Source organism: Macaca nemestrina, chromosome 13, assembly GCF_043159975.1.
Source record: "Macaca nemestrina isolate mMacNem1 chromosome 13, mMacNem.hap1, whole genome shotgun sequence".
NCBI classification, from domain to species: Eukaryota; Metazoa; Chordata; class Mammalia; order Primates; family Cercopithecidae; genus Macaca; species Macaca nemestrina.
The window spans coordinates 5,522,130-5,594,218 of NC_092137.1; positions in this window are offsets into that span (position 1 = coordinate 5,522,130).

Sequence of the window (72,089 nt, forward strand, 5' to 3'; positions counted from 1 at the left end):
AGCATTTACTTTTACTGTAACAAGAAACTGCAAACTAATATTACAGTGCAGTAGCCAGCACAACGCCACACTGATAAGGTTGTGCACAGCATGAAGAAATATAAGATACGAGGTCGTTTCCTCTTCCATGCTACAGGATGTCACCTAGCTTTACAGCTTTCTCATCAAGAAAAAAAGGAAAATCACATTTTTAGGTAGTAACTTAAACTGTTTTGGATGTAAAAAACAATGTGTCGATCTGCATGATCCAGGTCACTGACCAGACAATTTTGTTGTTAGTTGTTCATCCTTATAAACAAAAAAAGGTTTGAGTTTGTGAATAAATATGTATTAGAAATACTTTTGAAACATATGACTATAGAATGAATTGTTAAACTAAACTCGGCAATAGAAGCTAGACACTTAGAGAAGCCAAATGGTGGTCTTTACACTAGCATTAAGAATGCACTGTGTATATTCATCTAGCAAATATCCATTATCACTACAATTTTATGTACACATATGTGTGTATATACACACGCACACATGCATATACATATACACATGCATGTAAATATATGTGTATATATGTGGAAATACATATGCATGTATGTATGCACACACATATATATCCATTATACTCAATGTGCTTTCTTAAAGTATATAAATATGGATTGTAATGGAAAGAAGAGAAAGCCCAGGCAAATGGACAAGATTATGAACTTGTAGACATTAGAGCTGGAAGGTGCCTGAGAAGTTACCTTCTCTAGCATCCTTGTTTCATGGGTGATGGCATTTTGACATAGAAATGATAAATGACGGGCAGATTCATTCATCTGTTCCATGCACCTACAGATAGATACTAATTGTAGGAGCACCATTAATGATAGGGTTATGGTGATGCATTAATGTGGCAGAGTTCTTCTCTTCAAATAGCTTTCATCATAGTACAAAACACAAGTATGCAAACAACCAATTATGCAAGAGACAAAAGGAATAAGTGAAATCAGTAAAGTGCCATGGGACAACAGGGAAAAGAGCAATTAACTTCAAATGGGAGAGAGGCAGAAGGTGGCAGTCAAGGTCAGCTGTAACTTAAAACCTGAGTGGAATGCCAATAAAAGAAGACGGTATGAAAGAAAACAAGTATAGACAGAGGTGACGACATTAGCAAACAGAGAGAGAAGTGATGGAGTTGGCACATCTCCAAGTGGGGGTATTGTACCCAGATAGGTAAAGTGACCAAGTCTGATAGGCGAGGACACACCGGGTCATGAAGCTCTTGCCAATGAGTTTGATGAAGAAGATTTTTAGGAGCACAGCAACACAGTCTACCATACATTTGGAAGCTACTTAATAGCCAAGTGATCATTAAAACAGAGATCTCATTCCAAAGTCCTCCTTTACCCTATCATGCTAAATAAAAGCTGGGTAGATTGAAATAGATGCTATGGATACATTTTTTTTCTTTTCTATGAATTTTTGCTTAATAAAATGGTTTTATTCCTAAGACAAACAAAAAGCAGTTTGTATCGAGCTCACTATTGTTACAAAAAGAAACAAATTGATAAGGATACTTGGTATGTTATGGCACTTTCAGGTTTGCAAAGCTGGTTCGCATCTTCCATTTTATTTGACCTTCACATTTTCTCTGGGAGTAAAACAAGTATTATTATCTCAATTTTGCAGGTGAACAAATTCAGCCTCAAAGACTTTCCTGTTGCATTAAATAGTAGACCTGGGACCTGTACCCAGGTTTTCTAATATCCAAGGATCAATGGCCTTGTCTTCTAAGACCCAGGGACTAATGCCCAAGTTTTCTAATACCCAGAGACTAATGCCCAGGTATTCTAGAGCAAGTTTGGTGATTTTATACTGCTTCTTAAAATTTATCTTTTGTTTTTGTTTTTGTTTTGCATAAAGATGCTTCTAAAAGACTACATTAAAGTTGGAAAATAAAACTACTCATTCAGAGCCCAGAGTCTTTGCACTAGACCATGGATCTGATAAGATCCTACCTCCCTGAGTAAACAGACTCATTCACTGCCTCCGGTCCCTGCACCCTGGCAGCCCGGCTTTCAGTCTGTCTAGAATTGCTCTTTCAACAGCAAAAGCCTTCTTGAGTAGTCAGATTTGGTGGCCTGTTCCCTGTTCTCATCCCCTTTGGTCTCTGAAGGGGACAAGAACCATTCATTTCCTCCTTCTTGAGGCTGGCTCCCCTTCTTGGCTTCCAAATCACGGAGTTCCCTGCTCCTGTTCCCAACTTCTGATTTCTTTCCATGACCTGTGGTTGCCCTTGGAGGTAACACCAACTTCTGATGGGGGCCTGCCAGTAAGTTTGACCTCCCTCAAGGAAGACTCTCTCTCTTCATGTGAAAAATCTCCCTAACTTGTCATTTCATTCATTCATTCGTGCATTCATTTATTCAGTGCCTACTAATTTCCATATAAATAGCTTCTCTGCGAATTTCTGTGTTGACCAGGAATGAACACAGAAATACAACATTGTTTTTTTAGGAACAGACAAAGCTTCCCTTGACAACTTCTAAAAACAAACAAACCAGAAAACAAATGAATGAAAACCTCCATGGTTATATTTGAAAGCTTGTAAAATATATTAAAACCAAGCATTTAAAAATATTTATAAAATTCTTATTTATTCTATATCATCTAAGAAATCCTGTACAAAACTGACAGTGATCCTCCTATGCCTCACAGAGTCTTACTCTCTTCTTCCATAGCCGTTCCCGACATTTAACAGGGTGTGCATTACTTGTTTCTATAGTTGTGCTGTTTGTCCCCCTTGACTGGAATATAAACTTCAGGAGGAGAGGGATTTTCATCTGTTTCACGCATTGTTATATTAACAGGGTACCCAGAATATGCCTAGCACATTAAGTATTCTCAAAAATATTTGCTGGATGGAAGAGGACGTCATCTTTGGGAGTATCCATCCAGTGGAATTTTCCACTCTCATGAAGATTGATCAGTTTCATGAAATAATCCTCACTGACCTCACCTATTATTTAAGGAGCCTGATGCAATAGAGGTTTATGAGAATAGATCTTGGCTTTAGCACCAGCTTGTGGTTAGGGATCTCTATAATGTTGAGAGCAGAAATGGTACAATGGGATCTGGGAATCTCTGACATCTTCATAATCATTCTTTGAAATGATAACAGCAAACCCAACCCAAATTGTGTTTGCTTTTCCCCTAAGTCAAATCCACATCAAGACATATTGTGATGACTTCTCACAATAAATACCTCACACGTCTCTACGGCTGATAAAATGTCAGGCAGTATTTCCTTCTCTTCTGCAGTTTCTGGTGTTGGGTTGGGTCTTTAAATAATCATTCAAGGGCAACACTACATTGACTGTTGTTCTCTCTTGTGAAATATTACAATGTGTGTGTGTGTGTGTGTGTGTGTGTTTAAAAAGAACCTATTTGCACACAGTTTCCTCAAGGAGTAGCTGAGTTGTGGGAAATAAAACTCCACATAACTCTACAAGGGAGCTCACATGGCTTTGGAAGCAGAATCATAAAAATAAAGTACTGGAAGCTATTTCCTCAGATGGGCATGTATACATTAAGCAGAGTAGCGTTGTCTGTATAGATATAATATCTTTGTAAGAGAATTCCAAATGATCACCATTTGATGTAGGGGTACATAAACATGGAAGTCTGATTCAATCATAGAGTTATACAAAAATACCATTCCTGACGAACCGTTGCTTTTTGAAAAAGCGGTCTACAAATCAGAGATGATGGTACCTTTTTCACAAGAACTCTCAGTGTTCAACAGCTGGTCTTCTGCTGTTGCTGTCCTGGTGCCAACGAACTGTCAGAAGCGTAGTGAATGGTGGCCAAGGTCCCTGGATCAGGGAGAAGGAGAGCAGCACGGGCTGCTGGCAGCTGGCCAGCCTCAATACTCACTGGCTCACCAAAGGAGGAGCCCTGCTTGATTTATGAAGGTGTTGCTGTAACCTGAGGACCTGAAGACACCAGCAAGCTTCTCCTCCACATCAACTCCACAGTTACTGCGGAAAAGAACCCCCTAGGAGAATGGTCAACCTTTTCTGACATTACAGAGATGTAATGTCTGGGTCCTCCATGAGTATTAATGCATTCTTAACTTTATTGGAAAGCAAGAATGAATGAGCTGACTACAACACTGTAGGCAGGTTTAGGAAAAGCACTGGCTAAGTGAGGAAGTATATCTCCATGTAGATACAGAAAAAGAGAATAATGATATAAAACTTAGAAGAAGTCAAAGAGATGACTGTAGTACCACTAAAAATAAAATATTGTACTCAGTGATTTTCACATAGTTCAATATATATGTTTTACTTAAACTCCACTTCAGAGATACTATGAATTAAATCACAAATGCTCATAATTGGAAAAAAGAGCATTTTAAAGAAACCATTCTCCCATGGTTTTCTTAATAGACATACCAGTGTGGAAGAATTCAGACTCCTGAATTTTGGCTGGAAAGACCCATGCTTCCATTGTCGTTGTCCCACTACCCATTGAAAACAAGAAAATGAAAGTTCTCCCGAGGCGTGAACCAGGACCCTAACCACAATCTTCCTTTTGTCAGTTTATTTATATATTTTTATCTTTTTGCACAAAGAGGAAAAGTTTAAAGAGACAAATGGAGAAGAAATGAGAGAACTGTAAGATGAGAATACAGGTTCATTCCCTTCAGTTAGAGGCCAGGGCTGAGCTTCTCTCTGGACACTATTGTGAGAGTGGCCAAGGATCACGAGTGTCTGAACCCAGCCCTCCCCTCACCAGTTCTCTCTGAGCGACACATAAGAAACGAGAATACCCCTCCCCAGTGTTGGATGACAGTGCTTGGCTCAGAGCTAGAGTTGCAAATGAGAACTTGGTCGTCTCCAACCATGAGTCTAAGGAAGCCATGGACATAGAAGACCTTAGTCCGTCTTAGCAACCTATTTGCAGTAAAAATGAGACAGAATAGTTCTCACCCAACTCCATCCTCAGGCAAAATATTCAATTTTCTAGCATGTGTGCATTGAACTGGAACAGAAAGGAGGTCATGAGGTCGGAGCTGAGTGAATAAGGCAGGAGAGCCTTTTGGAGATGATGTCAAAAAGGTCAGGGTAGGAGGTGGTGAGATCATGCAGAATTTTGTAGCTTTTGTCATGACTGTGAGTCAGAAGCCACTGGAGGAAGAGGAGTGATGTAATCTGAGTCAGATTTTGAAAAGACCCCTCCAGCTTCCATGTTGAGACTTGACATAAAGCAAATAAGGACAGAAGTGTGGAGGCATTTAGGAGGCTGTTCCAATGACCCAGGTGAGAAAAAGTGATGGCATGGAGCACTAGTTCTATTTCCATTCTTTTACAGCTTGTCTACAGCGATTTTTGTGGCTTCCTATGTTTTGCCTTTCATAGTTTTCGCCCCTCTCTCCTTTCTTTTTCTAATAACCACTCTTTTTATCTATCCCTTTGGCTACCCTAGCCAGTCTTGATCCAAGATAGAACTTTTCCTCTTGTACTTCTTATCTATATATTCTCTGTTAATTATACAGCATATTTGCTTACAAAACCCAGCCTCCATTCATTTCCAGTAAGTATCAATATTTGGCAGACCATATATGCACATCATTACTTGCTAGAGATGAGACTGCCTCTAAAAGTTGAAATATATAAATACACAGAAATTCTAATTTGATATAGGAATTTATACATAAATGTAGAGAGATCAGCCTTAAAGATTCATCTTTTTAATATCAAAAGCACAGTTAAAGTTCTTCTAAGTATGAAAATTGTATTTCTTGTGCTTACACACATTTCCTCCTCCAAGCCACTCAACTTATTCTGGGTCTTTCTTTATTCATTTATTCATTCACTTATTTAATATGCATATTTAACATGGATTATGTCCCAGACACTATGCTAAATTTAAAAGATCAAAGATGAATAGATTCATTCCATGTCCTCAAGGAGTTTTCAGACAAATGAGGGAGAAGAACACATTTTAAAATTGCAAACCTTTGGAGAAGTGCAGAAATGGAGAAATGCAGATGGTGTGTTTGAACAGGTGTATTCAGGAGATTCCTCAGAAAAAACAGAAATGGCCAAGAGACGAAGAGGAGGGATTATGTATTATGTGTTGTGTGTAGCCCAAACTAGGCTGTTTGTTGAATGCCTTTGAACTTCTGAAAATTGACTTTAAAGTTACCAAATTGTGTCTATCACAGTCTTGACGAAATACAGCCAAAATTCTTCACTGAGACCTTTAGATGAATTTCTTTCTAAACATAGAATTTCTGAACCTCCTGAAGCTGAACATATCCTGGCTAACATTACCAAATAAGCAACATAGGTGGAAACAATGTTTTCCATTTAATCATAAACTATTTACTACCTTTACCTCTTCTCAATGTTACTTCTAAACCTTCTCTGTTCCTGCCAAAAGGAAAAAGAATACAAATCTGTTTGCATTCCAAACAAGCTCATGACTAACTCTCAAATTGTAAACCTGGTTTCTCTCAAGACCTGCCACTTCCATCAGGTAAAGAAACAAAAATCCTTCGTATTGTAACGGATTGTAAAGTAAAACATGAGAAGGGCATACAGTTATCCAGGTTGCAAATGTAACTTGATACTCTGTTCTAATAACCAATAATTCACTGGAGTCCCAAGCTAATGAAATTACAGCTCTGTCACTCGAAGTCAGCCACTCACTTAACATTCGAGCCAACAACAACATTCTTGGCAAAGAAAGAGTAAAGACCTTAGCTCCAGTTTCAGAGTGAACAGGACTGCCAATCCGGGAGTATCTCACGTAGTCCACCCTCTCTTTAAGAAGAAGATCCTACACAGAAGCATTGGCCTTATTTTCAAAAGACCCCACCTTTTGAGTCTTTTGAAAACAGAAAACCAAACACCGCATGTTCTCACTCATAAGTGGGAGTTGAACAATGAGAACTCACGAACACAAGGAGGGGAACATCACACACCAGGGCCTGTTCGGGGGTTGGAAGGCAGGAGAGGGATAGTAGGTGATGGGTTGATGGGTGCAGCAAACCACTATGGCACGTGTATACCTATGTAACAAAACTGCACATTCTGCACATGGACCCCAGAACTTAAAGTATAATTTAAAAAGAAAATATGCTTTTATTCTAGCTGCTGACCTCTTGTTTACAAGGTAGCCCAACTGTCCCCAAACTCCTGAGTTTATGGATCCTGAATAATGACAGTTTACCTGTTTATACCTGACATCCTTGAAAAGAGAACATTCACCCACCCAATGGTGATATCTCAGTCCTTCTTCTGTCCCCTGGTTTCTGGCCCTAGTGCTGAAGGTGGCCGCAGAGTCTCACATGCAGTGTGACTTGATGCCAACTTCTCTGCCATCCCCTAGTTCCAGTCGTTGATACTAACCTGTCTTATCTTTTGAGTGGCATGTTGCACATTTCACCCTAATTAGGCTGCCTGACTTAACATCCTGTCTATGACATCCTGAGGGTCATCTCAGCCTTCAGCCTTGGCCACCAATCACCAATGCATTCACCCTCCCGATATTCCCTTTCACTGTATTTAGGATCACTGGTATTGCAGAGCCGACATTTGGATTACGTATAAGATGTCACCAAAGCTGCTTCGGTGGGTGAGGATCTCCATAATCACCTGCTGTAGAAGCACCTGTGCTAGAGTCAAAGGTGGAGGTGGAGGAAAGAGTCTCACCGTCATGTTGTTTGCAACCCCATGAAACGGGTTTTCCAGCCATTTTAAGGCAGATTCCTGGTTGCAGAGCCTGAGACAGAGATTCTTGTATAAATGACTTATTCAAGAAGCGCTCCCAGGAGAAGAGAGCAGTATTATGTACATAGACCCCAAACTAGGCTGCTTATAAAATGCATTTAAATTTCTGAAAATTGACTTTGAAATTAACAAATTATCTTTATCATAGTCTTGATAAAAATCAAGCCAAAATTGTTCATGAGGTCTTTAGATGAATTTCTTTCTGTACATAGAATTTCTGAGCCTCCTGTAGCAGCAAAGGAGCCTAACAAAGATGTAGTCTCTGATGAGTTTAGATTCATTTTGACCACAGGGAGCTCTGGAGCATGAAGGAAACCAGGGTTTTTCTATCTTTAGGCAAGAGAGCTTGGATGTGTGCTCAGGTTTCAATCAGTGACGGTCTCTGGGCTGGTCATTCTGTAACTTCCCAGGCCTCTGTAGGCTAGGCTGTCAGCAGTCTCACCTGCTGAGATGAGGGCACATTTGGTAGAAGAGATCTGGGTACAGCACCAGCAGTTCCTATTACACCTGCTTTCTGCTGCCCAGAATCCCCAGAATATCTGTGGGTTTGGATGGGGGTAAATTTATGCACATTTGTCACTCCAATATGCATAAATACATTTACTTTCTACTTTAATTTGGCAACTAAGTTAGAGTCTTTTTCATTTTTTCCTGGAAGCTTCATTTTATATTTGTGAAATGAATATATTTATGCCTCCCACAGTATATTAGACCTGTCCACTTTTGATTAACAGCCATTTTCAGACTGTTTTCAATCTCTGTCCTGTGGAAGAGCCACAGTCCAGAATCCTTCCATATGCATCAAGGGCTCTGTGAGCTCTCCTAACTTGGCATGAGAAGAGCATGAAATCCAGGAGAAGCCACAGGTGTTTAGAGATCTCATCCTCCTCACAGATGTAGAAAAGCCTCACTTCCAATATGACTTCTATTCCTGCACTAAGTGGCTAATTACATGATGAGAAGTGGGTACAGTGGCTGGACATTCAGGATCTATGGTCTGACATCATGGGGCCATCCTTCTAAACTGACTTAGATCCCTACTGTACTTGGTTCACTAATAGAAACCAGTCAGAAGTAGCCAATTGCTTCCAGCTTAATAGTCAGTGCCAGTGGAGTTAGTCACTAAAATCTACCTCCTTGTCTTCCTGAGCACACAGTTAGATCCCATTTCCAAGCTCCTTTCTCAGTCGGGTGAGGCCGGGTGGCTGAGTCCTAGGCAACAGAATGGAAGTGCTCAGTGTGGCCTTCCAGTCCCAGCTAACAGAAGACATCTGCATGCATGGCTTCATGCTCTATTTCCCCTTCCAGCTGACTAAGACCACAACACCCTGGATTCCAGAAAGGCAGGAGCACCCACCTTGAACTCTTTCGTGAGGGACAAATAAACTTCAATGGTGGTTTATTCAGCATCCGCCCATCGGTCAGCAAACCAATAGAAGTCACTGAGCACACTCAAATGAGGCCATTTTCAGGAGAGTTTGTTTGCAAAGGGACTTACTACATAGGTGTGGGCAGGATGGAGGGGACCCAGGCAGGATGGAGCAGGAGCCTAGCACTACCAGGGGTTGGAAGGACAGGGGCAGGAGAGCCTACTGGAAACCAAAAAGAGTTGTACGGAGCAGCCTCCTCCAGAGGGGAAGGCGTCCTCTGTCAGGATCACAGCCAGCCCACAATGACCTCACAGGGAGAAGTCAGGGAATCACGCCTTGTCCACATTCTTCTCTCTGAGCTCCTGCGGGGACTCCTGTGGGAGCAAAGGAAGCCACAGAGCATGAGGCTGACAGAACCCATGCAGACAGCCTCCTGAGTCCAAGTGCAGAGCTGGACAGGGGATCTAGCACACAAATGGACTTGATCAACAGGACACACTTCGGGATCTATTTGTTATATCAATTTGATCTGTCCTAACTAATACAGTCCCTAAGTAATGGGGTGAGGGGGCCATGTAGCACATTCTGGATGCTGAACGGTACCAGCTCACATGAATATTCAATGAGAGGAAGTGAATCATCTCATGGACATTTTTTATTGTTAGAAATTCTGTCTAATACTGTGTCAAATCTAATTTCTTACATCTTCCATCCACTGGGCATCTATCTTCTCTGCAAGCTTACACAGAATAAATTTAAACCCTCTGGCACATTAGAGTCCTGCAAATACTTGAAAGCACTTATCATATTCCTGCCTAGCAGTCTTTTTTCCCTGTCTCTGTACAAGAATTCCAGACCCCTTGGTAACATGTCCCCCCATGGTCTCTGAACCCTTCAGTATTTTGCTTGCCTTTCCTCTGTGTGCTCACTACCTGGAGGGTGCCTCTCATCTGCTGAAGAGCCAGGAGGCAAACAAAGAACTCCAGGGTGACCCACCTATTCTACACATACGGGAGCTTTACAACTATGTTTTAGTTAAAAAAAGTAAAACCTACTGGAGTTTTTAAAGTTATCATATCGTAGAGTGGATCGTATGACTTTCATAACTACCATATTCTCCAGGTCTGAGGTCAGCAATCTTTTTCTGTTTCCAGACAGTGATTATGTCAGGCTTTATGGCCAGATGGTCTCCGAGGCAACTACTCAATGCTGAGTTCGACAAGGGAAGCAGCCAGGACAACATGCAAAGAAATGGGCACGGCCGACTCCCAGTAATAATTTATTTGCAAAAACAGGCCCCTGAACAGATTCGACCCAGGGCCCAGAGTTTTTTGACACCTGTTCTAGGTGCCTGGTTCTCAATCTTTGCTTCGCACTGGAACCCCTGGGGAAGATTTACAAATCTTGATCCCAGGTCCCACCTCACAACAATTCAGTCATAGTGTCTGGGTAAGGGGGATGACCCCCTGCAGGTTCCTGGGGCAGCTTTTGAAAAACCTTTGCCATTTGGCACTTCCAGGTTGCTCACGTTTTTCCTCTTTAGGCCTGGGATATATGAGACAAAAAGAAAACCCAGGGGCTGGGCATGGTGGCTAAGGCCTATCATCCCAGCACTTTGGGAGACGGAGGCAGGAAGATTACTTGAGACTAGGGGTTCAAGACCAGCCTGGGCAACATAGTAAGAGCCGATCTCTACTAAAAATTAAAACAATTATCCAGGTATGGTGGCCTGCAACTATAGTTCCAGCTACTCAGTAGGCTGAGGTGAGAAGATCACTGGAGCCCAGGAGCTAGAGGATGCAGTGAGGGGTGATTACGCCACTGATCTCCAGCCTGGGCAATAAAACGAGACTCTTTCTCAAAAAGAAAAAGAAAAAAGAAAGAAAACACAGATAAGTCACCATTGTATTGTTTCCTAGCTGGTCCGCCTTCTTCTCCCCACCTTTCAGAGTCTCTTTGTGTTTGTTTTCTATATAATGTCCAGGGTTTTCATTTTCCTTAGTTGGGGAAATAGGAGAAATACTCCATATTCCTGCCAGTGACGTCCCACTAAGTCTATTTCAACTTTAAGTGCCATTAGGTTGATTTATTTCCATCTTCCACCTGAGCCCTGCAATTTTTAGGTAAGTGTAAGGCAGCATGCCCCTTAGTTAGGCAAATTACCCTTGCAAGCAGTTCAAGAAACACATTGGATGTGGTTCTTTCCACAGGAGACTAGGGAAAGAATTGAGTAAATTTGCTCAGCTCTTGCCTGGATATTTAGCTTTTCTGTGGAGCATCAGTATTAAAATTCTAAATTCATCCTACCTATGAAGGCTTTCAAGCTTGTCACATGTATGCAGTGGTGTAGAGATTGTTTTGCAATGTATGTTGTTCAGTATCATGTTGTCTAATCTAGGTGGTCTCCAAACGTGGTCTCTAGACCAGCAGCGTCACCGGAAGCTTGTTAGAAGTGCAATGTGTAGGCATCACCCAGACCTGCCGAACCAGAAACCCTGGGATGGGGCCCAGTCAGGTGAGTCTGTCAGCAGCCCCTGTCAGGGGATTATAATACAAGACCGAGCTTGAGAATCACTGCTCTATTCTAACACTCTAACATGTTAATATACTTTTGATTCATTTTTCTCTCTGGTCCTCAAATTTTTCTGTCCATTACAATCATGTGAGAAGTCTCACACCAAGCACGGATGCCCAAGTCTCACTTTCTGGGATGCTGTGAGTTAATTGGTCTAGGGTGTGGCCTGGGTATCAGAGAGATTAAAAGTTCTAGAAGGTAGTAAACAGTCACATTCCATTCAGAGGGTGTTTAATAAATTGGAGGGTATGCCCTAACCTCTTTATATTCCTCACTTGAGAAAGAGTATATATTAGCATTCTCCGGATAAAGGAAACCAAAACCAAAATGAATATATATATATATATTCCCATCATATATATGTATGTGTAATATATGTATGTGTGTATATATGTGTGTATAAATATATACATATATAAACACATATGTACACACATATATACATACCTGTATGTGTGTATATATCCATATATCCATATATACACATATATCCATATATCCACATATATATCCATATATCCATATATATACACACATATATATATAGTGGGAACTGGCTCACACAATTATGACACTAAGAAGTCCAATGATCTGCTGTCTATACGCTGAAGAACCAGACAAGCCAGTGGTGTATTTTGATTTGAATCCCAAGGCCTGAGAATAGGAGGACAATGTGTGAGGGCAGGAGAAGGAGGATGTCTCAGCTCAAGAAGAAAGCAAATTTGCCCTTCCACCACCTTTTTCTTCTCTTCCTGCCCTCAGTGGATTGGATGACGCAGACCCTCACCGGTGAGGGCTGCTCTGCTTCACTGGCCTACCGATGTAAAAGCTAATCTCTTCCAGAAATATCCTCAGAGACACAGTCAGAAATAAAGTTTTTGCCAACTTTCTGGGCATCCCGTAGCCCAATCAAGTTGATGCGTAAACTTAACCATAGCAGAGCACGCCCTGCATTATAATCAGTTAATAAGTGAGTGCCTCTGATGTGATTTTGATTGACCACATCTAGGAGGTCCAGGACTCGGCATTTTTACAATAATTCTAAGTCATCTGTTGCAGAGACCTCCGTTTGAACAACACTGACTTGAAATATTTGCCTTAATTCCAAAAGTATTTAAAACAGAAATACCTCCGTAGAGAGAAAATCATTCACTTTATGCTTTTCACAGAAGTTTCTAAAGAATCTAGAGAGGCTGGGACATGGGCTCCTTTGCCACACCCTCTTGGGACATGGGCTCCTTTGCCACACCCTCTTGGGACATGGGCTCCTTTGGCACACCCTCTTGGGACATGGGCTCCTTTGCCACACCCTCTTGGGACCTCCCTTGCAACTTGCCGCTGAAACTGCTGGCCTTGTTTTCAGGACCTGTTTACCATGGCACTCCTGGATGCAAGAGGTTTTCTGAAAATAAACCTTTAAGTCAACCTGGATACTTTCTAACTGTTCTCTTGGTAACCTCTGGTGATCCCCTGGGAGTTAGTAATTACACCCGGGCCTATGGTGGGGTGGTGGGAGTGGGGAGGGATAACATTAGGAGATATACCTAATGTAAATGACGAGTTAATGGGTGCAGCACACCAACATGGCACATGTATACATATGTAACAAACCTGCACGTTGTGCACATGTACCCTAGAACTTAAAGTATAATATAAATAAACAAAAAAATAAATAATAAGAAAAGAATTAATTTGAACTTGCTTCACGTCAAAACCCACCGTCCTCTACCAACACTGCATTTCATTTGCCTTACCCCCACTTTCCCCACAGCCTGTCTCATGGGCTATGCCTATAGCAAGATAACACTTTAAAAACATGTCTGTATACCTAAATAAATCCCAGATGAATTAAGGAGGAGAACATTAAAAAACAAGAAACCAAAACATATAAGCCTTGGAAATAAGTCTTTAATCTGGAGGTCAGATGATCTGGCAAAGCTCCAGTACCAATATCTGTATAATCTGCATGTTTTTCTTTGAGCTTGTCAGCTCCTCGAGAAGACTCTGCCTGCTCCTGCCAGGAGCCAGTGGAGCAGAGAGACCGGGCTGCAGGCATCCAGGGAAGGTCCCATGTCGTCGGGGCTGGCACCAGGCTGGGAGGCAGCACCTTGGAGCCCACCTGAGAGTGGAGCTCAGGCTTCTGCCTGTGGAGAGGACCAGTGGTCCAGATGCCCAGAGAAGGGGGACACCTACAGATCTCGCTGCATCCTAAACACACTGTTGCCCAGCCTGCTTTATTTCTGACTACGTTCACTTCCAATTCAAGAGTCCTTGGTGCTGCCAGCTCCCAGGGCTGCTGCAGGGATCCCACGGGGTAAGGAGATGCTCACAGGGAGTCTTCACTGCTGACTCGGGACTCCATCTTCCAGGCCAAGCGTCTTCCTGCATCTGTGTGCTTGCAGCTACTGAGGACTGTCACTGCTTGTGTCACTCCTTGTGTCTACATTGTTGATGGGCCTTGGACATCAACAAGTCCGTTTCCAGGCAGTGTTCATGGGGCTTGAAGAGGGAGCCAAAGGAGGTGCATGCATTCCAGCCATCACTTGTACCTGGGGAAGATGATGATCTATTTTCTTTAAATGCATTAAAATAGCATATAATACAGCTGCTCTGTGAAACTCATCAAGAGAAAGCATTTAAAAGGGAAAAGAAAAGAAAGAAAAGAAAGACAAGACAAGAAAAGAAAAAAGAAAACACAAACTTCTAAGTAACCTTCAAGGAGTGTGGGCACCACAGAGAACCCACACTCGATAACCATCCAGCTCCATGCACGGACTTGGCCAGCACTGCCAGTGGGCTCACAGGGACACAGGGAAAGTCAGGGCACATCTGCTGGCCAGGTGCCTGCGTCCCACAGAAAGACTCACCTGAACCAGAGAATAAGTGGGTCCCCTCTTTCCCCTGTCCCCAGCACCCCACACACAAAAAAGGAAAAATAAAATCCTCTTGGGAAGAAAACTTCAGATTCCCTCAGTCACAACCTAGTAATTTAACATCTATCTTGGGAGAAAGGCATCCCTCTCGGCTTAAATACAAGTATCCATGCATACACCCAAGTCTAGTTTTGCCCATTTTTTCTTCCTCAGTGGGTCCAGTTTCCTCTCTCACTGCCTGGGTTGGTTAAAGTCTATTATCAGATCTCTCTACATCTTTTCTCTGATAAGTAAAAAGGATGTAATCCTTAGCACTTAGTTCTTATTTTCAAGTTTTGCTTCATCACAATTTTTCGTTTCTGATCTTCCCCCAAGTTCTCTGGAGCACTTTTGAAGTTGATAATGCCTTGACTATGCTAAGATCCTTGGAATCATCTGACCAACACTGGCTACTGATTATTCACCTCACATGAACACTTGTAGTTATTTTTGCTTCTTACATAGTGTTCCTCTACTATATTGCTAGTGTTTCTCTTCTAGTTCACTATGACCTTTAGACCTTCTGTACCACTTCCACTCACCATTCACCTTATGGCTGGCTTATGCCCTTTGTTTTTCTACTCTAATTGCATTATAGCAATATCAGATGGTCTTAGCTTTCTTTTCAAAGTGGAATTGATCATGGCAACACTTGGATTGGTGGGAATCAAAAGTAAGGAAATATACTATGATGCAAAGTATTTTCATTGAAAATTTTATTTGTATACTTATTTTCTAGTTATTTTAGAATATATTTTATTTTTATTTAAAATATTTTGTTTAATTAGTTTATAATAAGACTGAAATTGCATTTGTTTAGCGTCACCAAATCAGCATTTGGTGTGGATATGTATTAGTGAGGGGATGATTCCTTTCATTCTCTCTCTCTCTCTCTCATTGTCTTTCTTATTAAACTCCGTTTGGCATTTTATAGTGAACTACTTGCCGAATACTGGACCTTTAACACATTACGATGTGCCACCTTAATGATAACCTGGTATTGCTTTATTGTAAGAAAAATTACTGTTGTTCTGTAAAGAAATTAGTGTGCACTCTGCTTAACAAACATGCTGCTGCCTTCAAATTCTGCAGCTGTGGCATCCTGTTTGTTCTCTCTTCTTGTGAACCATAGCTTAGGGCATTTCTGTTCTGGGTCTTAGATGATAGAGAAATAAAAAAGAACACACCCAGCACCATGACTTCAGGGAGTACCAAGGGGAGTGCGAACCAGGCCAGGTTGGAGAACAGCTGAGCATGGTGACATCAGAATTTTATGTCACTGCTGCTTAGACATCAACCTTGAAACATGTGGCTTAACAGCACGAGCCACCCAGCAGCATGGTCATTGCCGAAGTGTCTTAAAAGATTGAGGGTGGTTTCTACTTCATTGAAGAAGTGTTGAAAGGCAGAGGCTGTTTGTGTGTAACCCTAATAAAAAATGTTAGAACTAATTTAGGCACTGATAAGTAATAATTTAAATTCAGATAATGAAGCTCTTATATATACTTATTAATATAGTTACTTCAACTTTGTTTTATCTTGAATCTTGACTTATAATAGTAATATTAATTACAATATGTAATAATATTAATGAAAAGGTTGACCATAATATTGATTATTCAACTTTGCACCTTTGGGAGTGAATGAAAATGCTCTTAATAGTTATGTGAGGTCAATAGGAAGAAACCAGGACCATCGCAGGAAAACAGCAACATCTGGCCACCCTTTTTGTGAAGAATTGTATCATTAAAGAAAGCACAATTGACTGACTTGTGTTCTAAATGCCCCGGACTGACTTGGCCACAGCTAAGGGAAACCAAATAAGCTTTCCTTTACTGTATCCGTCCATTTTCATACTGCTGTGAAGAAATATCCGAGACTGGGTAATTTACAAAGAAAAACAGGTTTAATGGACTCATAGTTCCATGGCTAGGGAGGCCTCACAATCATGGTGGAAGGCATAGGAACAAAGTCACGTCTTACATGGTGGCAGGCAAGAGAATGTGTGCAGGGGAACTGGCCTTTATGAAACCATCAGATCTCATGAGACTTATTCATTATCATGAGAACAACACATCCCCATTATTCAATTACCTCCCACTGGGTCCCTCCCATGACACATGGGGCTTTGGTAGCTACAATTCAAGATGAGATTTGGGTGGGGACACACAGCCAAACTGTATCACTTACTCCATACCTAATACCTGTTCCTCCATTCCTATAGTGTCATGGAGTGAGAGGGATGCTGAGCCAAGGGGCTGCTCTGCAGTCACAAGGGCACAGACTTGGAGGGTGGGAGGTCACCTTATGGATGATTCAGGCCCCTGCATCCATCAGGGTCTAGTGAGGAGATGTGACTCACAAAGTCTGAGCAAAGTCCCTGACATTAGCCGGGTCCCTCTGTAGTTGCAGGACAGTGTTCTCAGCAAATCCAGTTCTACCAAGCAAAAGCAAGTTCACGTCAGAGATGAAAATTAAACAAGAATTTTTCAATTTGATGGTAACTTAGTTTTGTGCTGGAATGAACGACTTTTCTTCATAAAAATATACACACACATATATATACATAGACATGATTCTAAGCATTAGCATATCTTAATAGGTTTGAAAATTGAAGCACACAGAGTTAAAATCTGAGAATCAGAGATGCTATAAATTTTGTCAGGATATCAGAACTAAAAAAAAAAATTAGAATACATAAAAATGAAATAAACCCAAAGACATCAATTTCCTATTATAACTTACTCTATAGTTTATATTTTGTCTATTTGACAAACATTTTTAATTAAGTTGATTGATAATGACTAAATAAAATTTATACATAAACTAATGAAGATATACCTGTGGTTCAATCTCACTTTGGCACAAAATAATGACTTGAGACTCTTTCCAGTGTATTTTTATTGGGGTATGTATTTCAATTGGGGTGTGGGGGTATAAGTGGGAAGTACATGAACATACTGATGGGTGCATTTCCTAAATATGTCATAATTTATTTTGTTCCTAAAATTTCCTAGAGATTGTCTATGATTAATCAGAGTGTAACTCCACACCCTTTTTTTCTAAGCAGATTTTCAGGAAATCAGGCAACATCATGTGGATAGTTCACCATTGTCTTACGTTCTATGTTCTTCGGTGTTGAATTTCTTTAACTCGAGAAGTCTTTCACACAGGGGGGATGATTTCCTCATGCTACAGATAAGGTGACAGAAATGCAAAGAGGGTTGTTCAAGATTTCGTAGAATTTGGTGGTGTTGCACTCATTTTCCCGCTTTCTTCTAGACCAGCGGTTTTTCACATTCTGTTCCTGAACAGAAGGGATTCTTCATACCCTGCCAGGAACTGTGGGGATTCTGTGAGAGGAAGGGCTGACCGGGGGAGGAGCAGGCCACAGTGCCACTTCATCCCACATTTCCTTAAATCTGTACTGTAGACCAGAGTTCTTAGAATGTTACTTGAAAATTGCTCTGCAGCTTAAAAGATATTTAAAAACAAGTGCCTTAAACCATGTTGTTCCCACATTTTATACACAAACACACAGACACAGGCACATATGCATACACACAGGCTGCGCGGGAAGGAGGGCGGGAGGACATCGCGGGAAGAACCCAGGAGCAATGCTTCTCTCATGCTTTGCATCTTCCTGGGGAACTTCACGTATTCATCGCATCCTGACACCTTTGCCTCTCTGGCCTCCATCTGGCTCTTCCACGGTACAATTGTACCCTGTGGCTGATGAAATACATTCTTACGAATAAGGAAGCAGGAGGAATAGGGCAAGTTTCCCCTCTTCTGGACTGTAGTTTACACCTCACAACCTAAGTATAGGCTCCTGCTCTCAGGTGGGTCAGGTGGAGGTATTCCCAGAACACATCTTAAATTTCCCCTTGGCAACTGCAAAAGCTTGAGAACAGGTTAGGACAGGAGAGATCCCAGGGTCAGAGTAGGCTGTGGTAAAGCAGAAAAAGAGAGAAGGAAATGTTTGAAGGCCCGGTTGACCTGACTTTGACCAAGTGAAGCTGTGGGCCATCTCAGCTCTCAGCCCTGTCATCTGCCCCTCTCAGTCCCGGCCGGGCTTCCTGAGCTGTAGGAATCTGCATCTGGGTGAGCGTGTTGACTTCTCCTCGAAGAGGCCACATTGCTTCAGGAGCAGGTTCATTCACTCTTCAAGCTGACACTCCTACCTGAGGGATTCTGAAGGAGGGAGTAGCCTGTTTGTATTTGGATGCTTAGGTTGACCTTCCTTTTCAGGAAAGGAGCCACAGCCTCAGCAGGCTAAAGGCAGCCAAGACATAGGTCAACGGTGTTCACTCTGTTTTTTTACAGCAAAGTAGTACACTGCTCTCCTAGAACACACGCTTCTGAAACTATGCTGCTTCATTTATGACAGAGAGAGGGTCCAACCTCCCTGGTACATGGGCACCAGTAAACAATAAGAGCCACACAGAGGTCTGGAGGGGAAGGACAGGGTGCTGGCGCAGCTTAAGCTCTGAGACTGCAGCCTTATGTTTCTTCCATGGCCAACAGGCATGCAGTAAGAGCCATGATGCACCAGGGCATTCGGCGAAGCCGAGCTGGAAATCGCTGGCTGCTGTTTGCCTTTCCCGGTGGAAATCTCTCTGGAGTGGAAGCCTGGGGAGTGGGGCACAGATACTGGCAGCTCTGAGCGTATTTTTGTTTCCCAGTTTCACCACCACAGAGCAAGAAACCAGCACAACGCGGGAAGGCCAGTTTTCACATTTCTCAATATCCAGTCTAAATTCCAAGACCCCTAAGGACAGGAAAACTCATTTTCATATATTCTCCTTTAAGAATTCTTTACCTTCTCACTGTGCCATTCCCAACCTGTATGCAATTTTAATACGTGTTTAATACATATAAATACATAAAATGAAAATTTAGTATTACACATCCTCGGGTTCTAGTAACTTATTTAACAAGAGGGATGGTAATAGTGGTTCCATGTCTGAGAGACAGTGAAATCACATACAAAAAATAGAAATTATACAAGTATGTTAAAAAAAAAAACATTTTTTATCTGTAGATCTGTTTTCATGAACATTTTCAAATGATAACCCACTCAGAAAAATTTTAGACAAACTAAAAAGAATGCTGTGAGATAATTCTTATCTTGCTAGGATTGGTTGAGGATATAACCAAATAAGGCAAGAGTTCAGTGAAGAGGCTCCTTTTGCCCTAAGGGATGGTCCAACTTCCATGATTCAGCCTCTGCAATTGACAATATGCTTTCGATTTTAAACACTGGAGTAATACCTAAGTTCCAGGCAATAAATTTTGGCTTTTGAAATGTATCCTTTGGATTTGTTTCTATATTTATTGCATGTTTAATTAACTAATATCTAGATATTTAATGTATGTTGAAAACTTGCAAAGAAAGTTTAAAAATAAGACATTTTCATAAAATGTGAGTAATTTTCTTGTTTAGAAAAACATTTTCTGTTGGCTAAGATAACATCTATATAATTACTTTTTTTTTTTTTTTTTTTGAGACGGAGTCTCGCTCTGTAGCCCAGGCTGGAGTGCAGTGGCCGGATCTCAGCTCACTGAAAGCTCCGCCTCCCGGGTTCACGCCATTCTCCGGCCTCAGCCTCCCGAGTAGCTGGGACTACAGGCGCCCGCCACCTCGCCCGGCTAGTTTTTTTTTTATTATTTCTTAGTAGAGACGGGGTTTCACCGTGTTATCCAGGATGGTCTCGATCTCCTGACCTCGTGATCCACCCGTCTCGGCCTCCCAAAGTGCTGGGATTACAGGCTTGAGCCACCGCGCCAAGCCTATATAATTACTTTTAAAGAAAATAAACAAAATGACTTAATTGTGAACATTTTAAATATATCTGCCTAGAGCACATTTATATATGAGTAGTGTTGAAGAATTAATGGAAAAATACATGATCTCTTATTTGATTTTTGTTCAAAGATTTAAAATATGTAATTAGAGCTGAAAGTACCATTTGGGTATAGACTCTCAGTATGGCCATTTATAACACTTTTATAGGAAGAATAAAATCATCCATTAAGTGTTGGTACACAGGAAAAATGAGAAGTGGAGTAAAATATTTTTGGTGATTCTATATTTAAGCTGTTGCTTATGCACGGACACAAATACGAAGAATTCAAATTAAATGTTGTCTTTTTATATTTGACATAAACTACTTCCTCCACCCAAACATAAGACATATTCATATAAGACAGATGCTTAGAAATATATTTAGGTGGTTGCAGATTTTATCCCTACATTTTTCATTTCGTTATTTAATTTTATGGCAAATATTACAGTTTATTTTTAATATAATATTATCACTTTAATGACAGTTTTACGTGCTTAAATAAAATCTAGATTGTATTTATGTCCATGTATAGATAGATAGCTCAGAATAGCACTCAGAAATAACAAAAACTTTTCCATTCTTAAAATTTTCAATGCATACAATTCCCTAGGTGTCAAGAATACATCCCAAGAGCTTTTAAATGTGTAATATTGACCTGATTTCAAGACATATACAAAGCCACATTCTTACCGGCCACAGGTATGGATAGCATGGACTACAGAGCTTTTTCTGTTTCCCAGACCTTACCAGAATACCTCCATAGGTTGTTAGGCATTTACCTAAGAGAGTGTGATGGCTTTTTCAGAGCAGTTATAATCTATTGGGTCAAAGCATCTTCCGTTGATACAACATTTTCGCTTATTCTTCAGTCAGAGAGGTCTGGCAGATCGGGCCAGAGGCACGAAGCCTCATGAAATATTTAAGAAAGTCCTTCCTCCATGCACACACAAATAAGTCTCCCAAATCACGTGACCAAGGCAGTTTTAAATTTTGACGTTGGGAAGGAAAGAAAACAATAATTTTAAAAAATAACAAAATTAAGCAAACAGAAAATTTCACATGAAAGCAATCGGCAGGTAGAATGCCACCGGTGGCATTTTGAAGGTCCTGGAAAGCATGGGGTTTATGGAGTGATTAATGACCACAACGTTATCAACGACCCTGGGATGCGGTGGGGAGAGAGGAAGGGGGCAGGTGTACCGAAAGCTTAATTATACATCTTCATTCCCTGGTTAACAAACATTCTTGTGGAACCTGAGCGCTCCGTGAGGAGCTTGATGTTCTGTTCACAAGCAGCTGCCTTTCTAAAGCATTGCATTAATTCAATAATTTCTGACAGACCGGAAGATTGTTTAAAAAGTCTATCTGTGTGAAAATTATTTCCAATCGGGAAGTACCCATGACTATTTCTCCACTGGTTTATCCTCAGCATATTCAGGAAAGAGGGTAACCACATGAAGTCAGAGCTCTCATCTCTGTTGAGATGCTGACCTGACATCCAACCTGTTCCTTTTGACCTTAAGTTGTTGCTATTTTGTCTCTGTAACAGGTGAAGAGATAACAAAGATACCTATTACCTATGGGGGAAGAGGAAGCTTCAACTATATCCAAGGATAGGCTCTGCCTATGATTTCTGGCCTTCGAAAAAGCAGCAAACAAGATTTCTCCAATGCAAAGATTACCATCCTAACATTGTCTGTCTTTCTTCATGTAAAATGGCAATGGGAGATATTCCAAAGCCAGGCTCTGGGCGTTCCAAAGCTTGCACTCCTGTCTGCCCTCCCCCACCCATCTCGTCTACCCTCACTCTGCCTTCCTTCCAGCCCAGCGTCTTAAGATAAAAGGAGGATGGCATGCAGTGTAAAGGCAGTCAGTTGTCAATGTATCCACGCACATTCTCAGTCTCTGTTCAATGTTCCATGACAACAAGGTGAGACGGCAGAGGTTATCCGAACAGCTGCTGCCTAAGCTGGAAATTCCAGGCATTGAGCACCATCTGTCTATACATTCACAAATATATATAAGGGCCATCTATCAGGCTGGAGCACTGCAGCTGCCTCCCCGGCAGGCCTGCTTCCTTTCTCGGCACTGAACAATAAGAGCTAGTTCTTCACTTTGTGTCACACAGAATGGCTGATTTGATTAAGTCCCCAACCCTCATTATGCTAGGTAGGAGTGTAGAATTTCAATGATAATCCATAATGCATGACCAGTTTGTCACCATGGCAACATAAATTCAAGGTTACTAGCTCAGACGCATAATTGGGTGTGCATTGAGTGCTGAGGAAGGCTGTTAAAATTCTTGTCATAGAAAAGTAGCATCCATCATACTGTCTGAAATTGCAAAGTACTCATAATCAGACAGAAAAATCCTTGGAGAAAAATGTTAATAAAATAACTATTACAGTCTAATAAAATTATTAAGTTTAACCACTTTAGTTTTTAAAGTATTTCAGTTAATAAGAATGAAATAGACACCTCATTAAACATTGGAGTCTTGGATTTAACCTTCCCCATCGATATTTGCATTGAAATATGGACCTAAAGAATTTTTGGTCTGTTTGATTGATTGATCAAAACAAGCCCATATAATAAAACAAGCCCATAAAATATCTTAGTGCGTTCTTGTTTCATTTTTGTATTTCAGATTGGATTTTTCTTAGCTGTAAGAATATTTCCTTAATAAAATGCTCTGGGGAGAAACTAAATCTACTTCTTTGCTTTTAAAAGCTCAAAATTAAATTATGCATGTTATTTGCTGTACCTCCCAAAGTAGAGAGAGATGGAAACTAAGGTGGTGATGAAAACATGCAAGAATGAAGAGTCGAAAGTAGATAAGAATATTTTAAATTATCAGCCCATCCAGCTATGGCTGGGGACAAATATTTTGGTATTCATAAATAGGTGTAATAGAAATTGTATTCCGATGTATATGACTATTAAAAATCCAATACAAAAACAAATGTGTACCCTCCAAAAGGATTTAATTTTGGACCAAAATAATTATGGTAATTACTTGTTTTGGTGTCTGCCTTTGCCAATGAAGTAGAACCAGGGAGAGAGTTATAAATGAGCTCTTGGCAAATGGCTTAGAATTCAGCTCCGAGTGTTATTGGAGGAGCATATCATGGCTCATGGTGGATTTTCCCCCATTTCCTTTGATTGAGTAAAACCAACGTTTCTCTGGATTTTAAGTATAAAATGCTTTACTCTGGAATATTATTTATTATAATTTTTCACCAATCGTGAAAACATTTAGCTGTATTTCCTTTAGCTTTAGGACACAGGAGTACATATGTTTTCAAGAGACAAGCCTGCCTTTGTTACTGAGATTCAGCTTTTATTTAATTCTGTTGGAGAAAATTAAGACTCATTGACTTAAAAGATAAGAGAATTCCTGCCAAATAAAGGCAGACTTGGCCACATGACCATGGAAATAATTTTGTGCTTTTGCATAGACCTTGTAGGAAGTGAGATTTAATTGCTTCTTCATTCTTTTCACACTTAGCCCTCTCATCCTGTCTCAACCCTGCTTTCGTCTCCAGCTACGACGCAGGATATACACAAAAGCGGTTATTTGTCTTGTATCACATCTACTGTCATTACAAAACAACGAAAACAGCGGATAAAGGTACAAATAAATTTAATTTTAGGCAGCTGACATCACTTTGTCTATATTTTTACCTTATAGTGTTTAATACTGTCCTCAGTTTTCTACAAAGCCAAATAGGATTAGATGATTTTTTTACAGTGAATAACACAGATTTAGTCTTTCAGTTAAGATCACACCGCCAGGATCTGTGCAGTTGTTAAAGTGGAACAGAAGAGAAAATCAAGAATCAAAATCAGGTGACCTAATTCAGAATATAGATGTAATTTAATATTTTTTAATGTTGTGTTTAATCATACTAATGGCTGTGTCCTTTAGATTTTTTAAAAAATTGAAGATATCTTGTGTGGTACAATTTTATTTGAAATATGAAAGGGCTCAGTCTGAAAGAACTTGCTTACAAAAGTCACATCTGGAAGTATATTCAGTTCCAAGTGCACGCATGTAACTCCAATTAACATTACACATGCTAAGGAAAATATACCCGGGCGGCTGGCAGAGGGGGAGGGGTAGAGGAACCAAAGAAAGGGGTTTGTGTCTGATTTAAATACAAGTGACTTTGTGGAGAACACCAGCATGTGCTCAAATGAACTCCTGTTGTGGAAGTGCAGTGGCTCTCCAGACAGAATAACATTCCTGATTTGAGTTTAGTGAAGTACAGCCATGACCAGGCACAAATGCTGAGCTGGTATATATACCTAGACTGAAATGAAACTGCTACAAGCTGTTTAGGGGATGAGTATGATTCCGTTTGGGGAACCTTAAAGGTAATTTAAAATTTTATTATTTGAGGAGTTTGGCTTTAGTAGACTGAAGTATACATATTTGTACTGATCACTACTGTTATGTACCAAATCAAAACATACTGTTGGATATTTTTAACCATTCTTTATGCTATGTAACACATAAGAACCAAAAAAATGCAATTAAGCCAAAAGCATATAGATCAATACCATGAGTTTCAGAGTAACCAATATTGCAATGTTTTCCAGTATTCTTGAAAACAATGAAGGACAATCTGTAATATTTTCCCTTTATCAAATCTAAAATAATGAAGATATTGCAATATGAGTTATATGTAAAATTGTAGACTTATGTCCACTGTGTCTCGAAATTTTCATTAATTTTTACATGAAACCTACACTTGCCGTTTGAAAATATACTGTAAATAATTTTCATTTTTAACAAGCTATGATTTGCTGTTAGTCAATTATTTTAAGATTGAAATAATTATGAAATAAGCACCTGATAAATATCTATGAAAAATGATGTATCATACCTCCAAATAAATTGTGCAACAGTGAGATAGAACTTATGTGTTGAAATGGGAAGGGATTCTAATTATCTCAGTGTTGGTTATGTAAAAGATATATATCAGCTGAAAAGAGTAAACAAAGGAATTATTGTTTCTGCAATCAGCTTTATTTACACTTGAGTCGGCCCTTTATTTTCCTCATTATTTTCCCTCTGCATGATAATTTTTGTTTCTTAAGCACTTCATATTCTGATGCCTTTATCTGCATTGGCTATGCTGGGGATCATAACACCGTACCCCACAATATGGCACTTCATCATTTTGAGTATTTTAAGCTGAATGACATTGAGAAAACCTCAGAAGCAGGACGGTCACTCTCTGATCTTCTCCCTCACTCCTCCCCTGAAGAAGCTCATGTGACAGGTGTCCTGCCCTGTACCCTCTATACCTGCAGAGGAACTGTCCCAGAGAGGCCAAGAAGAATCTGAACAACCAGGATTTGCCAAGTTCACTCCAGGTGGTTACCACTGGACCATACCTTATTGTCCTAGGTCTTACCTTTGCATGACTGTCCATAGAAATGGACAGTTTTCCCGGAAGCTTTTTGAGTCAAAATATTTTTTTAGAGGCAGAGTCTGAAATTCCTGCCTGCAAGCAATCCTCCTTCCTCAGCCTCACAAGTCGAGTAATCACAAGAGATTATAGGGGTGAGCCACCATGCCCAACTCTTTCCCTGGGTCTTTGTTATGCTTTTCTATTATTATTTTTAAGACAGCATTTTGCTCTGTTGCCCAGGCTGGAGTGCAGTGATGCGATCACAGTGATTCTCAAGTGATTCTCCCTCCTCTCGGGAGGATTCCCAGCCTCCTGAGTAGCTGAGACCACAGTTGTGTGCCACCATGCCCAGCTACTTTTTTTGTATTTTTTGTAGACATGGGGTCTCACCATGTTGCCCCATGCTGGCCTTGAACACCTGGGCTTACGCATTCCTCCCACCTTGGCCTCCCAAAATGCTGGGATTATAGGTGTGAGCCACCACAGCCAGAGCCAACCTCCTTTATTTTGCTGTGCAATCTCTGCAGCATGGTCATCAATCTTGATGCATTAGGACAATGCATGGGGCAATCATGCCATGCCACCCTCCACAGAGGAGCTGCTGTGATAAACCCTAAGCTAATATTTCCCCAGGTAGCTCATAAAATACACTTATCCATCATCTTAGAACATTGTAATGGACGCTTGTGAAGATGAGCACCAAGCAAAAATATGATTTTCAAGTCAATTTTTAAAACTCACCTATATAACTCCAAATATAGGTGAACCTCCTACTAGACCACATCATGGAAATGTATTGAAATTGCTAATCAGTATATATCCAATAAGAGCCAATTAGATCTATGAAAGCATAGTAAACTTGTGACCAAAAGGAAATGAGCAATTGAGTGAAGTGCCTATTTCAGACTTTCAAACAGTTAACATACAATAAAATTAACATTTTAAGCCACACCGAACATAGTTTAACCTTCATTGTTAAAAGGCATTAAGTGTTTTGGAGAGCACTTGACTTACAGAACTCATAGTCTAGAAGGGACCCTAAAGGGTCATCTGTACCTATCTCCCATATAATGCTTCAACCTACTCTTTAAAACCCTCCAAAATTGATTCTCTGATCAGTAAACAAATCTTTCTAGCGATGAACAACTTACCATTAGTATTAATCAGAGCTCTCCAAAGAGACAGAAGCAATGGGATATATATGGAGAGAGACAGAGATGAGAGGGGATTAAGGGAATTTGCTCATGCAATTATGGAGGCTGACAAGCCCCATGTCAGGTGTTCTGCAAGGTGGAGACCCCAGGATGCTGGTAGAAAGGTCTCAGAAACAGAAAATGATGGTGTAACTCAGCAGAGGCTGAGGCATGAGAATGCTGCAGGCCTCTAGTGCAAGCCTGAGATTTCAAAGCCTGGATAACCTGGAGCTCTGTCCAAGGGTAGGAAAAGAAGGTCTCCCAGCTCCAGCAGACAGAGCAACAATTCACCTTTTTTTGCCTTTTCATTCTACCTGGGCCCCCAGTTGATTGGATGGTACCTACCCACATTTAGGACAGATCTTTCCACACAGTCCACTGACTCACGGCAGTCTCTCCTGGAAACACCCTCACAGACACATCCAGAAATAGTGCTCTACTATTTCTCTAGGTATACCTTAATCCAGACAACCTGACACCTAAAATTAACCATCTGAGGTCCACTCTTCGGCTGGGCACAGTGGCTCATGCCTGCAATCCCAGCACTTTGGGAGGCCGAGATGGGAGGACCACGTGAGTCCAGGAGTTCAAGACCAGCATGGGCAACACTGTCACTATGATGCAAAAGTATTAGCTGGGCGTGGTGGAATGCCTCTATAGTCCCAGCTACTCGAGAGACTGAGGTGGGATGATTGCTTGAGTCCAGAAAGCCTAGGTTGCAGTGAGCTGTGATCATACCACTGCACTCCAGCCTGGGTGACAGAATAAGACTCCGTCTCAAAAAAAAAAAAAAAAAAAAGGCTCACCTTTTGTTGACTTGACACCCATACACTACTCTTTAAGCCATACTTAATGTCCAAATAATGACAATAACAAACTAATATTTCTGCCTAACATAATAAAACTATAGTTTTAGTTTGGGTGTACAATCAAAATGCATGAATCCCTTCCACCGAAGAGGGAGTAAAGTCTTTGGGGGATGTTCAGTCTTCTCCTGATATCCCATGACCTAACACTGTGATGTAAAAGTAACAGTACTTAAATACTAATGTAAAGCCAATAATTCTTATATTATATGATAAAGATATAATACACTAATAAAAAAGACATTTGCATGATACACACACACATATATACACATATGTATACTTACATATATATATACATATATATATATACTTACAACATATTCACAACAAAGTAGAGAGGAATACTGCTGACAATTTCCGTCCTTGTTTCTGTAATTGGTCCTGTGGTCATAGCTGGTATTTATAACTACCTTCTACTCCATTCCGTATTTTCTTTGCCTTCAGAAAGCACCTCAGCTGACCATGTTTCTTTACATGGCAGGGTGACCCAGACCTTCATTTCTAAAGGGTCTGGGCCATTTGAAGTCCTGTCTGGGTTGGTTTGTTGTAATTTCCATTGACCTTAATCACAGAGCATGGTCATTCTAAGAGATGCCCAAAGATATCTTCTGTATTCCAGGCATGCTCTTCTTACCTCCATTGTGGAAAAAATGGTCCAATTTTCCCTTGGTAATCTGAGTTAATCACGCCAGCCAATACCATAATGACTTTCTTCGTCTTTTGACTCAGAGACATGAGGAGTCCAAAATAACAAAGTGGTAATCTTAGCTTCAATTCAATGGAATCATTGTTATGTCTTCTGGTAAAAACATCTCTCTCTCTAGAACCGAGAACTGTAGTCCAGCAGAGCATAAAGTCGTGGAACCAGAAAGTCAATTGTCCCCGTGGATCACGAGGGGTAATGATGAGGGTGCGAATCCCATTTCCACTCCTTGATACCTGGGTCCATCAATCTTGGCTATCAGAGGAAAAAAAAACATATATTGGCTGCTGATTCAGAACATACACAGCCTTCTAGAAAACCTACACAGCCTCAGCCCTACAAAAGACTGAGAACCCTGGGAACTTGTTACCTAGTTCACACTAGAACTGCATCTTCAAAAGTCCATGCCACCGCTCTACAAAGAAATCTGTTCCAGATTGATGAGGAACATGATAAGACCAGTGGATTCCATGAGCATGAACACATTGCCACACCTCTTTGCCTGTGAAGTAATTTCCTTGGTCAGAAGAAATGCTGTATGGAACGTCATGACAGTGAATACGATGAGCCATTCTGTGGATACCAGTCAGCCTATTTCCCCAGCCTTGCCTGTCATCGCCTAGTGGGCTCATGAATAAAGTGACCATGGTGGCAGCGATGGAGGTTATGCATGGGCTCAGCAATATGGACCTCCACTCATCAAGGCCAACCTGTCTACAGCCACCATGGAGAGCCCAATCTATCAGTAGCAAAGACCAAAACTGAGCCCCTGATATTGCGCCATTTTCCAGGGTGATCAGCCAGTTATGTGATGGCAGGCTGATTCCGTTGGACAGCATCCATAGTGGAAGAGGCAACACTTTGTCCTTACTGGAATAGACATTTACTCTGCATATGGATTGGCCTTTTTTGCATGCAACAGTTTTGCCAAAACTACCACCAGTTCAGTTATAGAGTTCCCAATAACACCTCAACATCTTAATGCATTCCTTAATGCATCTGCTCAAACTCCAAAATCCAGAGTGTCATCTAAATTAGACCTTGGGCAGGGATTGGGCCTCCAAGGCCTCAGGCAGCCCCACTCCCATGGTTTTGCTGAGCTCAAGCCATGCCATGGCTTTCCCAGGATAGAGTTACACACTGGTAGCTCTATAGTTCTGGGGTCTCTACAGTGGCTTTTACCCCAGTTCTGCTGGACATTGCCCTAATAGTGGCTCTCTGCAGCAGCTCCACCCCACCAAAAGTCTCTTCCTGGGCCCCAAGGCTGTCCAAGACATCCTTTGAAATCCAGATGGAGGAGGCCATGCCCCTGCAGCTTATTCACTCTGGGCATCTCAGAGTCAGCACCATGTGGACACACCATTTACCGCCTGCATCTTCTGAGGCAGCAGCCTGAGCTGTGCCAGGATGGCTCAAGCCGGCTTGAGATTTATGTCTTACAGTTCTGGAGGCTGGAAAGTCCAAGATCAAGGGGCCCACATCTGGTTAGGCCCTTTGTGCTATGGCATTCCATGGTAAAAGGCAGAAGGGCAAGAGACGGTGTGTGCTCATGCAAAACAGAGAGAGAGAGAGAGGCCATACTTATCCTTTTACCAGAAACCCATTCTCACAATCGCTAACCTACACCCTTGATGATCTCATTAATCCATGCAAGTGGGCAGAACCCTCATGGCCTAACCACCCCAAAGGTCCCGTCCCTCCACACTGTGGCACTGGGGATTAAGTTTGCAACACATACTTTGGGAGCATACCTTCAAACCATAGCACCATTTCCCAAGAGAAGACAAGACTCAATACTAAGTTGCACTCTGTCACCTGAACCTTTTATTAAGTGGCCCAACCTCCACCTGTTGGCACTATGCGTAATAAAATTCATCTCCCTCATACTTAACTTCATCATTCTTGTACTTGAGGAAAATACAATCTTCCCTTCTTGACATAAAAATTCAGCTCCTTCAAATATTCTTCATCCGACTTGATAGTCACAAAAATGTGTTTTTAGGGGCCAGCACAGTCAAAACAGCAATCAGTGTCCAGAACTGCATATGGAGTTGCTTAGAATGGTCAGATCCAATCTGTTTTAACCCTATCACGCACCAAAATTGGTTCTACTACAAAATAAATACCTGATATTAGCTGTTTACTTTTTAGTCACATAAAAGCAGAAGTGGTAGACCAACTAAACAAAGGTGCATTTTGATTAATGTAACATTAACTGTATCACATAATATATTCTTATCCTTCTATCTGTCCTCCCTGCTCACCCTACCTGTCACCTATCAACCAGACACATCATCCCTTCTTCAACTCTCCGATGACCTTAGACGTAACTGTGGCCACTCTTCTTGATTACTGTCTCTTGAAAAAAAAAAAAAAGAGAGGAATTTCTACAAATGGATTTATCTGGATGATTCTTCATGAGTTTATCCATCACCTCTCCTTTATAGAATTACCTGACAGCAGCTATGATTTTTTTGAACAATGATTGAAGCAAAGATTACAAGCAATATTTGTAATAGTGTGGACTATAAATAAGATGTGATCTTTATAATCAGAGAAAACAGTTAACATGTTTTATTAGGTATATGACATTTTCCAGAAAGATTTAATATGTTATCATGAATTAAAACATGATATAGATCATACACAGATCCTGTGAAAACAAACTGCACCTAATTTCTATCTACAAGTGGAGTTTCTGCAATTCCTGAAAGGCAAAACCAAGGCCTACACTTACATTTACAGGCACTTGAACCCCTCATGCCACTTGAGGCATCAAATCATTCACTTCTTCCTCCTGTCAAGGTGTTTAACACTCTACTGGAATTCTGTTCCATTTTTCTGCTTTGCCGACTCATTGAGTGTGAGGATGATGTCTGCTTTACTATGGGTTACTTAGTACCCATTGCAGAGCCTGACATATACTAGCATGCAGTAAATGTTAATAAATGAATGAAAAATGATTGAAAGTTATGAGTTTTTATAGCACCACAAATCCATAATCAAAAGTGTTTCCAAAATATGTCTTTACTATTTTACCCTGTATGTGTGTGTGTCTTTTTTTTTTTTTCCTTTATAGGGTATCCTTGCAGCCTTGCTGTGAGTAAGCTGACCCCAGGGGATTCCTACAATAGCACTTTCTGCAATGCTTTCTACCTTCCATTAGCACTCTGATACCACCTGATGCTAGAATCTGCCAAGGCTGAAATGGAACAATAGAACCTTTAGCCTTTTCGGGGATCAGGTAGAGAACAGGACAGCAAGGTCACAGCAAGGCAGGATGGCTTGCCTGCGAGGGCGTTCTGGAGTTCCTGCCAGTTTCCTGTGGGTGAAAGAGCAATAGCAATTCCTCTTTAGATCAAAAAGAATTGTCTAGTACACCAGTGCTCCTGTGCTTTACCTGAACGACTCCTTTCTGCTGGGTAGCAGAGATGGAAAATATGAAGCAACGAAAATCCAGGATATCTTCCAAGTCTTCCCCTGAACCAGGTCACACCCGGTGTCAACCGTGGTTCAGATCCTATGCTAAGTGATGGATGAACACAGAGGTCCTGGCACTCCAGGAAGCCATGGTGTAAACCAGTAATTACAAGATAAAGTGTCTAAATTCTACACTGGAAGTAGCAGAGAGGAAGAATCAAAGAACCAAGCAATTAGACTGGGCAGGGAGGAAGGCACACTAGCAATGATGGGGACCATGTGGAGAGGGAAAGTGTGCAAGAACAAGTACAAAAATATGGAAGTGCAGAGGTCGCTTTGTTTTTGGGGTTCTTAGCAATGAGTTCATTGTGACTGGAAAGCAGGGCGGTAGGCGGGATGGTGGAGAGCATGTGACTGGACCGGAAAGATGGGTCGGAGCCGAGACTGGGAGAAGTATCAGGACAGCAGGCTCTACAGTGGGGAGCTGGGAGTCCTGACAGAGGGCGGTGGGTGCTGGGACTGAACAGTTATCCATTGTACTTCCAGCAGGGGCTCCAGAGCCATGCGCGTGGATCGACCATCACATGTCTACATTAACCCATATGTGCAGGATCATCTGTCCTCCTAAGAGACGTAGCGGCAAGCTATATTTTTTTCAAAAACCCTTATGCAAACATTTTTCACCAAGTAAATTCTGATGTGTTTAAAAAAATGGTATTGACTAAGGTGGCCTCTACATTTCCTTCAAATTTCAACAATCCCAAAGCTTTGGTGACCTGCCAATAAACTGAAGAGTAATGATTTCCTTGGCATGTTTCACAACAGTTTTGTCTGTCTCTCTGGTCCTTGATCTTACATTTGTTTTATTACGTTGCATATTTGAATCTAAGAGCATTATTCTCACAACTGCATATGTTGGCATTATTCTCTGTAATCAAGAAAATGTATTTAAATAAAATATTTTCCTGTTGTTTTTCTGCTGAAATATGTACAGCTAACCTTTAGTTGTAATACAAAGTATGTTTACTACTAGAGTCTGTTAATTAAAGGATTTGGGGCTACCACATATATTGTGTTAATAGTTTTCTAAAGCATAAAAATCCCCAAAACATGTAGTGCCTTGCAAATAATTTTACTACAAAGGTATTATGAAAAACAAATATATATATATATATATATATATATATATATACCCTCTATATTCGGATACCCAGGTGCTAGTTCTCAGTTCATGGTACAGTTAGTAGGTGTAGAGTGACATTCAGATTTTTTATAGGTTATTAATAATAGCCTACAAAATTAATTACCATACCTTGTGTTAATCTAACACTTTTTAAAACATATTACATCCATTTTATTATCTCATTTATTCTCACAACATCTCAGTGAGATGAGGAGAAGTGGATATTACTGATTAGAAACCTGAAGAGCGAGAAAGAGAGTCACATTACCAAGCTGGTCAGCATCAAAGCTGAGACTGGAGCCTGACACAGTGGTTCAAGCCTGTAATTCCAGCACTTTGGGAGGCCGAGGCAGGTGGATCACAAGGTCAAGAGATTGAGACCATCCTGGCCAACATGGTGAAACCCCGTCCCTACTAAAAATACAAGAAAATAATTAGCTGGGTGTGGTGGCGCACACCTGTAGTCCCAGCTACTCAGGAGGCTGAGGCAGGAGAATCGCTTGAACCCAGGAGGCAGAGGTTGCAGTGAGCCGAGATCACGCCACTGTACTCCAGCCTGGTGACAGAGTGAGACTCTGTCTCAAACAAACAAACGAACAAACAAACAGAAAAGCTGAGACTGACCTTAAATGCCAGTCCTGCCAAATGTTTCTCTCCACTGAAGACAATGCTACACAAGAAAGATGAATTTATTTACACTGTTCACATTTCTGGAAACATTTTGGCCTCCGTGAATGATTTTACAGTTCTAAGGTGGCTTTTCCCAAGGAGACCACCCCAGGGGTCTCAGACATGAGCCCCATATGAACCACATATAGCAGAAATCACTCTACTGACATACCCAAGCCTCAGTTAACCAGTGAGTGCCTGCTGCCTTTTCCTATAGAAATACAGTCATCTGTTATGGGATACCCAATGTTTAAATGTTGTAATTAGTCATCAATTACTGTCAGTAGTCACTGTGTGCCTATGAAGCCTACGCATGGGGAAGCTTCCTGCAGCCTCTGCTGTGTAAAGACTTGTGCTTTTCCAGTCTGCATTCTCTGAGCTTCTAAATCTTGACCACAATGGTCAGCAATTGTTTGTTCCTTTCTGTAACAATTCGTGAAGCCATTCCACCCTTAACTAGATTTGTAATGTGCATAAAAATGGTTAGATGAAAATGATACTTCACCATGACTAAATAACTGAAGCATAAATGTACAAACTGTAATGAGAAATACACAGCTAGAAGTGGAGTGTAATTCTTGCACAGGTATAAACAAAGAGTTGTTGCTTCTAAGCATGGGGTCTGAGATCTGTATTTCTAGCCCACCTTGGCCTAGGTCTTTTCTATTCTCCCATTAAACAGTTCTGAGTAGTTAAGTGATTTTCTACATAATAACCTGGTTTCTATTTGCTGGCAGCTTACTTGTGTGAGGGCGAGTAGCAATTGCACATACATTTTAATTTATTTCTAAGTAATTCTTACAAGAATAGATGTTAAAGTGCAGAGTCTTTATGTTTTGATGAATTTACTAGTCTGCCTAGTATTTTTTTACTAGTACGTACTTTTGTAAGGATGTCTAATACATTTATTATAGAAGCAAATTTACTAGTATTCCTACTAGGCATACTAGGCATTTTAGATTTGCCTACTAGGCATTTAGATTACTAGTAAATTTTAGATTTGCAGGCAGATCTAGTGAATTGAGGGGTGTGATTTTCCTCCAGTTTAGTAGATATCCTAATCAGAAATGCCTCTGACTTCCCAGATTTTTTTTTCCCTTTTCCAAAGCAGGAGAAGGCATTTTATATGCTTGATATGATTTGGTTCTGTATCCACACCCAAATCTCATCTAGAATTGTAATCCCCATGAATTAGGGAGAGACCGAGTGGGAGGTGACTGGGTCATGGGGGTAGTTTCCTCCATGCAGTTCTCAAGATACCGAGGGAGTTCTCACAAGACCTGACGGTTTAAAAGTGGCACTTCCCCCTCGCTCTCTCTCTCTTGTTGCCATGTAAGACATGCCTTGCTTTCTCTTCATCTTCCTGCCACAACTGTAAGTTTCCTGAGGTCTCCCCAGCCATATGAAATTGTGAGTCAATTAAACCCTTTTTCTTTATAAATTACCCAGTCTCAAGTAGTTCTCTGCAGCAGTGTGAGAATGGACTAATACAATGCTGTTTGGGGGAAATAGAAAAAAACATTCCAGGTTGATGTCTCACTCAAAAGCTAAGAAGTGAATTAAAGGGCTGAATATGTTTCTGTAAAATATTATATAATAGTAGGCATAAATTTTCGAAAGGGTGAAACTTCTTAAACAAGAAACAAAATTCAGGACCTATACAGAAAGAAGTTGGACTAGTTGACTACTAAGCTAAAAAATAATAACAAGCTTAGAGATAATAATTTACAACACACAGAACAGATGACACTCTATATGTAACATATGTAAAGAGGTTCTACATATAAGCAAATAAAAGCCAGAAAAGTTGAGCAAAGAGTACAAATGGGAAATTTATCAAAGATACAACTTATTTTCTCATCATACTTGCCAAAATTTAACATCTTCATGAAAAATCTATACTGGAAAGCATTTGAGAAGTGGATGCTTTTGGGAAAGCTAATTTAGAGCAGCCTTCTTGGAGGGCAGCTCGGGGTCATTGATTAAAAATATAAATACCTATCATTTTTGATCCAGAATTCCTTTTCTAGCATCTAATAGAATTACTTGTAGTTATATTCAAAGGAGCACATTTGTAAGGATGTGTAATACAATATTATAAAAGCAAAAATTTGTGAACACTAAATTTCTTGAGTGTCAATAATACAGAATATTTGCTTTGAATTACCATTAAAAAGGTTTAGATTTAAATGTACCGACAAGAAAATATTCTCTAGGATATACATTTATGGAAATAGAAACACATTGTGAAATCTTATATAGGGTATCACCAAGTTGATATTTTATACAATAGACAGAAGGAAATAATAAGGTATAAATCTATATGCATATATAAAAGCCAAAGGGTATGCTTATAAGACACACAAAATTGTTAAAAGCTGAAACCTCTGAGGAGGAAAGTAGGCTGGGGGTTGTAGGAACAGCGGCAGGAGGACAACGAGCAAATTGAGGCAACACTTTCCATCCTTACTTTATGTATTTCTGCATTATTTTACAACTACGAGACCAATGGTAGCATTCTCTCTTGGTAATTATGTGATTCATTCTTTTTTCTGTAGCCCACTGGTTCAGAATATTCACAAAATCCAGCAGGGGTAACAAAAGCTCAGACCCACAGAAACAAGCTCCCAGAAACTGAGTGACTGAGATGATCAGCACTGTCTTCTGAAATGCATTTTGAGAGAAACAAACACTATCCTGGACACGGAGAACAGGCTAAATCCAAGCTATGCAGATAATCCACCTACAACCATGGTACTTGAGTAGATATGCTTGGTTAAAGAATAAGTTGTAGATTTGAGTGAACAGGAATATCAAGAGAGCTCAACAAAAAGAACGAAAACCTCAGGAAAACCTACCTCAGGAAAATACTTTTTAAAAGATTTACACATCATAAAAGTTTTCTAAAATCTGGTCTTCCTTGGTTGAGTTCAATAAATTAATGGTACATGTTTAACAGAAGCAGAAATCGATAATAATTACATGGCAACAAAATGTTAGGAAGGAGGAATGGGTGTGATAAGGAGGTGTATTAGTCTGTTCTCATGCTGTTAATAGAGAAATATCCAAGACTGGGTGATTTATAAAGGAAAGAGGTTTAATGGACTCACAGTTCCGCATGGCTGTGGAGGCCTCCCAATCCTGGCGGAAAGTAAAGGTGAAGCAAAGGCAGGCCTCACGTGGTGGCAGGCAAGAGAGCTGATGTAGGGGAACTGCTCTTTATAAAACCATCAGATCCCATGAGACTTATTTACTACCAGAAGAACAGCATGGGAAAGACCCGCCCCCATGACTCATTTACCTCCTACCTGGTCCCTCCCATGACACCTGGGGATTATGGGAGCTACCATTCAAGATGAAATTTGGGTGGGGACACAGCCAAACCATATCAAGAGGGTTACAATGAAACAAAAAAGTATGACAGAAGTTAACAGGATTCACACAGAAAGCAATCAAAAGACACATTTATAATCTCCAGTTTTGAAAACTGCTTCAGCATTTCAAAGCAAGCTTAGAAACAGAAATTAGCTTAAAGATTTTGTATTTGGCAGAGAGGAACCTTATTTTTACATGAACTCTGAATCAACCAATTATTAAAAAGAAAGGCAAGTTTAAAATCATTTTTCTTCATAATAAAGATATAGCGAGAGAATACATAGGCATTTTATTAAATTGCACACAAATTATGGAGCTTTTTTCAGTAAAACTTCACCAAGTTAAAAGAAAGTTTAGAAGAAACAATGAAATGTTATTGTACACATTTATATTTAATATTAAAGTCAGACTTACGTGAGGCTGGTTTGTATGGAGAGTTAAATCATTTTAGAAATTTTTTCCACAAGAATCAGCTCTATGTGTACTAAAATTTATATTTTGAAATAGTTCATTGAAAATTTATCACAATCTTTTCACATCTTATAAAATACTCTTAACAGCTCCAGTAACAGTAACATTGGCAGAAAGATCATTTTCAGTATTAAAAAGTATTGAAAACTGTTTAAGATCTTGCAATTGAATGATCTCACTTTTGATTACATCACATGAAAATGAAGTTGTTAAAAGTATAAATTTTAATGGCCTAGAAAATAAATTTGGAGAAACTGGAACCATAAAAATCTTATAGTCACGTGATCTGATTAATGAAGCATTATTATTTACTATATTACATGCGTATAATTATGAGACCAAAAATATCAATGTCTGCAACTTACATGTTTTTGATGTGCCTATATGCCTGTTATTTCTATAACTTTTTTAAAGTAATAATGTACTTTAAAAGATAAAAGGCTTTATATTGAAATACCTCTAATATCTCTTCCCTTTGCTTTTTGAACAAAGGTCTGTACATCTCATTTTGTACTGAACCCTACAAATTATGTTTCTGATCCTGGGAAATATTTTTATAACAGTCAAAGACAAGCATTAATCTTCTTCATTTGAGTCCATTCAGGCTGCTATAAGGACAAGATATCATACACTGGGTGGCTTAAACAAGAGACAATGATTTCTCACAGTTCTGGAGGCTGGAAGTCAAAAATCAAGGCACCAGCCCGCACAGTGTCTGGTGAGGGCCTGCTTCCTGGTTTGCAGACGGCTCTCTCCACTCCCTGTTTTCTCCCACTGTAGGGAGAACTAGCTCTCTTCTTCTTCTAAGGGCACTAATCCTATTGTGGGTGCTCCACTCTCATGATCTAACTGCCTCCTAAAGTCCCCACCTCCCAATAGCATCACACTAGGGTGTCAACATATGAATTTGGGAGGACATAAACATTCACTCCATAGCATTTTTATAAGTTAGATACAACCACAACAGTAATAAATTTTAAAAATGATATGGATAATACAGTAAAAACACTCAAATGAAGCAATTGTGGAACTTGAAATGCATTTATTAAAAGGTAAAATCTCCATGATTGAGTCAGTCCTTACCTCCGCAATCTAATTAAAAGCTGTTTGAAGGAGACATACCTAAAGTTCCATGATGGATGCAGAGAGGCAGAGCCCTGCATCCTTAGTTAACTGGGAAATGGGTGGCTGAAGAAGAATCTGTGTCCGCTCAGTAAAGTGTGCATCCCTGGCTTCTCTCACACTTTCAGATACATTTTCTTACCAGAACATCACAGTAACTCTGTCATCATTCTATTGAATTTAGAGAAGATAACCTTAAAGTCAAACAGCCAGGACATCACACAGCGGGGTTCAAAACCAGGTTTTGTGGCTTCTCAGATCTAGAGTGTAGCCAATTGTGTCTAACAACAAAATGAATGATGCCGTTTCTATCATCTTCCTCAACATTCACTAGACTTGGTATCACATCTGAGATATAAGATGGATTCAAAGTCAATATTCTTTGTACATCATTTAAAATGACATTGGACCACATTCTTAAAAGTTTGTAGGTGCAGTGGCTCACGCCTGTAATCCCAGCACTTCCAGAGGCAGAGGCGGGTGGATCAAGGGTCAGGAGATCGAGACCATCCTGGCTAACATGGTGAAACCCCATCTCTACTAAAAATACAAAAAATTAGCCGGGTGGGGTGGCGGCGCCTGTAGTCCCAGCTACTCGGGAGGCTGAGGCAGGAGAATGGCGGGAACCCGGGAGGCAGAGCTTGCAGTGAGCTGAGATCGCGCCACTGCACTCCAGCCTGGGCGACAGAGCAAGACTCCGTCTCAACAACATAAAAAAAGTGTGTAGATTTTTATTATACAGGCTAGTGTGTGTACTAGTCCGTTTTCACACTGTTACAAAGACATACCTGAGACTGGGTAACTTATAAAGGAAAGAGGTTTAATTGACTTACAGTTCTGCATGGCTGAGAGGCCTCAGGAAACTTACAATCATGGCAGAAGGTGAAGCAGGCACCTTCTTCACAAGGCAGCAGGAGAGATAAGAGAGCAGGGGAACCACCACTTATGAAACCATCAGGCCTCATGAGAACTTACTCACTATCAGGAGAACAGCATGGGGTAAACTGCCCCCATGATCTAATCACCTTGCACCAAGTCCCTCCCTCAACATATGGGGATTACAATTCCATATGAGATTTGGGTTGGGACACAGAGCCAAACCATATCAATGGGGAATGCTGTGTACATTTAGGAGGGAGTTGCTTACATACCATTTCTCTTTTTAACAAAATTACTAAGCAGGCAAAATGGAAAAAAAAAGTATATCCTAGCATAGTTGATATTTTCCCTTGTGAAGTAGGCTCCTTTTGCAAGATACACTTTTACATGTTTAGAAAGATTCCTTTCAAAACATGGGAAGTCATTTACTTTCAAGCGACAGACACAGTACAGGTGCCTCTTATTACCGGACGGGAACGAACCTTCTTTCCTTCATAACCAATTAAGATGTTTCTACCAACATATAGAGCGCTTTAAATTTAATTACTTTCACTAGCGTTGGGAGGACAATTTCCTTAATGGCAAAAAATGTAGCTTCTGCCGCTTTTTGTATTTAAACATGGTTTCCATTATTTTCACAGGATTTAATGCGGTCAATACAGCCAGTAACTCAACACTAAAGGGCAAGCTTTTGTTTCTATTTTTTAAAATGATTCCTCACAAATAAAATAATTGATAATCTCAAAAGGAACCATAAAGTCTAATGATTGGCATATTAAAACTGTAAACTCTCATCCCATTATTTTAACACAATTTGCTTCTATACAATAGAAAACAACTAATCCAAACAACCTAACCACATTTCCCCGGGGGCCATGCCATTCAATGTCAAGGCAAATTGGCAGCTCTTATATGTTAGCGGAGTGTGTCACATCATGAAGCCTATAGCCATGGAAACTGAAGATGCTGCAAAGTCCAAATGTCCTCCGTTCCCAGATACACTTCCACACTGTCTAGAGGAACATATCTTTGAATTTCCATGGAAAATAGTCCTGTTATTTTGAACCGTTTCCCATAGATATCTCTTGGTGAATGGTTAAACATTGCCAAAGAACTCTGCATAGTTAGGAATAAGCTTCTAGAAAATACGAGGGTGCCATGTCAATAAACTTCCTATCTGCCTCATACAAACATTACTGTGCAAATGCGTTCAAAGAACCTTTGCAGAGCTTTCAATAAGCAAATATTCAAACATTAGAAGGATGTTAAAATATGTTTTCTTTCATAGGAGATGCAGTAACGACTCAGCTTCAGATACTGTCGCACTGTGAAAATGCAAGTTTATTAATTTTACTTGATGTCAGAAAAACTCAGATTGAATCACTTCAGATTTACAAATAATATAAATGTAGTAGCACAATGCTACAGCTATCCTCACTCTGTCTACATCTGAATCTATATTTACACCTATGTCTATAGATGTAGATAGAAATGTGGTATATGTCACACTGTGTGTATGTGACAAGTACAACTGGCATTTTTAAGTGTCGTGAAACATAACTAGGTCTTCACAGTTCCTCCCATTAAGCACTAGGATCAGGAAGAATTTCTATTTAGAATGTACAATTTTTAATTTACGAATTATTATTATAAGTTTTAAAACTTTTTTGTGAGATATACATCCAGGAAAGTACATAAAACAAAATATATTGTTTAACAAACCATTGTAAACACCCATATAAACATTACCCGCGGCAAAAGTTAGGACACTGCCAGAACCCCTGGTCCCCCTAAACATCCCTTCTTGATGTCACCTTTCCATTCACAGAGTCACTATCCTGACTTAGATGACAGTCACTTCCTTTCTTTGCTTATATTCTTATTACTCATGTCTGTGTCGCTAAATATTCTATTTTAGTTGTGCTTAATTTTGAACTTTATGTAAATGGAAGTGTACAACATGAATTTCTTCATTCCTTGCTTCTTTCATTCAACAATATTTTTAATTACCCATGTTTCCTAGGACATAGTCCTTGCACTGTTGTATAGCATTCCATTGCCTGGGTATTTTGCAAGGTATTTGCCCATTAGACTGATAATGGTTATTTGGATTATTTCCGGTTTTAGCTATTCATGGCCATTGCTGCGAGAAGCATTCTTGTACATTTATCTGGTTGTACATATGCTTAATTGTCCATGATCAGAAATGGAATGGCCTGTTAATAATATGATCCAAAAGTTTTTGTGAAAGCATGGTACGTTACCATCACTCTATGTGCTCAGCAATACTTGCTTTTGTCGGTTGTTGTAATTTTTGTGAGTTCAGTGAATCTGTGCTATATCCTTCTGATTTTAATTTGCTTTTTCTCAATTTCTAATACCAGAAAGCATTTTTCCACAGGTTTTTCGGACATGTGTATACCCCTTTGAGAGGTAACTGTTAAAGTCTCTGCCCATTTTTCTTCTGAATTGCTTGTCTTTTAATAATAATAATGACTTGTGGAAATCTCATTAGATATGAAGTGTTTTGCCAGATAAATTAGATCCAAATGTAAACTCCCATTTGTGGCTTATCTTACTCCTTTTAAGTCCCTCTAATAAATAAAATTGCTTGCTATTAATTTAGTCCAATCTATGAGACTTTCCCTTTAACCTCTGTGTTTTATTGTGTCTTTCTATGAATGCCTTTATCTAACCTAATAATAATAGTAATAGAATTTTTCTATATTTGTATCTCAAATTTTATTTTATTTCATTTTGCCTTCTATATTTAGATTAACAATATCTGTAGTAAATTTGTGTATGAAACAAAGACTCGAATTTCTTTATGTTGCTGTGTGGATCCCCTATCAACTAGGTTCCATTTATTGAAGACTGCAAATTAACACTGATTTTCAAAGCTGTTACCATCATAAATCCCGTCAGGTACACTTGGTTCTATTTCTGGGCTACCTACTTTTGGCAATTTGTCTATTTGTCTATCTTCAGGTCAGCTGACACACTGTACCTATTGCTATACCAATTTTTTTTTTTTTTTTTTTTGAGATGGAGTCTCACTCTGTCACCCAGGCTGGAGTGCAGTGGCATAGTCTCAGCTCACTGCAACCTCCGCCTCTCTGGTTCAAGCTATTCTCCTGCCTCCGCCTCCAGAGTAGCTGGAACTACAGGCGCCCATCACCACGTTTGGCTAATTTTTGTATTTTTAATAGAGACAGGGTTTCACCATATTGGCCAGGCTGGTCTCGAACTCCTGACCTTGTGATCCACCTGCCTCAGCCTCCCAAAGTGCTGGGATTACAGATGTGAGCCACCACATCTGGCCCCTATTGCTATACCTTTATAGAAAGTTTGATAGTGATACATCAAGATGTCCCAGCGTATTCCTCTTTTAAAATATGATAACTATTTTGGGTGTATTAATGGTCATAACTGAATCATATAAAAATCATATAAAAAACTTACAGAATCATATAAAAAATTCCTTTTGGGATTTTGCTTGCTATTGCACTGAATACATGCCTTTCAGTGTGGGAAGAATTGACACCTTTAAATTATACTGTTGTGTTTTCCAATAAAGCAGCATAGTGAATTTCTCCATGAGTGTTCTTTAATGTCGTCAACAAAGGTTGATATTTTCACACAGATGTCTGACATTTTTTGTTAAATTTGTCTCTAGTCTCATGGATTTTTGCATCTTTATTAGAAGTATTAGAAGTGGGTTTTTTTTTAACCTTTATTTTATTTGTTATTGGTGCACAGAAATAGAGTTTTTAAAATTGATTTAGATTGATTTATTTCCATCCACTTTGGCAAAGTCTCACTAATTCTTATAGTTTTTTTTATAGATCTTTTTGGAGAGTTTCCATCACAGCATGTACACACAATTATAGTTTTGTTTATTCTTTTCAACTTATTTCTTCCCTTTCAATTCTTATACTTATTTTTTAAAACTTAATACACTAGATAACTTATAATTTTTAATATCTGGTTTAGGAACTCCATACAATACTGACAAGAAATATGTGATAGAGGCATTCTCTCCCTAAATTAGAACCTAGGAGAAGCCCTTCAACATTTTGTCATTAAGTTGTTTGTTGCTGTTTTGGTGAGTATCTTTTATCAGTATAGGAAGTTATTTTCCATTCTTAATTTCAGTGCTTTCAAAAACCACAATGAGATACCATCTCACACCAATTAGAAAGGCGATCATTAAAAAGTCAGGAAACAACAGGTGCTGGAGAGGATGTGGAGAAATAGGAACACTTATACACTGTTGGTGGGATTGTAAACTAGTTCAACCATTATGGAAAACAGTATGGCGATTCCTCAAGGATCTAGAACTAGAAGTACCATATGACCCAGCCATCCCATTACTGGGTATATACCCAAAGGATTATAAATCATGCTGCTATAAAGACACATGCACACGTATGTTTATTGCGGCACTATTCACAATAGAAAAGACTTGGAATCAACCCAAATGTCCATCAGTGACAGATTGGATTAAGAAAATGTGGCACATATACACCATGGAATACTATGCAGCCATAGAAAAGGATGAGTTTGTGTCCTTTGTAGGGACATGGATGCAGCTGGAAACCATCATTCTCAGCAAATTATTGCAAGAACAGAAAACCAAACACCGCATGTTCTCACTCATAGGTGGGAACTGAATAATGAGATCACTTGGACTCGGGAAGGGGAACATCACACACCAGGGCCTATCATGGGGAGGGGGGGGAGGGGGAGGGGGGGGAGGGATTGCATTGGGAGTTATACCTGATGTAAATGACGAGTTGATGGGTGCTGACGAGTTGATGGGTGCAGCACACCAACATGGCACAAGTATACATATGTAACAAACCTGCACGTTATGCACATGTACCCTAGAACTTAAAGTATAATAATAAAAAAAAGGAAAAAAAAAAGAATTGATTTTTAAGTTTCTCAAATATTATTATACATATATTAAAATTATTGTATTATTAATCTCCCTTAACCATTTTTAGTTGAAATTTGCTGGTTTTCTTAAGAGAAATTATTCTTGCATTCAGGTTTAAAATCAATGAGGAAGGTCATGATTTATATCATTTGAATCTGGCTAATATTTTGTTTCAGGTATTTTATCTCTGTGAGAGAGTAGTTTATAATTTTATCTAACTTCTCTAAAAGATTAGCTAATAAAATCAAGTCAGGAAAAATTATTTATAATTCGAAATTTATTCTGTTAAATATTTAGAAAAATCTTGGGGGTTAAATTATATGGATCCAACATTTTCTTCATGAAGTTTTTTGCTTCTTTTAGAAATTTAGTTCCTTACATTAAGGATTAATCACATTATCTGTGAAAGGGAAGGACAACTTTGGTGAGTTTTACTTTTCTGTAATATTTTGTCCTCTTCAAGTAAATGTTCTGTTCTATTGGCTTAAAGTTGTTCATAATATTACTTTATGAACTGTTTGATATCTGCTTGGTCTATAAGGACTGATCCATTTTATCCATGAAATTGATTACCTGCACCTTCTTTCTTTGACCAGTCTAATCAAAGGTCTATCAATGTATTCATTTTGAAGAAAACACCATTTCGATTTGCTGATCCTCTCTGTGTTTGTTTTTTATTGTATTCACTTCTATCATGATTTCTATTCACATTTTTCTTTGATTTTTTAAATTTATTTTTGGCTTTATTTTGTCAGTATCCTTTTCTTTTAATTTTGTGAGATAGATGTTTGGTTTATTAATTTGTAGGCTTCAGTATACATTTATATAAATATATTTTTTCTTTAAGTACCACTTTATTAATATCCCAAGAATTCTGATATATAGTATTTTCACTATGATTTACTTCAAAATATTTGATTTCCATTTTAATTTTTGCTTTGGTTTATGGGTGTCATAGATGTGTATTTCTCGATTTCCAAACATGAGGGTATTTTGTAGCATTTTTTTTTTTTTGCTCTTTATTTCCACCTTACCTGTGTAGTTGTCAAAAAGTATACTCTGTGTAACTGTTACCTTTTGGAATGTGTTGAGGGTTATTTTATGGACAAGAGTATGTTAAAATTTAGAAAAATGTTTCAAGTATGATTGCAAAAAGTATATATTCTGCAATGGAGTTCAATTCTTTTCTCCTTCTTCATTCCTCCCTTCCTCTCATCCTCTCACTCTTTTATCCTTCCTTTCTCTTCCTTCTTTTTTCCTTTATTTTCTTTCTTTCTCTTTCTTTCTCTCTTTTTCTTCATTAGGTGAGCTTTGCCAGTCTCTTTCTTTAAATTTCTCTATCCTTAATGAGCTTTTATCTCCTGGCTCTTTTAATTATTGAGGGTGAAATTGCAAAATTTCCCACAATAACTGTGGGTTATTCCATTTTCTCTTATACTTGTATAAATTTTATCTTTTCATATTTGAGGCCATAAAATTGCATGAAATCTATAAATTGTTACATATTCCTAGTAAATTGAAACTTTTGTCATCTGAACCTTTCATTATTACCTCTTTAGCTCTAGTAATGCTTTGCCTTAACGTCAATTTTGTCTGGTAATAACATAGTTACATAGATTTTGTTTGGTTGGTATTTCCTTTATATCTCTTCTATTTCTTCCTTTTTTAACCTTATGCTTTGGATACGTTTCTCATAATTGACATATAGTTGGAATTTTTTAATTCTGTCAGTTAATTTTTGCTTTTGACTGGAGCCTTTAGTTATTAGTTCTTTTAACTGAAACTTTGTGTTCATTGGTCTATATACATATGTATTTATTATATGTTAGATATGGTTTATATCATGAAAGGACAAAAGTAATAAGATATTCTGAATTGAGCATTAATATAAATTAGTTTTGTATAGAATTTTCATAATATTCATTCACTATTGACTTTCTGTTTGATTAGTCTACAAAGACAAATTGAGATGAACTGAAGAATATGGAATCTCTACCGAGAAACTGCTGTTAATATGAATTGATTTAGGTGTGTATATCCGCTTATGAAAACCACCTCCACAGAACTGAAAATATCAGTGCTTTAACCTACTCGGGTTTTTACATTTATGAGATAATAAAGAAATAAAGTTGAGTCAACATATCCTAGAATGTGGAAACTAAATTATATTAAAAACAGTAAATATTTTCATCAAAACATCACAATTAAATAGCATGGTTATAAAGAAGGCAAGAATAACTATTTCTAGTGATGTATAGCATTGAGTAAAATTTCAAAAATGAACACAACATACATTTAAAATTGTTTCTACAAAACATTTCATTGCTCTGTAGCAAAGGGGAACTGTTTTGAGAATGGGAAATAATTCAGCACAGATTCCATCTCTTTATGGGAACATCACAAGTGTGCAATTTATATGTATATGTGTGTGTGTGTGCGCGCGCATATATGTGTGTGTGTGCATATATATGTGTGTGTGTGTATATATATAGAGAGAGAGGGAGAGAGAGAGAAAGAGAGGGAGGGAGTCTTGCTCTGTCACTCAGGCTGGAGTGCAGTGGCACAATCTTGGCTCACTGCAACCTCTGCTTACCAGGCTCAAGCAATCCTCCCACCTTGGCCTCCTGAGTAGCTAGGACCACAGACACACCTCACCACACCCAGGTAATTTTTTTGTATTTTTGGTATAAACAGGGTTTTGCTATGTTGCCCGGGCTGGTCTCAAACTTCTGAGCTTAGGCAATCTAACCGCGTTGGCCTCCCGAAGTGTTGGGACTACAGGCATGAGCCACTGTGCTGGTCTCACAATTGACTATTAACAGTTTTTTTTAAATTTATTTATTATTATTATACTTTAAGTTGTAGGGTACATGTGCATAACGTGCAGGTTTGATACATATGTATACTTGTGCCTTGTTGGTGTGCTGCACCCATCAACTCGTCATTTACATCAGGTATAACTCCCAATGCAATCCCTCCCCCCTCCCCCCTCCCCCCTCCCCATGATAGGCCCCGGTGTGTGATGTTCCCCTTCCTGAGTCCAAGTCATCTCATTGTTCAGTTCCCACCTATGAGTGAGAACATGCGGTGTTTGGTTTTCTGTTCTTGTGATAGTTTGCTAAGAATGATGGTTTCCAGCTGCATCCATGTCCCTACAAAGGACACAAACTCATCCTTTTTTATGGCTGCATAGTATTCCATGGTGTATATGTGCCACATTTTCTTAATCCAATCTGTCACTGATGGACATTTGGGTTGATTCCAAGTCTTTGCTATTGTGAATAGTGCCGCAATAAACATACGTGTGCATGTGTCTTTATAGCAGCATAATTTATAATCCTTTGGGTATATACCCAGTAATGGGATGGCTGGGTCATATGGTACATCTAGTTCTAGATCCTTGAGGAATCGCCATACTGTTTTCCATAATGGTTGAACTAGTTTACAATCCCACCAACAGTGTATAAGTGTTCCTATTTCTCCACATCCTCTCCAGCACCTGTTGTTTCCTGACTTTTTAATGATCGCCATTCTAACTGGTGTGAGATGGTATCTCATTGTGGTTTTGATTTGCATTTCTCTGATGGCCAGTGATGATGAGCATTTTTTCATGTGTCTGTTGGCTGTATGAATGTCTTCTTTTGAGAAATGTCTGTTCATATCCTTTGCCCACTTTTTGATGGGGTTGTTTGTTTTTTTCTTGTAAATTTGTTTGAGTTCTTTGTAGGTTGTGGATATTAGCCCTTTGTCAGATGAGTAGATTGCAAAAATTTTCTCCCATTCTGTAGGTTGCCTGTTCACTCTGATGGTAGTTTCTTTTGCTGTGCAGAAGCTCTTTAGTTTAATTAGATCCCATTTGTCAATTTTGGCTTTTGCTGCTGTTGCTTTTGGTGTTTTAGACATGAAGTCTTTGCCCATGCCTATGTCCTGAATGGTACTACCTAGATTTTCCTCTAGGATTTTTATGGTATTAGGTCTAACATTTAAGTCTCTAATCCATCTTGAATTAATTTTCGTATAAGGAGTAAAAAGGCTTCCAAGTTGTTGAATGACCCAGCATTTAGAATTCATGCTTAGATTAATATCTACTCCAGCTGCAAAAATTTAAAATAAAAATAAAATCTTTTAAGTTTTGTAAAGTACGTTCTAGAAGCTGGTAGAGATTGAGCAATTTCACTCTTTGTGTGATCAATTTTCACATTGAAAATATATTAAGATACAGTAATAGTAATGGTGTAGGTAAAGTATGCAGCATGCCCTAAAATTTTCATAAACATTGTTCAAGTCTTTATAAAAATGAGTATGGCATAATCTGAGATGAACAGCAGACAAGAGAATGCCAGGTTGCCTTCTCATTTTGTTTCATGCTGGTTATGGCATTTCTTCTCTTCTTGAGGCAGCCAACCTCTATTCACAGAGTTGCCTTTCTGTACTGCCATCACTACGGGAGTTTTATAAACAGCTTCGTTATGCCACAGGAGAAGCTAAGTGGATGTGATATTGGATACTCCCCAATTGATAAATACTGCAGATAACTCAATACACAACTTTCTTTTATGACCTTTTGCAGACCGGTATTTCAAGCTCTATGTCAATGCTTCCTTCCCACCTGAAGTTTAACCAAACCACAAAAGAAAAAGAATTTTTTTTTAAAGCCCAAGATATACCCCCTTAGAAAATATAAACAAGGCTTAACTTTTCAACAGTCAATTTTCAATTCAATATTTTTGCATATTCTAAATGGATGTATTTAGTTGTATTTTCTCAATATTACACAAGATTAATACAACACATTTGTCTAAGCAGCATTCAGCTCACCCTTTTAAAGTCTCAAAAAGCATGCATATGTTTTAGGGTGAGAAGTAATGGCATACAACTTTATAATTATGTAAATTAAATAATATGATTACCAAAGTTTTGTATTTTTAACCAAGTAAGTATAGCTTCATTTAGGGGAAAGTGGTAAGATTAGGTTGACTTTGTGCTGCCTTCAGCTGAATTTTTGCAGGTGTTAATCAATGTGAATTTTTATTTTGGTCAATACCTGTAAGAAGAGACCTTCTAAGGGCATATTCTCACTCAGAATTTTTGAGATGCCATTTTCAAATTTAAAAATTATACTTATTTGAAAGCGCATGTCTGTGTGTGTGTGTGTGTGTATGTGCACTCATGGGTACACACGGGCCTGCCTGCACACATACACACTCATATATGTTTAAATTCTCCCAATCCCCCCAAAGAAGTTGGAAAATTCATGATACAGTACAAATGCCAGATTCACATCTTAAAATATACGTTGAATTTAAAGATAATAAATAAAAGCTCCAAGAAGAATTCAAGCCAGATTTGTTTAATTTTATGCCACATAAATATTGAAAATATAATAGCACTCTCTCCTTCCTAGTCGTGTGTAACATAATCTGGTCTAGTGTTTCAAATTCTTTCACTAGAAGCACTAATCAGTTACCTATGCTTTGAGCCAGGCATTATAAAAAGCAACCGAAGTGCTTTGCAGACTTTTCATTATCATCATATCTCTCTCATTTCGCCAAGAATATTGCAATCATTTGGATTAAATGTTTGATGATGCTGTCATTAGCAAATTTAACTCTAATGAGTTTAATAAAAACAAGCTAAAATAAAAACTCCTGAGGTAGGACCTGACCCACATCTCAAACAGGGTTAACTGGACAAGGACTTATGCTTTAATTACAGCCTTTAAGAGTGGAGGGTCTCTTCCTTTGCAACATTTTCTTTTCTACTCGCTAAGATATATTCCACCAAAAAACATGATTTTTTTTCTTAATTCCTTTGTTCGATGGCTAAGCCGGTAGTGGAAAGGACCCCAAGAATGAATCTGTGCAATGAGGAATTGAACCATCTCAGTCCAGAGCCAGTCAGCAGAGTTTGGTGTGCAGAGGCATTGCAGTGTGTGGACAAGGCCACAGGCAGTAGGAGCTGCCTCCAAAGCAGACACTGAGAACACTGCTCAGTGCTTACGGGGCAGTGGCCGGTTCAAGCCTCACCTCGCCACTTTGCCTCTCCTAGTGCCCAGCAATCCTTTTGCCTTGAAGACTTTTCCATTTCAAGAGTTCTTGGAGCATTCTAGGTCTAACAGTAACTGTGTAACATTAAACAGGTTAGTTACTCTCTCTTATACTTAGTTTCCAAATCTGTAATACAATGTAGTAATGTGTTGTTAGGAGTAATAAATGAGGCATATAAATTTCTGAATATGTTGCCTGGCATATAGTAGGTGCTCAACATTATTAGTAGTACTAGTATTAATAGTAGTAGTAGTAGTAGCAGAAAATATAAGGAATTAGAAATGTGCGTAGAATTTTTTCAGAAGATAATCTCTGAATGAAAAATAATTGCAATTCAAAGCTCAACATTTATTGGGAGAGGAGAAGAAATAGAGAAGTTCAAAACATGTAAATGATAGTACGTAATGCAAAAAGAATAGCAGTGAATGTTGCTTTATAGTATCGAGTCATGCATGAAAATGTCACGCGGTTGGCGACCTGGTTTTATAAAGAAATTAGAAGTCACACAAATGAAAATACAAAACATAACACTCTACAGAAAATTACAAACCTAGTATTACTTCCCTTCCAACCAGATGACACCATCTTGCTTTCCCCATTCCTCAGACACCCTCCCTTCCTTTTAAACATCTTTCTGATGTCACCACCCCATAAGAGCCTGCATGTCACTTATTTACTGATGGTAAAATAGCCTATCACAACACAGCATGATGTCACATAGATCAAAGAAACGCATTCTGGCCCCTTTCTTTAAATAGGCATGATGTTTGTGAAAAAAAAATTATATATATACGTATATATCTTTCTTATATTTGCTACTGAGAAAGCTGTTGTGAATGCTGGCGTGCTGGCAGATTTTAAGAAACACCTTTCACACCCCTGCACAACATCTCCTGAGGCAGACATGCATCCAGGACCCTAGCTGCTTGCTACAGGCACTGTGTCGCTACTTGCCAGGCTTCCAATGGGGCGTCTGCATCCTGGCTGTAACTATAATTTTTAAAATTAAGTTAAGATTACCACTCTAAAAATATGGATGTTTTAAAACATGAAGCAATGGGAAGACTTAGTTAAGCATTGTATTGGGGCAGAAAGTGCCTGATGAGGGCTTCTGGTCTCTCTGCCAGGTGCGAACACATAAGCGGACTCTTAGAGAAATGCCCCAAGTCCTGTCTCCCTGCGTATAGTTATAAATATTAAGGTGCTGTATGGTCAGGAACGGATGACTTGAGTAATAGAATTGTGCTCTCTCTCTTTCTCTCTCCTTGTCTCTCTCACTCTCTCTCCTCTTTTTTAACACTGCCTGCAATAACTTCTTCCTTCTTCCCCAATGAGATTTGAAGGTAACAGATGTAAAGTCTTACACATTCTCATTAAAATGTCTCAACGTGGCATGTCAGCGCACTACGGCATAAGAGCAGCCACGCAGCGTGACACGTGGTGTTCCCACGGGTCCTACTGTTTTTGTGATTCCCTCTCTCTGAATGGAGGGGTCTGTGAATGAGGTGCACAGGCGGAAAGGGCTTCCAAAACAAACGGGAAGGTTCATCGTTTTAGTGAAAATGGTTCGCTTCGAGTCCATCCCTGCAGTCCCGTAGACACACATGGGCTGATTGTTTCCTTGGGATTTTTCTAAGCCAGTGCTCTGTAGTTTGCATGAACAGCAGGCAAGACAACACACAACCTCAAACATCAGTGGTTCAGGATGGAATATTGAAAAATGTAGTCTCATTTTTAAGGAGAATTTTCTGAGGTCTATAATGACCTAAATTCTAATATAAAAATACGTAAGATTGGCCACGTACGGTGGCTCGAGCCTGAAATCCCAGTACTTTGGGAGGCCCAGGCGGGTGAATCATGAGAACAGGAGATCGAGATCATCTTGGCTAACACGGTGAAACCCCGTCTCTACTAAAAATACACAAAATTAGCCGGATATGGTGGTAGGCACCTGTAGTCTCAGCTACTCGGGAGGCTGAAGCAGGAGGATGGCGTGAACCCGGGAGGCAGAGCTTGCAGTGAGCCACTGCACTCCAGCCTGGGTGACAGAGTGAGACTCGGTCTCAAAAAACAAAAGTGCATAAGATTTTCACATTTACTTACCATGACTCTTAAGATAAGGAGCATAAACAGCATAGACACAAAAAATGTGTGTCTACTATGGAAAAACATTGCATAAGATGAATCTAATTAACCTATACCTGGATTCACAGTGGAAAGATCAGGTGCTTTGGAACGAGAGAAACAACATAAGATTTGTGGCAATTTACTTAAACTCTCTTGGTCTCTGCATCTGTAAAATGGAGTTAATATGTTCAATCTTCCAAGACTGTGAAAATGAGTGATGGATAAGAAGACAGATCTAGGTTTCCTAGGGTGCGGTGTAGTACACACTGCTTTAATAGAGCTGATGATTGGCGTGGCACACAGATGAACTTTCTCAATTTTACACATGTAGCTAGTGGTGCGTGCATTTCTTCACCTCACGTTTATGACAAGTGGTACTGGTTTCCCTGTTTTGCTTCAGTGTGATAAGATGTCCTTTTTAATTTGCTCATTTAAATGAAAAAAAGGTGAGTCTATCACACAACAGTACAGAGGTGCGCAGATAAAGCAAACGCCCTTATCAAGGCCATGTGTGATGCGCTGAAATTTGATAACTGTGGATACTTGTGATACACATACCTCAGGCCCTAATGCCAGGCATATGGCAACTGGCTTTATCATTATTATGATTGTTACCGAGGAAGTACCCACAGTCTGCCTTTCATGGTCGACATGCTGCACGGTTCATCCCTCTCACAACTGCCATGTGGGGACATGGCTGAGAGCCACCCTGGTGTCTGCCCCAGTCCAGGGATCCCATGAGTAGTCAGCAGCCTCCTGCCCTCAAATCCTTTCTGTCCTAGGTCACAATTTCTCCCTGAGATCAGAGAAGACACACAATTTGAAAGAGAATTTACCATACCAATGAAGCAGAGTATTTGTCTTACTGCGGAGGAAGGCAGGAGATTGGGAAGAGTATGCCACAGTATTAAACCTTGAGCTGTTTACAGACTGGGCTTCAAAATCGTAGTTTGGATTGTTTCTTTCATTTTCTGTCTGTGAGGCAAGATTTTACATCCCTAAGCCTTAGTTTTCTCTTCTGTAGTCTCAGGCTGAAGGCGCTCATCTTATTGGGTTATTACAGGAATTAAATGAAAAGGTGCATGTAGGGTGCTTAAAATGTGGTAGAGTTAGCTCAACAAATGATGACTCAAATCAGGCTCTTTAACGTCTTAATGGGTAACTCTCATTGATAATTCAAATATATGGACCAAACTGTAAATCACAGCTCCCAAAAAGCAGTGACTGTGTGAGTGTAGACTTGGCCTCTAGTGGCACATGGCTTAGCTTGACTGCGCATGCATGCAGGATATGCACATACTATGTGAGTGCACAACACGTGGACACAATATCTGTATACCGTGCACATACCAAATGTGCATACAGAATATGTGTGCATGTTATGCATAGGCAGTCAATGCATGCACACCAGCCTGATGTCTTTCAAGACCTGGTAAATCACCTTGCCCAAGAGGCCCTCGTATTGCACATAAGGACCCAAGATGTGGAAAAGCCAAGTGATTTCCCAGGGTGCTATTAGCAGCTGATGTTTGACTATAGCCTAATTTCATCTAAATACTTCCACTGTTTGTTCTGGCCTCAAGCTTGCAGAACATTATGGTCTGCAAGTTATGAAAATGTTAGTTACAGATTTATTAAACTCATGAAGTCCTTTTTTTTTTTTTTTTGCAGCTATTCATCCATAAATACTATTTTTTTAAGCTTAGAGTGCTAGAGAAAAAGAGCTCAGAGACCACACTGGAGAGCTGGACAGCCTCAGATCAAAGATGACTTTGTAAGCTCTTTTAAGGAATTTGACTTTATCCTGAGGCCTAGAGAAGCCTCTGAAAGGTTTTATATAAGAGGTAATGTAGTGATCTTTGTGTTTTGAGAGGACTCACCTGGTTGGAGAGAGGAGACTTGATTAGAATGGATCAAGACTGAGGCAGAGGCTAGTCAGGAGCTGCTTTCTAGTTTCCAGATGACCAGTGACGGTGAATTAGAGAATTGCCATAGAGAAGGAGAGAACCAGACAGATCAGAAATACCTTTGCAAACAGAATCAACAGGACCTAGTGGTTAAGTCAATGTGGGAGTTGAGAGGGTGGGAGAATGCCTCTACCAGGTTTAAGCATCCCGACAGCACTGATTTACCGAATCCTCTCAAAAATCCATCAAGGTGGGCAACATCACCCCCATTTTTAGTGGGTGGTTAGGATTCTATTAAGTGTAGAAGGGCCGTTCTGTGGATCCAGCTTAAATAAATCTAGGTGTAGAAACACATTATACTTGTTCAATTTCATTCAGTTTAATTCATGTCAACATTAATGCAAAACAGAGAGAGAAATACTGAGATGAGAAGACATTTATTTTTCAGGGAGTTAATGATCTGATAAAGACAACATCACACTTGCGACTCTCAGAAGCTTAATGTCTTAGAGCAGTCATAAACAGTTTCTCCGAACATCCTTCAACTGTCTGTAAAAGCAATTTCAGATCTACATGTGACAATATGCTTCTAGAAACTGGTGTGAAATCATGATCATAATAAGAAAGTTTAAGAAAATTCCTCAAAATATAAAGCTAGAGTCTAAATTTTCTCCATTCCTGTTATTCACAAACACACATGCAAAATACATATGAGCTTTTTACCTCCACATTTTCAAAAATAGCCCACCATGCTGTGTACATTAAGAAACTGCAACATAGATACCTCTGTGAGTTCAAAGTCCAAAAACAATTACTTCTTCATTGCTTTTAGGTGACCTAAATTAATTAACTAGCACTTAAAATGTAAGTGGAGCTATCAACAAGCCAATAACTAAACAAATTGTCAAGTGAATGCAAAGTAAGCTTAACTGACAGATTTTTAAGTGAAAAAAAAAAAACCCTTATAAGTAGAGACAGCTTTAGCAATTTTTATGTACTTTGAATTATGAAGTAAATTCATATTTACTCACCATGACCCACCATTTTCCTTAATAAACCCCAATATGAGGAGCTGGGGTCAATGTGTATTTGCAGATTTTACCAGTCTCGTTTTGCTATACTGTACTTTGGAGCCTAAATAGGTCTTGTTTGTACTCCAAGCCCACTTACATGGTACCAAAGTCAACTTAATGGTTAATGATATTGTACTGACGCTCCAGTGTCATTGCTAAGCACCTGTTTTAATTCAAAAGAAGAAGGGATCTTGTATTACACTCACCGTTCTGAAGAGTGGAATGACATTCAGCGACTATTGAAATAAATCAAAATATCATATTTACTATACTTCGACAATACAATGCATTACTGATCTTTTACGGGTGTTATATACATAATAGCTCATCCTCATAGTTAGCCACAGAGAGATTACTCTTCAGAGTCACACTTCACACTGCCATGCACTTCTAACCTAAAACATGAATACCTTACTTTAAATGTGATATCATTCAAGTACTTCATTTGAATGCAGAATTGGATAACTACAAGTGATGGACATCACCAGGACAACTTCACACTTTTCCAAATGGGCCTTCACATGATCCTTTTTTCTTTCTTTCTTTCTTTTTTTTTTTTTTTTTTTTTAAGACGGAGTCTCGCTCTGTTGCTCAGGCTGGAGTGCAGTGGTGTAATCTCGGCTCACTGCAAGCTCTGCCTCCTGGGTTCATGTCATTCTCGTGCCTCAGCCTCCCGAGTAGCTGGGACTACAGGTGCTCATCACTACTCCCAGCTATTTTTTTGTATTTTTAGAAGAGACGGGTTTTCACCATGTTAGTCAGGATGGTCTCGATCTCCTGACCTCGTGATCTGCCCACCTCGGCCTCCAAGAGTGCTGGGATTACAGGCGTGAGCCATCGCGCCTGGCCCACTTTATCCTCTTTGTATTGACTTTGTCAACAAATGCACTCCTGCCATTAGGTCCTAGACGATACAACCCAGGCAAACCTACCCATCCTGTTTGGAAATATCTCAGTTCCCTGACACTGTTCACATAATTTTGTTACAGTAATGATGAAAGTCCCTTAACCCTCAGCTAGTTCTGCCAGGAGGAAGATAGTTACAATCACAACCACACGTGAAAAACCCCATGGTAGAATTCCGTAGCTGGTTGCATTGCCTTCTGCCTTATTTTGATTTAAAACTTAAGGAGATGCACTTTCTCAGCTTGCAATAATTTTGCCCTGGCTTTTTCAGCCTTATGGTCGGCGTTGGGAAATCAGGTGTCTGTGTCAGAGAGAGTGAATTCTTACCGGAATTCTTAGAGTCTGTGTTAGGTTACATTCTTATTTACTATGCTCACTTTTCATCATCATATTTTCTTTCTGGCTTTTTTTTTGGTTCAAAGTAAAATTATCATGACTTACTCACTATTCGATACCCTTAAAGTCTATGAAAAGTGATCTTTCTGAACATAATCTTTATAGATTTTGATAACAATCCTTTCATAAAAGAGATTTTTTTCTTGTATCTGCAAGTATTAGCAAATCCAAGTATAGTTTATACTGCTTTTCTCCCTAACTTCAGTGTCATAATTGTTAACTTATATCAAAATTTAAAGGCCAGAAAATAATAGACATCTTATTATGCTTAATGGCTCACAAGTCAAGACAACTCTAAAGGACCAACAAAATCTATGTTTGGATGATACAGACAGGTAGGGAGACAGAGAGACTAGAGAGATGGATAATTAGGTGGACTGATTGATTGATTGATGGGGATAGAGTAGGGATGGAGGTATACATGTGGATGAGGGTGAGTACAATAGAGATACAGATACAGTGTACATAAGTTAACTGAAACCCAGAAGAGAGCCTATTGAAGCCTTCGTAGGAAATTAGTACCTAGAAAGAAATTAGTTTTGAGTTTTAAAAATTATTACAAGATAATAAAAATAAATGGAAAAACGAAATTCTAGTGTGTAGGGAAGCACAGCTGGGTGACAAAACTGTAAAGAAAAGTAAGGAGATGATGTCCATACAAGTCAGGAAAGGGCCTTAGTCATGGGGGCCCTGAGGGGGTGGCCTCTGACCTCAGTGGGTGTTACGAGGGCCTTGGCATTCATTACGTTGTACTTACACTTTTGTGCATTTCTGTGTTTGTGTTATATTTCACATAAAATAATTTTTTTCAAAAACGTGTTACAAGAAGCATCCCACACTGGCATGGAGAGCCTCCTGTGAGCACGGGGCATGGTCTTGCCGATGACACAGCACCCTGGCATGCCCTGAGCTAGCGGAACCCACTCAAGCAGAGACAGAGGTCTGCACCCCTCGCGGGAGAACTCACGGTACCCACTGCAAGAGAGAAACTCAATGGGTGACAATTACCACAGGACCAAGGCACAGGAAGGGCATCTGAACGACCTCGGGGCTGTAAAGACCATTATCATTAGGTAACCAGGCAATGAAAAGCATCACAACATAGGGCTCTAGGAGATCTTAGCTAATTAGATGCCTTTATTGGGTGCTCATTGTGCACAAATCAAATTGCTACATGGTGTAAAGTTGGTAGAATCAGGGATGCTCCTGAAAGAGGATATTTTGAAGAAAAACTCTCAGCCAGGAGAGCAATATGTGGAATCATGAGCCTCTATTAATGAAGACACAATAACATATGTCAAAATTTTAAGGAACGTAAATATTGAAGGACGCAGTAAAAGAAAGATTGGCATGGAATGCACTTCATCTCTCGCTGTGAAAATTTTGTGTGTGTGTGTGTGTGTGTGTATGTATGTGTATATGTGCGTGTATGTGTGTGTATGTGTGTCTGTGTGTGTGTGTGTGTGTGTAGTCTCTGTGTGCGTGTGGTGTGTGTGTATGGAAGGAGGCACCGGGAAGAAAGGATGGGGACGAGAATCTGGAATGGGCTCCGGAAGGTCTGTGCTTCCTTGAGAGAGGAATGTGGTGAAGGACATTTGAGGACAAATATTTAAGCCCATGAGCACAGGACAGCAGAGAGGGCAGCAGCCACAGAGTCCGGGACGGCAACTGGAAGCTTATTCCCAGGGAATGTTCTAGTGTGAAAGAGGAGGGCCTGGCCATGGCTATAAAAAATTACTAAGGAGATGGTGAGAAATAACTGGAATCAAAGACATTTTTAAGAACATAATTAAATTACTTAGTTACACTGACTGATACTAATGAATGGGGATGATGGGGTTAGATTTTATAAAGAATATCCAAGGAAATGAAAGGGCCTCCTTTGAAATCACTTCTTGCAAAGCAAAGTACTTGAAGAGCACAGCATTTTGGTTCCTGCTAACAACTGACTCCTTAATTGTCATTGGCTTGGTAAGAGTTTTCATTGATCAGGCCTGTCTCTACTAAAAAGACAAAAATTGGCCAGGCATGGTGGTGCACTCCTGTAATCCCAGCTGCCTGGGAGGCTAAGGCAGGAGTATTGCTTGAACCCGGGAGGCAGAGGTTACAGTGAGCTGAGATCACTGCACTCCAGCCAGGGCCACAGAGTGAGGCTCTGTCTCAGGGGAAAAAAAAAAAAGTTTTCATGATTCAATTTTTTGTTTAATGGTTAGGTAAAGTTTACCAAACCATGATATCATTTAAAATTTCAAACTCTGATGATCAAATAGAAGTAGACTTCTATAAGAAACGAGTAAGAAAAGATACAACATTTCTATACATTTTGTTGTTTTGTTTTGGCAATAAGAAGCAATATGCTAGAATCACTTTGTAATTAGCAAAAGTTATGAATGTGAAAACTGATAAAAGTCAGGAGAAGAAAAAAAATCCAGTCCTTGTTTATCTACATGCAGGATCCCAGCTGCGTTCAATGTGCCGGGGTAAGGGGAAAATGGACAGATATTGGGTTTCTGCCAGTGAAGTAAATGGAATCTCCATATTCTATTATTTCCATGGCCAGTCTGACTTCCGTTCATAATGTATTAGTTAATGAAAATAACGACTTAGCTAGCCCTGGTTGGAATGAGTATGGTATTAGTGATCGGATTTTGAGTGTCAAAACTGTCAGCCTCTCCATCTCCAACGCAGATGCTTGGCATTTTAAGTACAACTTCTGAAAGATGTTGGGTTGCTTAATTTCTTTAATTTTAGGGACACCAATTCCCACCTCTCTCCTATTTCAGTATGTGGCTTGTTTCTCAACAATCCCTATAAAGGAAATACCCAGGGACACATTTTCCTGACTTCCTCCTCCTGCTTTCCAGCTGGAATTCTGAATCCAATTGTAAGTCTATTAAAATGTGTATAAATGACTGAAACCACAGCTTGCCTTTCCAGAGATCAGCCACTTTGCTCTGCTGTGGAACAGTGCCACATCGGCAGGCTGCATGGACCAAATGCTTAGACGAATCATTATTTTTAGACCTGGTTTCTACATATTTCATGATTAAAAATATATACATATATCAGTGTACCAAATCTTCCAATTTTATTTCAGATAAAAGTTCTTGGATTTCAAACTCATGTATTTCCAGTCACATGGGAGACTAGTCAAGCTACTTTCATTTGTAAAATGAGAATCATGTAGTGACAGCTTTGTCAAAACAGATTAGGGCATTAATATAAAGGGGCATTTTCAAATATAGTGATTCAGGCAGACACACTAATTTACAGAACCTTCCTAAATGTTTCTAGGCCGATAGAAATGTAACTGTTCACAAAATGCTTTGTCCAAGATGAATCCTTTCTCAATTTTTTTCTAGACTCTTCATTAATATCGATTTTCCTATATTTGTTAAAAATAATATTTTTGTATCCAGTTTCCGAGCCTCTAGACAAAGACTTTTGAAGGTCTTAAGACAATTATTTCCTTTTCAAAAAAAAATGAAAGGCACAATTTTCCTTGTATAACTGTTACTGCTCAAAACAAGAGAAGATTTCATAAGTTTCAGTTTAGAGGTGCATGCCTGGAAAGAGAGTAACCACATTAGCTTAGAAGGACAAGGGCAGCCCTCTCAGCAGGGGGGACACAGGAAACCTAGGTGACATCATGAGTTGCATCAAACCAAATGCTTAGCTGATGAACTAGCATGATTGGCTTTGGCCTACCAGATTATCACAGTCTCAATACAAAGAATCATTTTAGTCTAAACCATCAGAGACACATTTTTGTTTGTGGGATGTATTTCTATTTTTCAGCCTGCCGTTGAATGCTTTCAGAAGCTATCTTTAACCAACCTTTCCTGTATTATTCATCCAAATCTCTTTACAGACTCTACTACATTCAGGTTTCCTTCTGATTGGACTGTATAGATCTCTACAACTATGGGTAGAGACGTGCTGATACACTTCCCTTCTGATTACTAATTTCTAATCAGATTTCCAGATGCATTTCATATTTTCCTAAAAGTATGCAATATGCCATTTATAAGTATCTTGTGACATTCATCACTGGAATTTAGTTATTTATATAGGCACCTTACTTTACCAATAGATTACAAACTCATTAAAACCTCAGATTTACAATTTGGTCTTCATTATACTCTATACGCACAGACCCTTTAACATAGTAGATGCCAAATCACTATTTTCTTTATGCTAATGCCTCATCTTAAAACGTCCTTTTATATCCTCATTCCATCTCTGCAATTTGAAATCAACCCATTCTTCAATACTGTCTCCTCTGTGGATCCCTTTATTGACTCTCCAAAACTGAAAGTAACCTGGAAATTAGATCCAGGACATTGAAGGCAGTCGTATCTCAGAATTACTATGTTTGGGATTAGGGATCCTTTAGGTCACTAGAGTAGTTGAAGTAAAAGCAAGATTGCAAGGAAAATCAAATGTGAGATGAAAACAGAAAGTGTAGACTAATTCACAAAACAGAAAGAAGAAAGGCAAGACAGCATGTTGAAGTGGATTAATGAGTTAAGGAAAGATGTTATTAGATCATATTTACAGAAGGAGTAATGAGGCATACTGAAGAGGCAGACTAGAAGAGAGATTGATCAATCAAAATATTCTTGAACGTTCAAATGAGCTTTGCATTTTAATCCTTCCTGAAAGCTAACAATGTATGAATATTGAATAACTAATTCGTAAGAGGTGGTTGTGCAGCTAGAGCACTGTAAACACAGTTGTGAATCATGCTGTATGAGACGCCCAGCATAGCATTCACAACTTACACTACAGCAACAGCAGGCTAAAAGGCTTGATTCAACTCCCATTGACCCAGACACTTCCCTGGTTAGTAGACAGCTTCTGGGCATCCAAGGATAGCTGGCACGAATACTGATAGAGGGAACCAATTTCCAGATGGAGGTCTCCTTAGAGAATCTCTCACTCGGGTTCAGGTGAGACTCGGAATTGAAGAGCACAATCCACTGGAGTTGTTTAGAAATAACAGAACATCACAGGAGAGTTCCACGTACAAAACAGAACATTATGCTGAACCAAAATGGCTCAAAAACAGAAGCTCAAAAATAGAAGGCGGCCCTTTTTCCATCTTTTGATCATCCAGAGATGAGATTGATTAGGTGACATAACAGAAGAATGAGATGTTCCCAATGAGGTTACTTGTCAAAGTCTATAATTAAACAATGTTGAACCTGGGAACAGTTTACTGACTAATAAGGCTGAAACATCAATAACTGTAACTGAACAGTTTAGTATCTGTAATTTTTAAGGATGAGTATAGCCAAAGGGATAAAAAAATGGTTTCAAAAGGTCAGTTTCCCACCAGTCTTCAGTGAATCTATATGGAACATTGATTTCACTAAGTCCACTTTATTTTCAGCTTTCTGAGAATGCACGATTTCAAGGGAGGTTGTGCCACCCTCCTTTGAAAGCACGTTCTGCCATGTGACTGGCCTCTGGCCAGGGGCACACAGGGAAGTGATAGCAGTGGCTGCTTAGAACATTTTCTGACTCTTCAGCTTCGTTTCCTCTGCTGTGCTGATCTTGGACTCCACATGATTTGATTGCCAGCTACAAGATGAAGGACGTGTGGCTGACCTAATAACAGGTGAGTGAGAAATAAACTTTTACTGTGTTTATCCACTGAAATCTCAAGTTTATTTGTCACTGCAACATTGCTGGCCCAGCCAAACTTATACACCATCTTTTTCTTCTATTACTCAGTTATTGTTGCTGTCCTGGTAGCAATATCAATGTTGATATGGTATTATGATCAATATATAATCAATGAGGACAGTGTGACATTAATATTCCCTCACTGTCACCTTAATGTTCTAGGCGACAACCAATATTATGCATGAGCCTATAGCTTTGAGAAGGAGTTAGTAAGTGGGCTCTTTTGAATGTAATCATAACATTAATCACATTTTCTCTAAATATAATAGAGAAATGTGGTCCTGAAATGAGAAAAGGGAACAAGAGAAGCTGGCCCTTGGTTAATACAGGTAATAGATGTTAACACTCTACAGAACATTTTCAGAAAAGTAGCATGGTCCATAAAAAATATTCAAATTGAGATTAGCTACTGACTTCTCAGCTTTGCACAGGGCTTCCCATTTCCTCCAAGGAGCTCCTCACTGGGACTTGGACAACCTCAGGCAAGGTCAGTAAGAGACAAAACAAGCATGACATCTATTCTCAAAAAGTTTGTAGTCTAATGGAGGACACAGGCATTTAAGTAAATGTTTGTAATAGAAGAGTGTCTGAGTCTTCATTCAGGCTGGTATAACAAAATACCATAAACTGGCTGGCTTATCATTAACAGGCATTTATTTCTCACAGTTCTGGAAACCAAGAAGTTCAAGGTCTTGACACCGGTGAATTCAGTGTCTGGTTAGGGCCCAGCTCCTGGGTCATCAATGACACCTTCTCACTGTGTCCTCATGGGGTAGAAGGGCCAGGACAGCCCTCTGGGGCCTCTTTGATGCAGACACGAATTCCATTCGGGTGGACTTCATCCTCATGACCTCATCACCTCCCAAAGGTCCCAGTCCCACCTCCTCGTACCATAACTTTGGTAATTAGGATTTTAACACAGGAATTTGGGGGAGAATACAAACATACAGCTCATAGCAAAGGGAATCCGAGCTCTAGCAGAGAGATGGATAAAACACCATGAGATCAGGTAGGAGAGAACAAGGAATGTTTCAGAGGAAGAAATACTTAGACCGAGACTTCAAGGCTGTGGAAGGTTCACCAGAGCTAAAAAATGATCCAATAATTGTTTTAGGCCGAAGCTCCAGCATCTTCAGAGGCTCACGGGAAGCCGACTTGAAGCAGGAGACTTGAGCACCACATTCTAGGCTCTGTTTTTGTGGATTTCCCGAGAGCCTGTGTCAAAGCAAAGCAGAAGCATATGTCTCAGTCTCTCTAACTCATGTCCTTACCTGTGATGGGAACCGATCCTACAACCATAGTCTTCATCTCTGAAGAAATCTAAGGGCAGGCAGCCACCTTCCCTACCCTATCTCCTGAGCCAACTCCAGGGTACTTAAATTGTTCAGTCTAAAAACAAAACTCTATGAGCATTCATTATTTTAAAGAGCTAACAGTATTTTTAAGACACCCACTCATCCACACATTTAGCACTCGAGTAATGTAAAGAATAAAGCAAGTGGTTAGTGAAAATAGAGAAAAGGAGTAATATCTCAACATACCTAAACTTTTGAAATGAATATCTTGGGGTTGAGAGGATCGTGCCAATTCATTGGCTTTACATGAAACCAGTGTCTGAAGCGATCCGACAGTAGCACATCTAATGGTATAAAAAGTAGTCCTGAAATACAACTTCTCTAAAAAGTTTAGAGGCATGCAATAAACAGAACCCTGGGATTGAAGCAAGAAGAACTTGATGTATTTATGATTGCAAAGTTTTAACCTCTTGGGGCCTATTCTCCTTCTTTGTCAATTGAAAGAAATATTATCCCACGTTTTATCACATGGTTTTAAAAATTAAATGAGATAAAGGAAAAGAAGGCCTGCAAAAATTGAACATGCGTGAAATAGTGTCTTAACGGTAAATAGAAGGCAAAAAGGTAAAACCACCATTAAAACAACAAATTGATTCCCAAACCTGTCTTTTGTCTCTTCACTGAAATTATTTGAGTAAAACAAGCAAATTAAAACAAAACCAAAAATGAAATCAAACACACACACACACACCACACACACACACACAGAAACATTGAACTGGGAATTTAAAACCCCGGATTTTCAAGATAAGCTCTTTACAGTTGTATGTCCTAATCTGTTTAATGGGACTATCACCACTGCGTGATAACATACAGTTGTTAAGGGAACCAAATGATATGATTGGCAGGAAAGTTTTACGAACTGTAGTAATGTACTCAATAGCATTCTTGGAAAATGCTCCAGTGTGTATGAATGTGTCAATGAACAACCAACCTACATTAGAGATTAACGCAGCGATCCATTTGCTGTAGTGTGTTCTCTTATCAGACCACAGGTGCAGTTCTGTTTTTGGATAAGAACAAGTGATACTATCTTTCTTCCATTGGTGATGCATTTTCTATGTTCCAGTTCTGAAGAAGCATTTCCAATTTTTCACCTTTTCTACTTTTCATGCTCCCTAATCCCTCTCTCCCACACAAAACAATAATGACAAATAAGAATGTGTGGGCCATTCCAGAGCAGCGTGTGGGCCATTCCAGAGCAGCGTGTGGCCCAGAGTAGGCCTTCAGTGTCTTTGGAACAATCCTACAAAACTTAAATCTTGGGACTCATTGGATGTAACTATTAGACATCACTTTTTATTTTTGTTCGCTGTTTCTGATGTTATTGCTATCCCAGAATGAAAATATAAAGCCCTTATGATTGAAAATCATTTACATTAAAGGTGTTCATTTGGAGTAGGATATTTCAGTTCTATTTAAATTATGAATCTTTCAACTATAAACAACTGCAATTGTATCATCCAAGAGGAGATACCAAGCAATATTTAAGACCAGAAGCAGCTCTCTTTCATAACCTCTGCCCCCACTTTTCTTCTCAAATTCTAAAGCATATTGTACGGAACACTGTCAAACCGGTTTTCAGAAGTGCATGCATCTTGTTACTTGCTTTTCAACAATTTCTTTCCTCTGGCTTTTAAAGGTTTATATTTTTAAATCAGGCAAATATTTACATTAATCTCTACAGCGTTTACCCCTCATCTTTTCTGCAGCGAAATTAAAGCATCTATATAGATCTTTCCATACCCGCGAAAGTCGTTAGTCATTGATTTATTAGCTGGAACAATTTGTTAAGCTGATATCCTAAATATTTTATTTACACTCTTTTTTAGCTGTTTTGTAACAGAGCAGTGTGGTGTTTAAAGAAAGAATACACACAGAGGGGCAGGGTTTTTTTTGTTTTGGGGGATCCAGGGTTTGGAGTGGGGGTGACCTCCCTTTGGCTCCTCCCATGCCTGGCAGGAAGACAAGGAGGTGACGTTTTGAAGTGGCTGCACAGGCCAGGTGGACACACTCACAGAGGCGCCCTTCTCTGCCTGCTCCAGCACTGCCACCCACCTCTCCCTCCCACACCTTCCACCTCACACCCATGAGCAGAAAGCTCCAGGCACGAGTCCTGCTGCTCACTGAAGATGCTCAGCTGCTCCTGCGCTAACTCAGGCTTCTTTGGGTTTCTGGTTTTTGGTCTTCTTCGTGGAGTTCTACTATTCATATTCACATTTAACACTTAGCAATTTTCTGTTCCTGCCTTTCCTAGACCTGGCAATTATTAGCTACATCATATCTTTAGGGAACAGGCCTGTGACTGCTGGCAGTAAATTAGAAAAGCATCCGTCAGCCTCTGGGGTTCACTTGATTTTACAAAACTACCACTCAGTCTTCACGAAGGGTCCTGTGAGGCAATACATGAGGGACAGAAACTGCCCCCCAACCCCTTGCGACTTCTTTCCCCTACGTGACATTAGTCAGACCACTACCAGCAGTAAATAACAGGCTACAGCTCGTTTACAACAGCAAACATGATTGAGCATTAATCTGAAGCAGCTTCTGAAATTCAGTTTCCCATCTGTAAATTTCGGAATTCCCAAGTTCATTGGCTGGAACAAAGGTGCCAGTGTGAACCAGGAATACCTTGACTCAAAGGGAAGCCACAGGCTGCCCACAAATGCGTTTTTTCCAGGGGATGCAGAGGTGAGGCTTGGTTTTAACGCCTGTGCAAGTCATGAAGTTCCTGCCAGAGCTGGCTTTGAGCAGAATGCTATCAAATTTCAGGGTACGATAGGTTTGACCTAACCAAGCATAAGTGGTTCCAAACCACTTCTCCTATGGGCATTTGCACAAGTTGGGTACACCACCTCGAGGTGAAGTTAGTACTCAGATGGATGGCAGAGAAGGGCCAAGTTTCCGTAAGAAAAGTTTGGTTATTAGAATCAATTCCAGAGGCCAGCTATGCTGGAAACCACAGAACTGCACAACTTGAGAAACTGTAGGGTTATTTGAGGTTTCATACACGAAAGATAAAGATCTTCATATTATTAGGCTTAGAACATAAAAAAATAATGTTTTTATTTTTCCCAAGCCCATTAAAACAATTTTTTTGAACATTTAAGGTTTTGGGATTAACTTTTGCCAGGCCACATCCTTTTTGTTGAGCTGAGTTTTAATAAAAGTACTGAGTACAAATAATTATATTTTAAAGATGATCAGTTCATAAACAAAACTTGTAATGAAAACTAACTTTTGTAATGGCATCTCCCATTGATGAACATTCTTAAGAGTATTAAGTGCTAGTAAAGATGTGATGAAAAAGGGTCTCTCAGGCAGTCCTGGCAGAAGTGAAAATTGTCACAGAATTCTTTCTGATAGCATGTTGAAAATATGTTTTAAGAGGCTAAAAGGTATTTTATATCATGCTAATTCAAGGAATCAATCTTGAAGAAATAATGCAAAAGAAACAACTCATAGTTTCACGCACAAAGATGTTCACGTGGCAAATAACGAAAGTCTAACTTAATTTTTAATAGTAGAAAATAGGCTAAATGTACTATTGTACATCCACATGACAAAACTGCATGTAACCATTAAAAGTAGGATTCAAAATTGTTCACTCAATATACAAATGATCAAAGAAAATATTACAGATTGATAGAGAAAAACATGGAAATTTAGTATGCGCTAAATGTAGCATTTTCTATCAGAAAGGAAAGAAAGATGATCTACATTGATAGAATCGGCTATATATATGAAAACAGTAAAGTATTCTCATAGTTTTTCCAGATGGATTGTACACACACACAGGTTTAAATTTGTGTACACACACACACACACATATATACACCTGTTCATTAATTAGAAAATATAGTTTAATAAACTTGATTGGCAGTGGTGGTGATGGCCTTTTAAAGCAAGCAGTAATGCCTAATTTTCATAAAGCAATAGATCAGCAATTTGTGTACATAAAATCTAAAACTGTACAGCATATATATACATACAGATAAATGTAGAGAATTTTCTCTTGTATGTTAAGAGATGTTATTAACAAAGTTAAAAATAACACACTGGGAGACAATATGCTTTAACACAGAGACAATATTTTCAAGATAAATAAAAGACAAAAACACAATATAAGTAATAAAAACAGTTTCTACACACCAATAAGATATATGTAAACAATCCAATAAAAAAAAAAACCCCATCAAGAAACACAGGCAAAGGTAATACATATGAGAAATAAGAACAGCTTTTAAATACACAAGAAAGAAAAAAGGACTCAACCCCACTTGTCGTAAGTAGTAATTTTTTGGTTGTTTGTTTTTTTTTGAGACGGAGTCTCACTCTGTTGCCCAGGCTGGAGTGTAGTGGTGTGATCTTGGCTCACTGCCAGCTCTGCCTTCCGGGTTCACGCCATTCTCCTGCCTCAGCCTCCTGAGTAGCTGGGACTACAGGTGCCCGCCACCACACCCGGCTAATTTTTTGTATTTTTAGTAGAGACGGGGTTTCACCATGTTAGCCAGGTTGGTCTCGATCTCCTGACCTCGTGATCCACCTACCTCGGCCTCCCAAAGTGCTGGAATTACAGGAGTGAGCCACTGCGCCCAACCAAGTAGTCATTTTTTTAAGTTACAGATTTTTTTTCTGTCACATGGCATAAAGTAAAATGACTGGTGATAAACATTTATAGGTATATAAGAGGTATTGTCACACATAGTCTGGGGAAGTCTAAACTGGCACAGTTTTTAAAAAATATAGTGTTAATTCCTTTTAAATTAAACTGAAATTTTAAAACCTCAATACTCTGACTGTAAATCTCCATTTGTAAAAATATATTCTTCTAAAGTTTTCTGAAAGCATGCAAAAATATTTGTTCAAGCATATTTATTGTAGTGCATTTATTTATTTATTCATTTATTTTTTAGAGACAGTGTTTTACTCTGTCACCCAGCTGGAGTGCAGTGATACCTTCATAGTTTACTGTAACCTCCAACTCCTGGGCTCAAGCAATCCTCTCACTTCAGCCTCCTGAGCGGCTGGGATGACAGGTGTGCGCTATCATGTTTGGCTAATATTTATTTTTATTTTTTTGTAGACATAGAGTCTTGCCGTGTTGCACAGGCTGGTCTCCAACTCCTGGCCTCAAGCGATCCTCCCACCTCAACCTCGCCAAGTGCTGGATTACAGGTGTGAGCCACTGTGCCAAGTCCTGCAGTGTTATTTCTAATAAGTAAATGCCAATAAACCAAAAGGCCTAAAATAACAGATAGGTTAAATAAACAATGATGTGTGTCAGAATAGCTTGTCTATGCAGAAATTGAGAGAATAATGTGTTATGGCAATGCTAGCCGCATGACAAATAAACCCTGTCACCACAGAGGGTCAACACATGAGTGTCTCTTTCCCATGACTGCCCTGGGTGTCCGGCTGTGCTGGGCCGAAGGCTTTGCTCAGGATGACCAAGGCTCCTCCTATCTTGCGTGTCCTTCATCCTTGAGGGTCTCAGAGCCTTTGCATCTGGCAGTGCAAGTGGAAGAAACCAACATCAGCCAGGATGACCCCACACTCAGTCTCGTGTCCAGGTCTAATGAGCGGTGAGGTGTCTCTGGCACAGTCTGCAAACTCCCCCGTCCTCTGTGCTCCGTGAGAATGGGAGGAAAGGTGCAGCCCTCTCCTCCAGTCTCCGGTAAGCATTGCCCTGCTTTTGTCCTGCAAGCTTTCTTGTCCCAGGGGAACCGTTTCTTTGGGTTTCAGAAGGTTTCCGGAAACACACTGCCGGAGGTATAAGGTTGCATAAGCCTAGGATTTTCACAGGAGCCCAAGGGAGCAGGTAGATAAACCCCTAACTGAGATTGAACTTTAAAGCAAGCCAGGTGGGTGGCAGACAAATCAAATTTAATGTAAAAACAATTCCAAACAGAAACTCTTATGTTTCTGAAAATTTAGGAAAGATGTCACTGAATTTAACAGTGCAATAGGGAACAGAGACTTAAGCTCATATCAACTTGGGGTAAAAATCTGAAAGAATATGCCAGAAGGAAGCCAGGCAGCAACCAGTGTGTGCACACTCCACTACCTGATGAACCAAACAGGGGCGAGGGGAGAGAGAGACAAAATTCTCCCCCCTAAAAACGTAGCATGTGGTAGCCTTCAAATAAAAATATCTCCCAAAGTCCCCCAGATAAAATGTATCATCTTTGGTAGAAATGTTTGCTGGACTTTGTTTTCTGGTTTTGGGATTTTATTTCCTCCTAGTCATCTGAGCATGGCAGGAGATGCTGGGCACACATTAAATATTGTTTAATGTTTGGTTTCTATATGGCTTAGAGAGCAGCAGATTAGGCTCAGAAGAAGTGATCAATGGTCTCTACAGCCAGAGACCTGCAGAGGTAGCAGATGCCTGTCAGTGTGCACTTAGAGAACATGAAGATTTCACAATGAGATTCTCAGAGACCTGGAAAATGGAGAGAGAATAGGCCACACACAGTCATGGAGGGGGCACCTCACTTTATTGTCCTACAGGTGTTTACACGAATAGTGAATCTAAAATTGGATATATTTGGGACACATGGGATCTATACTTACATTTATCTAATCCTGATATGCATGTCTCACCATTTTTACATTGAGATGCATCTTACAAAGCATCTTATATTAGATAAGTTGGTGTCTGTGTCTTTTCCTTTTCTTTTTTCCGAAAGAAGTTTTATTATAATGATAATGCATCTTATAATCTATGAAATCTTAGAGCTGAGAAAACATGATGTTAAATACATTCAGAGAAAAAGACTGGAAAATAATGCACACCAATATTAATCCTGGTTATCTGCGGGTGAAGGGATTATGAGCAATTTTATGTTATTCTTTTCCTGTCTCAATTTCATAAAATTTCAATAGGGCTAGGAAAAACTAATAAATGTTATTCAAAGTCTGGGGAGTATTCAAAACAAAAGATCTGGCTATTGAATGAGATTACAGATTGCAAATTGCTGACAGTCACTGAACGTATCTACGTCATGTCCTAGGCTCTAGCTAGACATTCCCTGGGGGTGGGGGAACGACAAAAAGAGTCACACTAATTGTGCCACCAAGGAACACACCTCTAAGGTCCTGCTCACCCTAGTAGTGTCTCAGGCTCTAAGGCAAAGCGCCAAAAGCCATGAAAAGTAGTGTGCTGCAGAAACAATAACTGGTGTGGGAATATTTTTTTTAAATGGCTGGGCACGGTGGCTCACGCCTGTAATCCCAGCACTTTGGGAGGCTGAGGTGGGTGGATCACTTGAGGTCAGGAGTTCGAGACAAACCTGGCCAACATGGCGAAATCCCATCTCTACAAAAAAATTCAAAAATTAGCTGGGCATGTTGGTGTGCACCTGTAATCCCAGCTACTCTGGAGGCTGAGGCGGAGAATCGCTGGAGCCCGGGAGGCAGAGGTTGCAGTGAGCTGAGATCGTGCCACTGCACTCCAGCCTGGGTGACAGAGCGAGACTCTGTCTCAAAAAAAGCGGGGGAGGTGGTGCTTGTGGGAGTAAGTTGCCTCTCTTCTCTTCTGCCATGTGAGGACACAGTAGGATGGCTTTCCCCAGATGCCAACATCTTGAAGAGCTTTGAGAAAATACACTTCTATTCTTTACAATTTATCCAGTCTTATTCTGTTACAGAAACACAAAATGTTTAAGACAGTGAGCAAAAGAGCTGACATTCAACAGAGGCATCAGACTCCAATTCCCAGAGCTTCCTACCGCATTTTACTCTTTCCCAGGCCTCGACTCACCTTCCTGTTCCCTGCTCCACTTCCAGTCCCACTGTCTGTTCCGTCAGAGGGGAGAATTCGACTTCTGCAAGGTCCGTCTCAAGGTGTTC